The 60,948-nt window shown below is 45.2% G+C and overlaps 1 protein-coding gene across 1 annotated transcript; it reads right to left on the bottom strand.

Moving 5' to 3' along the window:
* Positions 1 to 17,708: 17,708 nt before the first annotated feature.
* Positions 17,709 to 47,317, bottom strand: P4HA2 (prolyl 4-hydroxylase subunit alpha 2). Its single transcript, XM_086621444.1, has 16 exons — positions 47,264 to 47,317; positions 46,656 to 46,759; positions 39,445 to 39,544; positions 37,626 to 37,722; positions 35,329 to 35,480; positions 33,644 to 33,781; positions 32,268 to 32,507; positions 30,580 to 30,791; positions 29,577 to 29,753; positions 25,576 to 25,646; positions 25,244 to 25,343; positions 24,052 to 24,105; positions 21,576 to 21,635; positions 19,271 to 19,339; positions 18,680 to 18,776; positions 17,709 to 17,943 (listed from the first exon to the last, which is right to left on the bottom strand). The coding sequence occupies exons 3-16, from the start codon at positions 39,524 to 39,526 to the stop codon at positions 17,873 to 17,875; spliced, it is 1,620 nt and encodes a 539-aa protein (XP_086477570.1). The 5' UTR covers positions 39,527 to 39,544; positions 46,656 to 46,759; positions 47,264 to 47,317; the 3' UTR covers positions 17,709 to 17,872.
* Between the last annotated feature and the right edge of the window lie 13,631 nt (positions 47,318 to 60,948).

Here is a 60,948-nt window from a genome sequence, read left to right as displayed (position 1 = left end):
CCTCTCTCAAAAAACAACCCAGAAAAATCTGCAGTACCGGGAAAGTTAATTAGTAAGGTCTTATTTGGCTAATGATTTGTAAGAACTGTGTGAAATAGTTTGGGGCTGGGGAAGGGCAGCCAGTTGGCTTCATCCTCCATCCTGGCAGGCTAAGGGAGCCATGGGAATGTGCAGCATTTGAGTGGAACTCCTCCGTAACTCGTGTGTCAGTCTCTACTCTTTTCCCTTAGAAATCTTCATCCAACGACGAAAGATGCTCCGAGACGGTAGAAACGAGTTTCAAACGATTTAAAGAGAGTCTGAAAGAATTCCTGAAATGGGTCAACCAGAAGCAGAACTGCAGCAACATCGCGAGAAGCGAGCTGGGTTTGTACTCGAGATGCAAATGCAGCTGCCCTCACCCATGGCAGCACCCCAAAGGCTCGCTCTAGGGAAGAGCCGCCGGCAGCAAGGAGGCTGGGTGGGAACGGGAGAGGAATGGCTGCTACAAACCAGAATATTTGCTAAGAGTTAATGCAAGTAGGCAAATTAAAACTGTACACCGCAATTAAAACTGTACACAGCAATTAAAACTTTGTGTAACGAGCCCAGCCAAGTACGGTCATTTGTATCGTGCACAGTTATTGAACGCGAAATGATGTTATGTCACTGGAGATAAAGGGCTGAGCTTTGTGGGGTTTTTGCATAAGGGGACAGAAACCCCAACCCTGACCCACAGACCACGATACCATTCAGATGCTTTGGGGACGGTGGTCAGGAAGGGGTCCCGCAGGCGGGTGCTGGCAGGTGGCTCGAGGGTCGGGGCGTTCAGGGAGGATTTATGGGACCCAGCACAACCCCGCAGAGCAATCCCTGGGGAGGGGAGGGGACAGGACACCCACCCTTCACAGCATCTGCTTCAACCTCCCAGCACTGAAATCATTGCTTCTCATTTCTACTGGTTTCTGATGAGCTTTAACGTGAGCCTGACTAAACAAACCTGAGGTTTCATGTTCCTGCCGCTTTGGTCGCAGTATCTTCTCACGGCATAAGGAACAGCTTCTGCTTTGAAGCAAAATACCCAAATTTCCTCATATGCTCAGTTCCACCTCACCTTCCAGAGGACTTTAAAAAGCATCAGGCTTAAAGCAAACCCCTTTTAAAAGGGATATCTTCCAATGTTTTCATTCTCGAAGCCACTGTTTAATGTTACTTATCTGTGATTTTACCTTAGACCCAGGGTTTTACTCCAGGGGATGCAGCTTCCCCCCCCACCCCCAGCCCAGTCATTTCAAAGAACAATTCAGTTGAAAAAAAAACAGAAAGCAGTTGAAGAGCACTCTAGTTCAGCTTCATGAACTCTAGAGATGAACAGCAGTGTTCTTGTCCAACCCTATGTGAAAAAAGAGAGCAAACCACAAATTTTCTGGAGCTTTACGCACCTTAAGGGCTGATCCATATTAGCAGAATCTCACAAAACCAGAGACAACTACACCAGTCAGTGTATGAACCGGAGCGGTTGACAGAAAGACATTTTTTCTGCAGAAGTCCATGATTTTCAGGAGTTCTTAGTAGAATATGTTTTTTTATTACCTCCTGTGGTCAGGTTTGCTGAGATACATTTGGGCTTTTCTGCTGAGCACCCTGTCTGCACCAGCACCTCTTCTAAAGTATTAATTTTAATATAATTCAATTTAACTTGAAAAATTCTGAGCATGACACTTGGGCTTATCTCAGAAACTGTGGTGTACCAATGACTTGATGAGAAGTCCTGTAGCACCCCAAGCATGATTCATATTTGGTTTTCTAAGTTCATAAAGAGGGGAAAAAAATCCCAACCACCTACTCTCACTCCTACTATACCCACTTTTAACTCTAGGTCATTACCCCTGTATAGATATTTACTTTTCAACACATCTACTTGCAGCCCTTGCATCAAGCAAACGCAGAAAAGGAAATAAACTCAGAGTTAAATCTTGACCATTCAAATTAGGTAGGTAGTGGCATTTTCCTCATCAACTTTATGAGAGCATTTATTCTGAATTTACGGCGTTCCCCATATGTGTTTCTTGTACTCACACATTTCCCTTTCACAGCACCAAGTAGGACCAGGCCACCTCTGCCAGCGCTGGTATCACCTAAGTAACTCCAGCTCATGACAGTCAATGTTTGTTTACCCAGTCGTCTTCCCCCATGATCTTGAATCTGGGAACAGGTTGCCCAGAGAGGTGGTGGATGCTCCATCCCCGGAGACGTTCAAGGCCAGGTTGGACGAGGCCCTGAGCAACCTGATCTAGTTGGAGATGTCCCTATTCCTTGCAGGGGGGTTGGACTAGATGACCTTTGAAGGTCCCTTCCAGCCCTAACCATTCTATGATTTTATTTGTGTAACGAAAAACGTTCTTTCTTTCTGAAAACTGAGCCTTAGTTTTGCTCTTGGACCACCACAGCTACAATGCACAGAAAAGCTCCACAACTCCAGATGGGGAAAAACAGTGACGTTCCAGCTCATTACACAACACTCACAAATAAAAACACTCAATAATTCAACCTCAGCTTGCAAACTAGCAAGATCCTTGTCGGAATTGCAAAGGAGAAATGTCAGGTGGTCTCGCCGCTTACTTGCAAACGGTTTCACGTTCTGTTTGATCACCATCCTCTTTCCAGAGGTTTCCAGATCATGTACAAGCAGTTGCTGATATTGGAACAGAAGCCCTGCTGATATCCCCCATCACCCCCCGTTGATGCACTGTGGACACACAGCTTTGGGATCCCGAGGGATCGGGACGTAGCGTTGCCCACCCGCCAGCTCCAACGTGCTCATCGGGTGTCGGGGGTGCAGGGCATTGACCCAGTGGTCCCCTCCCCGTCCCTACGCAGCCAGCTCCTGCCTTGTGTTACCAACCCTTCCATGCAACGCATGAGCAACTGCAGCTGAAGTGAGGCCACGAAGATGATAAGAGGGCTGGAGCACCTTTCCTATAAGGACAGGCTGAAAGAGTTGGGGCTGTTCAGCCTGGAGAAGAGGAGGCTCCGGAGTGACCTTATAGCGGTCTTCCAGTACCTCAAGGGGGCCTACAGGAAAGATGGGGAGAGGCTGTTCAGGAGGGCCAGTTATGATAGGACAAGGGGTAATGGTTTTAAAATAGAGGGAGGTAGGTTCAGGTTGGATATTAGGAAAAAATTTTTTACTATGAGAGTGGTAGAACACTGGAACAGGTTGCCCAGAGAGGTGGTGGATGCTCCATCCCTGGAGACGTTCAAGGCCAGGTTGGACAAGGCCCTGAGCAACCTGATCTAGTTGGAGATATCCCTGTTCCTTGCAGGGGGGTTGGACTAGATGACCTTTGAAGGTCCCTTCCAGCCCTAACCATTCTATGATTCTATGATCATATTCAGGAAACATCACAGGAGGTTCTAACTGGAAATGAATAATGTTGAAAGTTTCTGTTCTGACAGGTGAGTCACGATTTGGGTGAAAGTCAGACTTATAAATAAACCGTATAAATAAAGAACCTCCAGTTCACGCACTTCCAGCACTTGCTGGATGAACATCACAAAACATGGCAATTAGCAGGACAATCGGGTCTTACTTTACTTTCAGCTTTCTCATGTCACGTGAAAAATCAGCTAAATGACAGCCAAGTGAGGCTCCCATGGAGCCTGCCCGTCATCTGTGCCAGTTCAGCTGGGTGGCTCATTGTAGGGTGAGGGAAAAGTTTGCGACAGGTTCACCACTCCCAACGGTGGGGCTGAGATGGCCATGTCCTACAAGCCTCAAGTCATCCACAAACGCCTCCAGATCAAAGCTATACTCGCCTACTCCTTGTACTTCCCCAAGGTGAAACAACCAAGCAAAAACTTCACAAAGAACCAAAAAACTAACAGCAGCCCAGCGCCTTGGCATCTTTTAAGATATCAGAGGATGTATCATGATAACACAACCAAAGCTGGGCAAAGTTTTTAAAAGTAAAGACTCTGCTGCAGGTTACATTTAACGCCAACGCTTCTATGGAAAAAGGAAGAGGCACAATTGAGGGTGATTACTGATACCACACAGCAATCAGAAATTGCTCATTGAAGCCCTGCTGCTCCCAGTTATACTGGGGAGAAGACTCGCCCAAGTCTAGCCCACAGAATTTGACTCAAAGGAAACAGGTAATTTCAGCATGTAAACTATTTCTTCCCATGACTTTATCAGATCCGAGAGTGGGAAAATACAACAGGCCCTGAAGTTACAGTACCTGTTTATCATACCTGAAATATTTTAATTTTTTTTTCTTTTTTCCAAGATACATGGAGCTGTTAGCCACATCCTTGAGTCACGAATGCTGTGAGCTGTAGTGGGCAAAGAATAGACTCTACTTAAAAGAACCTGCACCCTTCTTTAATAATAATAGCACTAACTAGGGGACAGAATAGAAAAATAATTTGAAAATACCATATTACAAAAAAGTCAATGGAAGAAATGGCAAGTATTAAATTACTTGTTTGAATTAACGGCCCACCAGTAATCAACAGACTAGAAGTACAGCTACCATTGACAGTAACCTTATGCAAAAGGTATACAAGAATTTATTTCCCAAAGACTTGAGATCTCCAGAAACCCAATCTAATTCAGGTCAGAAACAATCCTGAACCAACCCCAGTTCTCTATATCCAGTTTTCTAAGCTATTTGAATCTTCATCCAAACTTTGAAGCTTTATAAGTACAATGCTCTGAGTATTCTCAAAGGCAATGGAAAAAAAAAAAGAAATCTGGATCTAATATTCTTGGCAGCAGTACAATCTTCATTCTAACAACTTCCATAAGTACTGGGCTCTCATGTCTTGAAGCATATTTTATCTGTGATACACTTCACATGCAAGGCTTTTAAATTTTTATTACTTGCAATTAAATGTTCCTACTCCGTTCTCATGATCGGGTCTAAACTTTGGGTGCAGGAAAGGACTCAGCAGAGACCTCCTTGATCAAGTGCACTTTTAACCACCTACCACGAGAAACCAAATAAAACAAAAATAATGGGAAAGTCCCGTCCCTGCCTCCCTCCCACTCAGCTATCTGTAAAAGCATCATCCGTGTTGTCTCTCCGAGCCGATCTCCGAGCTGTCGGCGATCCCCTCGCAGACAAGCACGAGGCTCGTCCCACCCAACCTGTGCCAAGTCAGTGCTAACCCACCCCTTTGGATGGAGGAAATTTGCATCCCTAAATCCAGACACATTATACTCAAAAAGCCACAGTTCCCCCCCCAGAACCTGCTTTGCAGTTTTAAACTTATCAAAATAGTCATTGTTTCTCCTCAGCTTAAACATCACCTTCAAAAAATTGCGTATTTCAAACAAACTGTGGAAAAATTGAATGGCTACAAGCCACAGGTACAAACTGTTTTCCCAGTGGCCAGAAGGCTACTGGATGTATCTCAGAAACTCCAAATGACATCACGGAAATCAGCTTACCTTTCTGCTTGGTGTTTGTCAGCAGGACGCGACACAGGTCAGAGTCACTTGGGAGCATGTACTGACCACCACAGCCTACCAGGGGAACAGGTTAAAAGGCATTTTAGCTTTGGAGAAGTTATAAAGGAAGGGTTATTAGCTGAAAAATAAAAAAAAAAAAAAGAAAGAGGTGTGATACACCAAGAGAGACCTCCCTCAGATAGAAGCTGGAGATAAGGCTGTGGTTGAAGAGCAGCCGGGGCGGTGCGTGCCGGCAGTGGTCATCGTTCTGCCTCAGCTTCCTGCGCCGGCCAGTCTTCAGTCCTGGAAAAGTGTCATACAGTGAAAGTAAAACGAACTTCAGGTCCTGAGATGAATGCAGTGCTGCTGAAGGGTTCAGGACGGATAACCCTGGATGTGGAATTCTGCATCCCAGGGATGGGTCCTGCCTTCTGCCCCCCTCCCAAACCACGCCGCCTGGTCCTCGTCCTAACAGTCCCATAGCATGGGGTCTGGTCTGCAGGTTGGCAATCCAGCAGAACAAATAACACAATTTCCAGGAGTTCAGATGACTTTTGAGACCTGCGATCTCGCCAGGATTCAAATCAATCATCAGAAACATCCTTTATCCAGTTGTTACTCACCGAGCTTCTCGGTTCTGCAGAACACATCCTTAATGCAGCAGCTCTTTGGCTTCCGTGGCTTCCCAGCTCCAATAGCATCTCGTTATTTGAGCTAAAACACATTAAAATGCAACGTTAGGTACTATCAGCCCTGCAGCCAGCATTATTTGTTTGTGAGGCAGTTTAAGTTACAGCTGATGGATTTAATCACTCAGCGTACCGGGCAGTCACCCACCCCACGTGAAAAGCTTTGCTCATGACCGATGCCTGCAGAGCGAGGGCTGCTCTACCATACAACATCACTACCATAAGACACAGGTTTTAAAAGCATTGTAGCTGTTCCAAGTAGTTTCTACAAGCACCACTTTGCAGCTGGCCCAGATCTCTTATACAAAAAAAAAAGCGCCCTTGGTAATAAAATTCCATTTTAATTTCCACCCCATTTTAAAGGAATTTTAGTATCTACTAAAATTTAGTCTCCGTTTCTCCATGCAAACTTCAGCCAGGAGTAGAGACCAGCTGCAGGGCTGCAGCAAGCAGCAGGAGCATGGACTAAACCCTGGGAGAAGATCAGAGAGCACCCTCTGCCACATCTGTCTTTGATGTGCAGGTTTCAGGTGAGCTTCCACCGCAGGGTGACTCAGATCACACCCCGCAGCCTTTCCAGCTCAGGGCAACGTACTGGGAGCTATAAAAGCTGCTGAAAGTGGAGAAAATGTCCTTATTTACTGCAGGCAATGTGTCAAGGAGACAAGGTCACTTCTATTTCCCCCCACCACTCTCCAAAAGGATATTTCATCAACTTACTGGGCACACACAGCGTAATTATGGGATGCTTTGGCTTGTCCTATAGAAAATATAACTTCTGCTGTGCAAGTCAACTGTTGCTGTGCCCTTTCACCCTGGCCATGGCTCGGGGACACTGTGACACATTGACCCACTGCCCCGACTCCTGAGTGCCACACTGGCTCCTCAGAGGCGGTGAAGGGATGAGGATCAGTCACAGGTAAGAAGTCAGGATTTTATTAACAAGGAATTTGTTTCTAGTAACACTTGGCCTATTTTAAAGATTTGCTTTTTTCAATGAAAGTACTTTAAATAAAGGAAAGCTGGTTTCTAGGAAACAATTCCACCCCAAAGCAGTCAGGCAGTTGGATTAGATGATGGCTGCATCAGTTCCAGCTGAACTTTTCTCTTAATTCCTCCCTCCCGAGCACCAAATGCTCTTTCTCACACTTTTTGAGACGTGATCTACAGCTGATGCTCTGGCCAACAGCTGGATGCGCTCAGCTTGGCCGCTCCCCACGAGGCTTCCCGGCAGCGCTCGGGTTTACGTGGCACAGGGAGCGCGGGCCAGGGGCACTGGTGCTCACAGAGGGCCCTGGGCAGGGGACAGCCCACGGGCAAGGGTCCCTTCGGAGCCAGCTGGGGTCACGCCTGGGCAAAGGGCAGTGTCTGACAGGGCTGGCTTTGAAGAATTTCCCAAATTAAAATTTCTGAAAGAACGAGGCCTTGAGCAACCTGATCTAGTTGGAGATATCCCTGTTCCTTGCAGGGGGGTTGGACTAGATGACCTTTGAAGGTCCCTTCCAGCCCTAACCATTCTATGATTCTATGAATTAAACACAAATTGCAAAGCCGTTGTGACTTTACATGCAGAAAATAGATGGGTCAAGCACTGCACACCTGGGTCTCGATACCAAGAAGCACAGAGTTTTCTCACCTTTAACTGATAGGGGTGGGAGGTGTGGTTGCCTCTAGCCCCCAAGCTGTGCCAAGGTGCTCCTTAGAGAACTCCGAGTGCCTGGTGGTGGTTGCTTTGGAAACAACATCTCGCGTCGAGCTGCCTCTATGCAATCTCTCTTGGAGACGAAACACTGCCTCACCCGTTTTAGCTGTTTTCAGTTCTCTCATAGTTTTTGTGTTCAGTTTTTAGTTCAGTAAAAACCAGACAGGTGTCCCTGAATAGCTGTGGAAAAGGAGAAAAGGATTTATTCACAGGTTAGGTAGGAATATGATGCACTTGTTCACCCCAGCCTGACAGTGTCATTTCTGATCCAACAGAGGGAATGGTATGTTACAAGATATTTACTGTTCCCTACAGCTTCCACATGGCAAGGAAGGGTTGGATTCAGCCCATCCTGCGGTGTTGACTCCAACCAAGAGATGGGCAGACGTGTCCAGGACATGGCCACCTCCAACAGGAGATGCTCACCTCCCACACCCCGCAGTGCTGCACTTCTCCTCCAGCTGTAACAAGGCACCGGGCATTGGGTGAGATGAAACCCCTGGCAGCATCCTGGCAGGAGCAGAGCAGTGCTGGAGAGGGAATCCAGCCCTGGTACCAAAACCACCAGGAGTGCTCCTGGGAGCACCAGCCCCACTCCAGGCAGCGGGGAGCAGGCTTCCACAGCCTTTGGGGTTTTAAAATCCAACCTCCCAGTTGGGTACAAGACACTTCTGACTCTCTGAACTGCTGTTTCTGGAAGACATGAAAGTGGAACCACAGACAGAGCAGGGCCCTGGCAGGAGCTGAGCACAAGTGTAAAAAAAAAAAAAAAAGAGGCATTGATTGCAAGATGGTTAGTAAGCAGCTTCTGGTCTGTGTGAAGCTTCAAGTTTGTGGTTTCCCAGGTAAGAGCTAAAAATGGCTTTTAAGCACTAAGTTGTTTCCTCCTCACTGCTCTCCAATTCTTTTATCAACCAACAAAGGCAAAGCTTCATCATGCAAACGCTTCTGCAACTCTCATAGCCAACTATTAGAGGATTTAAAAAAATACTCAAACAGTAATAAACTGATAGCACAGCCTCTTTCATGAAGTTATAACTGTAGACCCAGCTAGCTTGCTCGTGTCGTGACCTTCGTTGTTTGAACTTGGGTGTCACATGTTGACGTTGTGTTCTTAACAATAGGCATGTCTTGAACAATCATCATATCCCTGGATCTAATTAACTGTATTTTGGTATTTTTGTTACTTCCTAGAACTTCAAAGAATGAGTCAGGCTGATGAAGAAAGTTCCAATTCTGTGTGTGTGTGGCAGGTTCACAGGAGTTTGCAGGGTAAGGACCGAACAGGACAAAAACAACAGGAGGTTCCCAACAAGAGAAATCCCACTGCCGAACCGATGTTGTGGGGCCCTGGATTTCTCACTTTTATTTGCAGAATCAGTCTGATAATCGAAATGCTTTCTCCTCCCCACCTTTTGCAAGAGGCTCACAAATTGCTAGAAACAAAATCAGCCAACAGCAGCTCAGAGCCCGAGAGGGAACAAGGACGACTGGCACCGGCAGCAGCTGCCGAGGTGGGCACAGACCACGGGGGAAGGAGAGTTGGGTGAGGATGTGCCAAGTTATTCTCCCAACTGAATTACTGCAGAACCGAAGGTCTGGTACTCACGGTGATGCTCCCCGATGCTTTCACTTGCTTTGGGAAGGTACGACAGCTGTTCAGCTACACACCTTTTTACTCATCTTACTTTAAAAAAGAGACTTAACAGTAAGATCTGGTGGCACGAAGCAGAAGTCTACCTCGCAGCAGATCATCCCAACGTCATCAGCTAATGCTGCTCTCGCATCCCTCAAGCGTCCCAGCGCGCAGCAGTTCATGTGTCAACCACGCAGCCGCACACCCCGCACCGCTCCCGCTGCCCTCGCCCCAGCACTGCTTGGGCACAGCTGGGCACCAGCACACCAGCCCAGCCTGCGGCCATCAGGGCCAAACCAGAACTATCAAGGATGGAACTATTACTCTGAACTCATGTAAAATCACCCACCGGCACCATCCCCACCCCTGGGAGGTGCCAGCTGAGGGGTGCCCGGTCCGTCCCCAGCAGCGCAGTGACCACGTTATGTGCTGCTGTTATCCCAGAGGTGCTACAAGATGTGGCTCTGCTCTGCTCACCAAGGAGCAGGTGGCTCCAGCACAGCCCTACAGCTTCAGCTGCCATCCTCCACCTTTACACGCACCCGAAGTTGTACAAATATTTCTTGTGTACCACTTCAAAACCAACTACAGCTTGCTATTTCCTCCTTCCTGTGAGTAAAACCACGCTAGTTATCTAGAAAATCCAAGTTATCGTTTACTCAGAGCAAAACACACAGATGAAAAACCACAGCGACAGAACCTGGGCAGAGCTTCTGACTAAAAGGGCCGGGGAGGGGGGGGGTCAGCTGCTTTTTTTATCGCGGGCAACACAGTCACAAGTGAGTTCTTCTGGGGAGGGGCGTTCAAAGCTGGAGCACGTAGCAATTCGGATGCTCAAGTCTTACACAGGTAGAATTCCGAGTCATTGAGCAACCTCAATTTCTACACGCTATCTTAATGCAGAAATTTTCTTTCATTTCCACCCAAAGACAGTGCCCAAAACCGTATCAGACCACACTGCCATAGCCAGCGTGTCCCTGAGCTCCCCCGTATCCTCCCAGTCCCCAGGGATGGCGAGTAAAACTCCACTGGATGCAGATTGTACTAAAACTATATTAAGCAGGTAGGTAGCAGGATCCAGCCTTTCAAATAGAAAGTGTTTTCCACGGAGAGGCAGATATTTCATTGCAAGTTGAGCAGACTCAGTTAAACAGAAACTCCTTCCCACTGGTCAAACAAGAAAAGGTTCTGAACACTTGTGCCAATGCTTTCTCAGCCTCTCCTTAGTCACAGGAACAATTCTCAATGTTCTTACTCATTTTTTTTTTTCAGATAAATCCAACAGACGCCTATACCCCATCGATGCACTCTATTGCTTATTTGGTGTCCTTAACATTGCCCAAAGTGAGAGTAAAATGCAGATTTTCATCCATTCTGTTCAAATGCAAAAGATGATGATCTCAGAGGTCTCACCTGCAGCAGGAACGCGAAACCCTTTCCTGCCCAGGGAGCGAAGGGGCCCTTGCTGCTCCCCTGTGCACAGGGCCACCCCGGGGTGAGCACCCCCCTCCCACCTTCCCCTATTCACCCCAAACAAATGCCAAAAATACTCCAATGATGCACTTACACGCCGAGCTTCTGCCCTCCTGGACCCGCCGGTGCCCTTCGCCAGCTCCTGTTGACCCAGCGCCAAGGGGCTGCTCGGAGCCACGAGCACCCACTGAGCCCTTGTCCCCCAGCACATGCACAAGCCGGGGGGCTCCCCACCACGGGGGTGTCGGCAGGATGCAGCCACACGGGAGACCATGCGGATTTCTGCACACGGAGCTCATGGGGGAGGTTGGTCGGTGAGCAGAGCCTCAGGGCTCGGTAAGAGGTTTCCACCATTTATTTTGGCAAGGGTTAAACTACAGGAATAAGAGCCCAATGACCTCAGCTGCTTCATCTGCTAATTCGAAACAGCCCCTTCTCTCCCAAGCCAGAGCCGAAGCCGCCGGCATGCGAGGCAGAGCTGCGGAGAAGGTGGGATCCAACCGCAAGCAGCTCATCCAGAGGAAGAGCACGTGTTCCCAGCTGCTTGGGGAACCAGGGAAAGCCATGAACCTTTGCATGGAAGGAAGACACCCACAAGAGCCAGACTTGGCTCTATTGACAAGGTGACATCGTGCCAGCAAGTGCCACGAGCACTCCTGCCAGGAGACCACCACACTCTGCAGCCAGAGACCCCCATCCCTGCCGCAGACACGGGCGCGCTGCACGTTTTGCAGTGTTTCTCCCACCAAAATACCTGTGTGGAGGCAAAGCGAGATCAGAGCGCGTGAATAAATTAGCACTTTTGAGGAAGTGACAGCCTAAGGCCACACGTGGTATTAGGGCTTACAAATCCACATATCTCACTGAGTCAGAAACGATTCATTTGATTGCCCTCATTCAAGAAGATTAAAGTGGAGGAAATCAACATTAGAACCAAGTGAAACATCCTATTGCAGTAGGATGGGGCAGAGACCTCGCTGCTGCGTGCTCTGCAAGAGGGCTCAGCCATGCCCCAGGGACAGCTGTGCACCTGGACCACAGGTGGCTGATGCTCAACCAGCCGAGCACAGCTGCCACGCTCAAACGAAGTCACATACAACTGCTCCATGGCCAGAGGAACAAGCAGTTCCATGGGCCCAACCCATCTTCTCCAGAAGACAGGGTGTCAGCATCAGCGACTGCTCCAGCTCCTCTTCCCGGTGATGAGTCACTTGGAGACTCTGTCCTGGTCTACAAATGGACATGGGTAGAGGACTGCTGAATCTCTGGAGACCACGGCTGGGTGAGTCACTCCACCCCAGCCCAGATAAGTGGAGAAGACTCAGAAAGTTTATCAGGTCCCATCAGGTCTGTTCTCTGGTAGTCTGGACGTGCAACGTGACATGTTCAATCTTCCCTCATCTTTGCAGATACAGACTGTGGACACCAACAGCAATATCCTCTGCAGCTATAAGGAACGATCAAGTGCCCCGAGGAAGATCAGCAACTGCACAAGGGGCTGTTGGTATTTGCTCAGCTCACTCCTGTATAATTTTACATCACCATCAGGCTTCAGATGTCACAGGGCTCCCACCTCCGCACTGCAGCACGAGGCTAACAAGGCATCGTTGAATCCAGACCCTGTTTTGCAGGTGGGGGCCTGATGCAGCGAGCATTGTAGGAGAAACCCCCTTCCAGTCTGGGGTCAAAGAGGTGACACCTACTAGATGTAGCCGTCCTATTTTTTTCAGTAAAAAACGCACCAAAATGTCAGTGCAGTGAAACTCTTCTGGTCCTCTTTACCTCCTGGGAGCAGAAACACCAGGGAGCAGGAGCTCAGCCAAGTCAGCAGCACAGCTGCACCCACAGCCCGTGGGAAGGGGCAGTGCTCCACCCTTAACAGGTCAGAGGAGAGAACAACAGGATCATTTCACAAACACTACTCAGAGGTGCCCCAGAACAAACCCAGAGTTGGAAATACCTGGGGTTACACTGAGGTCTGCCATTTCCTACCCACATCTTGATCAAACACACCTAGCAAAGTGTATTTCTAGCCCAAAACAACACACTGCAAAGTGACTTCACCCATGATCTCGTTTGCCAGCAAACAGCCCTACGGGGCTTTGGTTTCCATATCTGGGCTGCAGGAAGAGTCACAGCAGAGCACACGGTTCAATCAGAGCCAAGAGCCACGGCGCTGCCCACCTCCATCCCACAGCCACCATCACACCCCCACCACTGCTACTGCCCACCCGCCCCACTAGCTGGAAATGAAAACTGTGACCATGCTCCCATCAAGGAGCTGGGTGCTGGTTCACACACTGGTTACACCTGCCCATGCACAGCAACACACTGCCAGGAGAGCTCAGTCCTCCAGGACCATGGTTTCCCATATAAGTTGCTGATGCAGTTATGAGCCCTCAGACAGTGGGAGAAAACCACATTCCAAGGAAAAAAAAAAATTCTTCAGTTGTGTAGTGAGCCAGTTAATGCTTAACGTCAAGTGAGGAGCTTGGTTTTATCATTGACTTCTTTCAAGGCCTCACTAGAAATCTCAGAAGAAACATCCTGAAATATACGCTCAAGCCAAAGGCAGACTCTGAAAGCTGGAGAACACCTGGGAGGTCATTTCTCCCAGGGCTTTGCAAACAAAGTCTGTCTTTGGGCTGATTCTGTGTGCAAAATGGTAAGCAGAGGTAAGTTATGGGGCACGAGCTGCCTGGCTCTGCTGAAAGGTCAGCTTCCAAACGGCTCTGAGAGGGTAGGCGAGGTCCTCCTCTCACCTGCACAAGCATCCCAGAAGATATGTGCAAAGCCCTGTGTCTTCACATAATCCAAGATACCCAGCATCTCTCCCACGCTCGTTATGACAATTCTCACTTCCATAATTCTTCCTTGGCACGCTTTACTCACTCTCTTCACACAGCAGGTAAAGGCACAAACACTTCCCAGCCACGGACAATCCAAACACACCGCTAGGGTTGCCTACAATTATTGAAAACCTGCCATTATGGGATGCAAGAGCCATCAGCCAGCTGTCTGTGCTCACCACCGAGATGCAACGCATGAACGGTACCTGAGTGCTGCTAACAATCTGTGCAACCTTCATGCAGTTGCCCAAAGACACCAGAACACCACGCTCACTTTCCAGGCAGCGTGTCCCACGACAGTCCCCAAAAACACCATGACCTGTGCGCTGTGTGTCATTGCAAAGTACGTGGAGGACTAGGTACCTGCCTTCAACCCCATCCTGCCACGGCAGAGGCACATGGATGTCTCTCCGGAGTTAAGGTCGTGGTGGAGGTGAGAAGGAAGACCAAGATGGGGGTCAGAGAAGCTGGAATTGGATCATACATTAGGGCTCCTGGGGCTGCATTGGTCAAAGAACAGCCACCACACACCCCCCATCCTCATCTCAAATAAAACTTGGCATCACTGAGAAAAAAGACTCTTCTTCCCACATCAGGGATTTTATAGCTCAGCTGAGGTACACAGCTTGCTTGTACAATATAAACAAGGTCCCCAGCCCAGCAGAACACCCCAACCATGCTCTGCCATAGCTTGCACGGCTTCCTTGTCCGTCACAGCCAAACTCATTTTCCACTCACACTACACATTTCAACCTGGATGCCAGTTTTCCCCTCTGAGGTGACCAGAGAGATGATTGTCACACGTTTTTCCACTGTAACAGGAAAGAGAAGTAACTTCTAGTGAAGACAAGATGATGATAAGTACTTCACTGAGTAGAGAACATTCATGCTTTCGGTGATTTCCTAACCCAGTTGGAGGGCTGCCCAACTGCTCAGTGACACAGCCTGTGTCCACTCAGCAGCATTCAGGCCAGGGCTGAAGAAACCACATGCTCAAGCTGGATGTGAATTCCTGGCATGGGCTGGGGGTGGTGGTTCTTCTTATGACTACACAAGCCACGATAAGAGATGATCTTTCCATGACAGTTCACACGGTTATCTGCTTTCATCAGTACCTGTTATGCAGAGCAGAGCCTTGAAGACCTCATCAGCAAGCTAACAGATGCGACCTGAAGACATCTCGGAAAGGTCCCAAAGCACTTCAAAGTGTCTGGCAGCCACACGTCCACAGTAAGCCTTTGTAGTGCATATAAATATCTGACATAAGTACTTAAACCCTGTGAAATAAAAAAGAGTCAGCAGTATGTCAGGAGAAAAACCATTTTGGTCTAAACAAGATGTAAATGCTCATCACACCAGTGATACACCAGCAGCAGCTCCCTATGCCTAGATGGAAGAAGGCTTACTTGTTCCAGCATATGAATCTTCACTTTTAGGTCTATAAACTATCCCTTAGGCTTAATTTCAGGCTAATTGCTATATTCCATTCATCTTCTGGAAGGATAGGAGACACAGGGAATATCATCTGCCAGACTACACAAACGTGCCTGGGAGGTTACTGAATGCCCCTAAGTCACATATACTATTTTCTCAAAAATACCAGTAATCTAATCTGAAGAGTAACACATAAGTCAAGCCTGCACAAAGCACAAAAGGAAGCTTAGCATTCGAGCAGTTCTGCATCCACACTCATCACATCCTACGTCAGGCACAGACTGGAAGACAACCCAGAGAACACGATAAGAGTTTTGCCCCGGAGAAAACAAGTAAAGTTAGCTTTAAAAGTTCAGTATAACAGAGTTAACAGTAGTATTTCCCAGCCAACTACACCATTTCACAAGTGGGATGTGCAGATTTTTGGCCAGAGTCCCAATATGAACTTCATCTGTCAACATACCATGCTGACAGAAAGTCTAAGTAGATTCCTCTTCCTCCCCCTGAAATCCAAAGTGTTCCAACCAGAGATTGTGGCTTTGGTTCATCATCAGTTCTGCTCCACATCTGTGAGGCTGTCATATGTTGAATGCTTTGTTATAAAAGCAAAACTGCTTATTTCCCAAGTTTATGTTGTACTGAGAGATTTTACTAAGAAAACTAGAGGTCAACAATGAAATATTCTGAACAGCCAGCCAACAACCACAACATTCATGGCAAAGCAAAGGAGCACTGCGAAAGATTAGGGAGCAACTATCAAGCTATGCTGTGCTAGGTCATTAAAGCTTTTAGGGAAAAAACATCTTACAATTCCTATAGCTCCCTACTATAACTCTTCACACAGTTTATTTACCAGACTAGATGCCCATCCCATTTCAGCATCATTAACAACTGGAGCCCAGTAAGTCCCTGCCTGGGCAACCCAAGACCTCCATGACCATGGATACAATAAATCCATGACATCTGTTATACACAACTAGTGAAACCCTTCTGTTCCACAAGCCTTTGCTAGGAGGAGAGCAGGTGCATTGCTTCTAGTCCTGCCTGCCAGTTGTTCTAAGCATTACCTCATCCCAGCTCATCCAGTCTTTGCACAACACAGGGCAACGGAGAAGCACGGAGGAAGCCAGAGTTTGTCACATAAGCATGACTGCCACAGGATGTTTTGGTGCAATGGAAGAGTCTTTCGTTTTCTCAAGCCAGTTTCATATGGTGGTATATGAACAATTGCCCAAGCTAGTCTTTCAGCAGTAACTCCTGGCTGTAAAATCATTACTGCTTTTGGCTTTAAGTTCACCAGCAATCATCCATATTGCCACAAATCATGCTCATACCAGAAATGGCCAGTGAGAGATCTGAAGTCAGTCCACCCTGCACGGTGGCAGATTGATACCACAGTCTGGTACTAACAGCAAGTTTCTACATTTCTGAGATATTTGCCTATTTCTGCATAATTGCTAAAACAAAAATGAACGAGCAGAGTTATTTCTCCTGAATTATAATTCAGAAATGGCATTTCCTTTCCACTGTGGACAACACTGTCCTCCACGTGTTGGCTTGTGGCCATTACACACATGCTTAACAGGGCACAAAGGCAAAGGAGAATCTGAATCCTTGTGTTCCAAGGGCATGATTATTTCCAACCCTTCTGAAAGGCAAGACAAAACCCTGCTCCAGTCTATAAAAAGTAGCTTTGCTTGCAAACCATCCTACTTGACTTCAAAAGGTGTTGAGCTCTGCCAGATCAGGTGTTCCTGCGGTAAAAACACAGCGTCATCAGCAGAGATACTTTCAGAATCAAAAATTGTCAAGACTGTTGAAAGCCTTGAAAGGCTTCAGATTTTTGTAACTGCTTGCATCAAAAATAGATAGTACCCACAAGAGAAGAGTTGACATCACAGGGAAAGGCTTCTCATAAGTGTAATAATGCTGAGATCACAGTTGCCATTGGGCCAAAACGTAGCAGTAGAGTTTCAATACACAAATTAAACCTTTCCAGCTTCCGAAGAAGGTGCAACAGTTCTGTGTCATGTGCTGGAGCCTTAAATAAAACACTGCCCAAAACCATAAGATTTTCTACAGAAAAAGGGTAACAAAGCAACAGGCCCTCAATAAAGGAAAAAGTAAAGGCTCACAGCTCCCTAAAACCAGGCACTGACACACCTATTAAGGACACAGAATAGAGAATCACTTTATGGAAAGAACATTTATTTTTGTTTCAAAACTTGTGATCCATAGAAATACAATAAAATCAACATGTACACAAAACTTTAAAACAAACCAACTTTGGTTCAAAGAAATATTTAACATCTAAATCTTCTGAGGTACAAAAGGCACAAGACCAGGCACCCAAACATAGCGAATCGCCCACAGCACTGTTTGCACCACTAGCACAGAGAACGTTGGGAGGGCAGAAGGCAGGTCAGGAGGATGGTAGGGCAGGGGGAACATGGAAATAACAGCAACCAGAACACAAGCATGTGTACAATGCCATTTACTTTCTTTCACAGGTGTTACATGTTTTGTTGTCCTTTGTTTTGGTAAAGTGCCAGGACTCTTGGAGAAAAAGATGGATCATTTCTTAGAAATGAACTGGAACAACCAACAGTAGAAAAGGAGACAGAGAAAGAAAGGCCTGCAGCAGGTTGGGTTTCAGTCAACTTCTGTTCTCCCACAAGGTCGTAAAAATTCATTTCCTCTTTCGTGAAACCATTTGTTTGAAACTGTGGAACAAGGATGTGAAATTAGTTACCAACATGTACCCAGTGTGTGTATCATCACAACCCAGATGGTTACTTCAAGTAAAACCTCATCTCTCAGCCTGAGGATCCCCAGTTATGCTTCTCCAGCCATCCAATGGGACACAGGAAGACACAAAGGGCTGGGGAAGAAAAGATCTTTCTGACTGTACAATTCTGGGGCCAACAGTAACAGAGTAGAGTATTCTGGGTCTGGTATCATTTACAGATCAGTATGCTCTGGCACTCCAGGGGAATACCTCAGAGGCTGAGGAAGGCAGGTATGGGAACAGATGACATGAAGCTTGAGCAGCTTTCAGCAGTTAGCAGAAATTCCCAGTGTCCAGACGTTCATATTGACTTTACGAGGAGCTCTCCTCCTTTTGCAGTTAAAACTATGTACAAGTCTTTGTAGGAAGAGACCTGATTCTAGTCAAGTCATAATTCAAGTCATCCTGATGCTGATACACCACACACTCAGTGACACACTTTGCACTGTCACTGACACCAAATAAACTCACTGGAAACAGCTACAGCTGAACAGGGCAGCTGCTTAACACCACGGGACATTGATGGTGGGAGTTTTCATTAGGGCCAAATGACTCCAGTAGTTAAAATGGCAACACATTATTAAGTGCTGTTAGAAGGGTTCAGTAGATCCCCAGCTTGGCATACACGAGTCCTCCCCTTCAGGTTTTGTTCCTAAAGGAATGTTACTTACCCCATTTACACCCTACTAGTACTGGACAAGCTGCATGCCTTGTTCTGTAATCACCCTCGCCACTTCTGAAAAGATTGTACCAAAATACTGCCGTTCCCTAAAAAGTAAAATCAGATCTGGATTAGTCAGAACCTAGTCAATAAAATTATTCAGGTTACAGCAAGCAAGGGGGGGAATGCCTATGAATTCAGCTGCAGGCTCTTCTGCAGCACTTGAGCACAGGCCACCACTGACAGCACATGAAAAAACCCTTAGTCCCACTCTGTTAATCCAGCCACGTTCAGAGTAGAGGAGTTCTGCCTGAACACAAGAAGTTTTGGTGGCTTCTTTTGGTTGATTTTTTTTTTAATATAACAGCTCTACACAGAAACTGTTCACATTATGCATTGTAAAACAAGGGGAGAAGGCCTGCAGTCTGTAAGATCAGCTACAGCTGCCTTGATGTACAGCAGCCTCTCAATCCAGTCGCAATGAACAGCACTTTGTCACATTTGCTGACTTTTAAATAGATGCAGGAGTTTGCTACAGGAAAAGGAAGAGACAGCAAGAGGAGAGAGGAGAAATCAAGCAAAACACATAAACAGACTTTACCTTCTTGGGCCATATCGCTGCCCCAAAATCTGGAAAAACTGTAGCTCCTCCAGCTTCTACATCACTCATCTGAGAAAACAAAGCCCACAAACTCTGTCTGTTTACAACGTGTTTTGCACATGCAGTCCCACAAACTAGAAGTGCCCCGAGCCCTAACGCAGTTCCTACTTGCACCTCTACAAGAGGCACCGGTGGGAAAAGGATGCGCTTCAACCAGCACAAACTGCAAAAGTGAAAGTACCTGCTACTGAAGGCTTTTGTTCAGCACTTCGTCTAGATGATCTATCATCTGTTGCACAAACAATTAGCCATAAGAAGGTGTGTACCTGCAGTGTTAATAAGCTGGTACTCTAGAACAAGGGAGAGGACTTCAGAGGAAGCCAGTTTCAAGAATTTCATTCCAGTTTATGATCCAATTAGGAAAACAAGTGTCTGTTAAACCACATGTTTCCTCATAAATTGAAACCATGCCTTTGGAACTGATTTTCATAATTCAGTTTATGCATCTTGGTCAACCACTTCAAAAACTGCACCAACTGTTAGAAAACCTCACTTTCTGCACTGTTTCTATGCTGTTCACCAGTGATGTTAACGCCACTTCAAGTGCTTTATGCCTCTCAAACTTTAATATGTACAAATATTTAACTCTAAAGAAAAGCATATATCTTTATGCTTTGCTCTTCTACACTGGAATGAATTTAACCCTACTGAATTCATCAGTAATTAGGGACTCACTACAAATTCCAGATCCAAAACCCATCAAAGTTCCTGGAAATCCTCCCATTAAAAATAGAAGTGTCTTTCCACTGGTTTCACTGAGTTTTTGATCAGATTCTAATGAAAAGAAACAAGTTAGATCCAGCTCCCACCAAATCTAAACAGCAGAACTACTATTGATACACTCAAGTCCCCAGTTATTAGTAACTTGGATTTCTGTGTAAAGCAGATGTTATTACCACTCTGGTGTCCTCCTGCTTGGTACCTACAATAAAAGGGCATAAGATGCCACAGGCGCACAGGTTTTTGCCCCTTCCAACTAGAAAGCATGTGCATGCAACTTGGCAAGTTAATACCTACGCCTTGGCAACACAACCACTCTTTTTAGTAAGGGTGTTGGTACATGTATGGTATGTTCTACATGGGACACACAAGGGTAAACCACCTTTGACCATGTACAACTGGCAGAAAATAAGGTGCATTATCATTCACTCTGTATCAAGGCTTGTCAAAAAGTCTGAGAGGCAAGCAAAATACAGATAGAGACAATTTAAAATTCAAGTCTTTTAGCAGCAGACTATTTCACAGCTATTTATCTCATTCAAATTTTTGTTTTGGAGATTATTTCCTCCCCTGCCCTATCAAGTTTAAATTATCTCTGGTTCTGTTTTGACCCACATATCACACTCAAAATACCAGCTCAGCCATAAAGATTTCATCACAGAATTTTGAATTTGAAGTGTAGCTGAAGTTGTAACTCAAAAGTTAGACACAGTAGATAAAGTCATCCTAATTACTGATACAGTAAGTATAAGTTGACAGATGAAATCATTTTAAGACTATTGTGAAAACATTAGGCCACTAGTATCAGTGGCAGTTATGTTCAGGATTCCAGTGTACATGGTCTGTAGGCTGAATAACACATGCAACTAATGAATCTTTTCAATCCTGTGTTTGTAACCCAGTTGCACCAAGTTCAGTAGCTAAGTCTCCTCCATTTGCTGCAGCAACAGCTATGCCAGAGTAACTCCAGCTTTCCCAAACAGCAAAAAAGGAGGCTGAGGGACCACAACATCAAGTGCTGTCAAACAGTGCTGGAAGAACACGACTGTCTCACAGTCAATGGCTGATAGCCAAGCTCTCAAAGTGTGCCACATGAGTACCCTAAGCACTCGCTTTTGAGAAATAAGCCAAATTCTCCTCTCCCATCAACAGGAATCCAATGAAGTCAAAGATTCCACAGTAGAGTGGCCAAAAGGGGAGGCTGGGCCCTATATTCAAGTTTTCTGCTCTGGGGTTAAACACTACCAGAATGGGACAGCACCTGATGCTGCAAGAATAATGAAATCCCTACTTCCAGACACCAGGGGATCTCTACAAATAACCAACTGCACAAGCTGTAAACAAGATGCTGCTAAAGTTACACTCAACGCACAAAGGATCATCATACTTACATAGTTTAAAAAAGTGGCCACACGATTTCCAGTCCCTAACCGCTTGAAAGCATCTGGCTCATCTTTCTATAAAATTAAATGAGAAAAACTGCAAACTTCAAGCTCACAGACAGCAGACAAACAGAGGTACTTACATAGTTAAGAAACGTCGCTAGCCTATTTCCTTCCGATTTGAGTGTGCTGTCAAAGGGTCGCTGCAACAGACAACAACTTTAACCCAAGTTCCAAACGGGCTCACACTCGTGTTACACACGTGTAGCTCTGCAGAGAGATCCTTAAGCCCAATTTAAAAAAGTTGGAATAAAAAGAGGACTATTGATACAGGGCGACGTTAAAGCCATTACGAATTGCAGCCAGGGTGCATAACTGCAGGCACGTAGCACTCAGGGGTTACAAGTAGCACTGAAGCAATTTTTAGGGCAGAGTAAAAGCAATGTTTTCGGGGCCTGTGGCAAAGATGTTATCCCAGAAAAGTTAACAACAGGTTATTACTGTACTGGACACCGATCTAAAGTCAACAACTGAGGTGAATACGAAACACTCAGCTGCAGCAGGCTTTAGAGAACACACTAGGTTCTTGTAAACATAGCAGTGACTCAAAGAAATACTGTCATGAGAAAAGAAAACGCAGTTTTTGGCAGCAGACAAAAAATCGCAGATTAGCAGTAATGAGCTTTTCAGGCGGTTGCCTGTCTAAGATTAAGGACCACATCAAAAAGATCAAGTTGTCTTTACTCTGTAGGAAACACTGAGTTTCGTTTGTTGAAGTATGAGATCACATCAGGGCCAGCTTAGAAGCAGAAAGAACATCTAGAATACCAATGTGTGTCTCCTCCCTTCAAAAAAATGCAATTAGAAGTTTATTTACATTGCTAATAGTCATGAAATAATTTGTCAGAAGACACTAAGGTGCACTCTTCTACACAAAACCAATAATCTTCAACATTTAAAGAAGAGAAGAAATCAGTATTAGAAAAAACAAACAGCAAGGAAAGTCACAGCCACCATCTGTGAGATGTTATAGTTTAATCTACTTGAAGCATAATTTCAAGACGTAAAAGCTCTTTCCTGAAATGGGCTCATTAAAAAAAGACTTTTGCATCTGGATATGCAAATTTAATCCAAAAGAGCCAACGAAAGAGCACTGAGGTATAGAGGATTCCCTGGTTTCTGTCACTGCTGCCAGTCCAGGTCCAGCTGCACGTTTCTGAACTTCAATATCAAAAGATCTCTCTAACTTTTGAGCAACCAATAATATCTCAGAATTGTACTATGCAGCAACTAATGTGTCCCTATTTGAGAACAGCAAGGGAACAAAAAGCTGTGAGGCTGATCAGGAGGTGGAGCAGCACAGCAGTATCTCGGCATCTCAACACTGCAACGTGATGCACAGAGAGCCTGGCGGACCAGTCCAAAACTGCAGCAAACTCCACGACTGCTTTGCCTTAACTGATGACTGCAGCCAAGGTCAGGCTCCAAGCAGAGCTCTGTCCCAGCTGCCTAATCCAAATCCAAAAGTAAAGTCCACCCTGGCCAGTTTGATGGCTGAGATCCTTGAGTTCAAAGGCTTTGACGAAAATTTAAGAGCATTTGCTTGACTCAGGAAATGAAGCAGTCTTAAAGTTAACAGGAAAATTCTCTCAAGAGGCCAAAGCTAATGAATATGAGCTTCCACAGTGTTCAAGTTCAGAATTTTTTTTTTTTAAACAGTGCTAAGTTGGGTGGCTTCAGTTCTGTACTCAATTAATTATTCGGTTATGCTCTGGCTTCTACCAGGTACAGCGACTGGGACAGCCTGAATTAAGTGAGATTCCATTGAAATGCTATGGTTCTACAGGAAACCAAGGCATCAGATGGATTTTACATTTGAAATGACCAGTCACCATAGCTCTTCAGTATGATTAGAATGTTCATCAACTGGTTTAGGGTAACAATTAAGAATCTGTTCTTTTCTCCCCCCTTGCAGTAAGCCAGAGCTGTGACCTGCCAGGTAGAGCCCTCTTGTGCCTAGAGCAGATCCAGCACCCACCAGCAGCGAGTTCTCCTGCTCACTGTAGCACTGCCCTCCTGAACATTGACCCAACAAACCCTCTTCAGACCTTAGAGCTGCAGCCACACTAAGGGTTTTGCCAGATAGGCTGTATGACCCATGAAGATTTCCGTAATAGCTACTTTTTGGAGGGATGTCTCCTGCTCAGCCAGCTCCTGCAAAGTACTTTAAAATATCCAAAGGAGGACTCAGACAACCTTGCTGAACTCAGAAACCTAATGGAACACTGCAGACTCACAACCCAGGGCTTGCAGACCTCAGTTTCTGAACAAAGTAATGGAAGGAGCATATTCAAGTGCCACATGGCTACCTTCTAGTGTCTTTATACTGGGCAAGGAACCAAGATGACAAAGATAAGCAGGCAGTCAGATTTGTCCATTGTTCTCTTGAGCTTTCAGCGCCAGAGAAGGCAGTGCAAAGGCTTGCCAAAGGTCCTGCTCCATCCCATGCAACAGGGCTATACATTGTTTTCATAGAAAATAATTTCAACAGTTTTTGCTCAAAATAAGCTGTTCCCCCCTCCCCACCCCACTAAGAAATAACTGAAAGTGTGATCTTACCCTAGAAAAATCAAAGTGTGGCTCATACTGCCCTCCCATTCCATAGTTGGCAACCTACAGCGTGGAAGAAGGAAACAAACACGCACTGAACTACAAGTGATAGCATTTGCTCTCCGAGATCCAAATCATGCCTTGAGAAACAGCACTTTGTGGCAAGACTGTTATCTATAGCACACTTCATTTCTCTTTAGATTGCCAGAAATGAGGTATGTGGATGAGAAACAATTTAAGTGCTCTTTCCCTTTCATATTTAAGGGTTTCGCTGAGAGTATTTCTCAGTATCAAACATCTCACCACCAGCACTCAGCACTACGACAGCCTGTTTAACACGAATTAGCAGCAATAGTTTTACCACACTCCTGCTCTCTCCTCTTCAGAGGAGGGAGCTGAGTGCATGTAATTCTCTAGTATGTGTCCAAGCTAGCAGATACACAGCCTAGGATGAGATTCTCATCCTCAAAGAAGGTTGATGAGGATGAGAATCCTTCTCAAGGCTCAAAGAAGCTTAAAAGCACCACTTTGCTTACTTTACCTGAAGATCACATAACTTTTGATTTAGTTACTTTGAAGCTGCACTTAACACATCCCTAAGATCACTACACAATGACCTGGTTTTTGTGGATAGCCAGTAAAGAATAGCACTTCAATCAGGCTCTAGAACAGGAATTCAAGGAGCATGGAGGAAGAGATGCAGTAAACAGGCTAAAGTGCAGCTATTCTGGCAGTGCTGTATCTCTCCTCCTCTCCTTCCTCTCCCCAGCAGACAAAGATCAAACTCCATATGAGAATATAGCAGGACTATGAAAAATATGTGTCTTTGAAAGGTTCAGCTTTCAGGAGGTTCAACTTTCACAGACTTGAAAACACGTGGCAGGCATTTCCCTCAAAACAAACTGATACATCACAGATTCCTGCACAGTTGTTTTCTATTTCTTTGATGTCTCCACCCTTCTCTGCCTGGCGCACAAAGAGAAAACATCTACCTGCCAGGTCCTTACAGCTAGGAACAGCTGGCAACACCCCACACACCATGAACACCTTATCTACTCCGTGTGCTTAGTGAGCAGACAACAGAACCCCTAAGAGGGACTGAGCAAGAGCCAGCCTATGTTTGTATCTGCACAGGCACCAGACCACCCTGACCAGCAGGTAATTCTACCAGCATGAAGTGTGGCAAGACAAGTGCACCAACCTGCAAGAGTTCAGCTGTTTTCACTGTTAACCCTGTGATCTGCTGCATTCGTTGATTCACTTTGGCCACAACAGGATCATCGTCTTCCTCCAACCAAGAGCTAGGATAGGGGAAGGATTGGAACATGTTATTTTGGTGTATCACCCACAACAACCCATTCCCCTAGGCCAAAAGATTCTTTTGCCCTCAGTCAGATGGCTATGAGCCATTTATCATGCATTTGTTGTGCAAGCTTTTGCTACAGGCAAAGCACTTCAAGTTTTCAGCTGTAGGTAGCAGATGATGGCTGTTAAGCACAAAACCCTTAAAGCTAAACTCTGCTCTAGGCTTACCTTTTTGATACCCTGTAGCTAGCCACTGTAAGGACACCGGTTTTGGGATCACGTACTGTGGCTCGTGCCAGCTGTGTCAAAAAAAAAATCCCAAGAGGGAAGAAACACATCAACTACAGGTTAGAAAAAAAAAGTTCTCTCAACCAAAATCAACAGCTGATTTGTCCAACTTCAATACATCAGTGGATGAAGGTTATAGCTCCAACCTAGGGTTTCTTTCGATTTCCTGCTAGAACAGCACATGCAGAAACACAAGTGCAATCCACCACCTGCATTTGATTCTGGAAAAAGAATCAGACTGACTGCACAAGCCATGATATTCCTTAAATCCACAAGTATGCTTGCTGAACAGGTTTTGAACATACTTTTTTTCAACAGCTGGAGTCAATATTAGCAAGAGGGAACAACAACAAAAGTTAACAACATATGAAGCCCAAGTTCTTGGATAATTCATAAATTTAATCGGCCTGCTCCTCATGTGGACTGAAAAAACCCAACCTCATTCTTAGATGAAAAATAAGAAGTGAAAACTTTTACAGAATGAGTTACAAATTAGGGGGCAGGCAAATCTGCAATGGTAGAAAACTCCTGAGGGCAACACTCGACATTACTGTGCTCAGATTTTCCAGCTGGAAGATGCCTGGAACAGCTAATTCACAGTTTGAGATGCTACTACATGAAGAAGGTAACTCTACAAAAGCACAGTTCACCTACACATTTTAAACAGAGAGCAATGATGCATCCCCACTGTTCAGCCACATCACTGTATTTGTAGGAAAGACTTGGAACTTGGCAAAGCTGATCAGATTTGCTGTGGTCTCAAAGTGATAGACAACTGCTAGCTTCACTTAACACAACGGGTCACTTGGGTTTTATACTTGCAGCTGAGAACAAGAACTGGGACACTCCTTTCCTTGAGTGAAAACTCAGACCACATTTAAATTTAACTCCTGCAAACCACAAACACTTTAAATCATGCCTCCTTCCTTCCACTTAATTATAGGTCACAGAAGGCCTTTTTATTTGCATTTTCTTCAGAACATGCAGTCATTATTGCCTTCATTTTTCCTCAAGTAACTCTCCAGCCAGCTTTACAATCCATGTCAGCTGTCCTGTCCCTATATGAGAGTTCTTGGCACAGCTGTTCCTGTAATTCTGAGTCACTGTTATTTTGTTCCAGATTTCTCCTGCATAAATCATAGCAGAAGAGCCAGGCTGACTGAATGTTGTTCTTCACTTGTACAAAAGAGTATAGCTTTTCGGATATAATTCAGCTTCCCAAACTTTTCATTCCACTGCCATTTTCAAGCTTGTATATGCTTGTTTGATTCCTGCACCTAGCATTTGATCTGAAATCAGAACTAAAATAAGCCTGATGACATTCATATTATTTCATGTCTCCTCTGTGCAACAACAGAACACTTCTCTTTCCAACAGGCAAGCTTCTTCACTTACAACATACAATCTATACCTCACTTGGTACAACCAGTTGATAAACATGAGGCTTCCTCCCTCAGGGTGGAGAAAGCAGCCTTATAATAGGCGTTTTCTGGGCTTTGAAGAACCATCATAACATACTGGACTGGTCAGAAGCTTCATTTAGTCTTCCTCTTAGAGCCTGTTTTTAATTTAGCATGCACTCCATTGGCTTTTCCTTCTGAAATTCTGCATTGCTGAAATCCTATAGCACTGAGTTCAAAGATAAAGTATTCCCCTCCATGCCAGGTTTTCTTCTGTTCAGGCATGCCTGTACTGCAGGCAGAATCCAGAACTTTGGGAATAAGGTTCTCCTACTTTCATGGCAGCCCTGCCCCAATGCTATCCACACCATTAAAGTTAAGAATTTTCTTGACCCTTCCCAGTCAGCTCTGATGTATTGCCTGAAAAGTTGGAACTACTTTTTGGAACTGGAGTAAAAGTGATTGCATTTTGCAAAACAAGCATGAAAACCAACTCGAATACAGCTACTCTCAATCACGTACAGATGTTGTTTCCCTACAAAACAAAAAATATTGGCAAGTGTGAACTGCAGATAATGTTAAAGTGCTTGGACCCAAAAGTAGAAGTTTCTTGCAAATGCATTTTAGAACAGAGGAAGTGCTCATCTTTCTAGCCCAAAACTAACATACTGCTTCAGAGTTCTGTCTGAAAGCTTCCATGATTACTAACTAAAATTTCCTGGCTGAAATTAAGCTATATCTATTAAGGACCATCTCATAGCAAGGCTTGCATTTTCCATTCTTCCAGTAGTACTGAAGAATTTAAAGCTATTCCTGCAGCTGAGCTATAGGGAGATTTAGAAAAAATAAGTTCTAAAAAAAGGTTGGTTTTTTTTAATTGAAAACTTTAATCTGAATCTTAAGACTACAATATTTACCTACTCTTACAGGGACTGATTCCTTTTCTACACTACATAGATTGTATGAAGTATTTCTGACATTAGTAACATAAGAAAAACTCAGTGAGCAAGACGTAAGACTTTCCATAAAAGTCTGAAACTTATGTTCACCTTTGAACAAAAAGGGAAAACCAACCAAACAAAAAAATAATAGCTGTCTTATTTAGAATATGTTTCATTTGATAAAATAGATTAAGTGATATGCTCTATTTGAATATTTCCATTTTATCTGAAGCTCTTGAAGTTTTATAGTATGATGTAATAGGAAAAAGTTAAGAGGTGAGAGTCTTCATCGAGACAGGAGTGTTCTGCCAACACTCCCACAGCTGGCTGGCGGTCACAGCAGTCCAGCTTCACAAACATCCCAAATTATTAACCTTCTCAGGAGGCATCAGTTTCTCAGTTTGTTTCTAACTAGATATTTATGTCCACATTTAGAAACACAAAGAAGTCTAATTCTTGACTGGAATTTTAGTACCACGTTTCATAGCAGTAGCTAGAAAAGTGCTGAAATGAGCCAATGATCTACAGAAATGTTTGGTTTTACATGCTTGTCAGATCTGACAGAAAAGTAAGGTACAGCATCTACTACTGACCTCACACTGCCATACTTTTTTGCCAGAAAGGAAACGGTTAGATAGGAAATTCCACCTCCAGAAAAGTCAGACGAGATAATAATTAGCTTTGCATTAGGTAGCTGCTTTTTTTATTGCGTGCAGAGCCACTAGAATTCACATCACGGGTAACAGGTATCGCATTAAAACTCAGGTTCCCACTCACAACTGCTGCCTTTGAGGTGGATCTACACCTTGCACACTCAAGCTGTCACATCTGTTCCTCTGCTGTCCAACAGACAGCTATTTAGGTGGAAAAGTCAGATCTAAAGTGCTCTGGGAGAATGACTGCATTGTGCATTCATCCTTACAAGTACTCTGTCCTTCCTCAGTCCCTGATTGGGAATTAAGAGCACAAATGATTTCTCCACCCTGTGTTAATTATATCACATTACTCCTAATGAGCTGTGTATAGCTTCAGGAGAACATCAGTTCCACTCACAGATGCACCATGACATCTGAAGTGCCTCTGTGCAGGTCTATACTATGTTTTAAAAACAGAAGCCATGGATTCCAGGTTACTCAAAGAAAAAAAAAAAAATCAAACCTCTAGATATTCTTCTAGCACAACTTAAAAAACCCACCTTGTTTCTTCCTACTTCTGTTGGGATTTGGGCTTTTTAAATTTTGTTTTGAAGTTTGGCTCCTTTACAAAAGGCAGACTTAAGGCATATTGAATGTCTACCCCATCACTGTAATCAAGGCAGTCCTTTTCAGGTCTAGTCTCTAGTTTCCTAGAAGGTTTTTAAGCCATTTACCGAGAACTTTGCATAATCAAGTGCAACAATGCATAAATACCTTTAGGAGCCTAGACTTTATGGTCTTACATCACCAGGCAGTTTTGAAATCGTTCCCCTTAGGCTCGCAGCTGCAGGGTACCATCTGTAGTATGAAACCAGATCTTTCAAATCCTTTGCCTAGTCTTTGCTAACAGAAATTAAAGCAAAGAATTAGCAGCCATTAGTGAGATGGAAGAGGGGAAAACTTACCCTTGGCTTAGCTAGTTGTTTAATTTTCTCAATTTCTTCATCAGACATGACATCATAGTATCGTACAATATGAGGGCTATCCCATTCATCTTCTTCCTTAAAGGGAGCTATGAGCAGATGAGGGTTTTTGTTTCCATCATGGTATCTACAGAATAGTCTTTTCTGTCTTCGAGGTGTCTGAAACAAAATGCCAAACCAAACATTGTTTGCTCAACCAGTTTTCATGAACTTAGAACAGGCAAGACAAAAAAAGAAAGTGAGCTTCATTCCACAAACATTGTAAAAGCCATCAGCTGACTAGCAAGTTTTAGAGGGAAGCATAAGTGATTCTGCAATTTACTGCAAATAAAAAACAACATATGCCACACCAGATACCACTGAGCAACAGCTGAAACACTAAACTACAGGAGAATTAAATCATAATAGATTATAGATTAAGCAAATAATTACACAAACAGCAAGCTGTAAAAAACAAGCCTAGTTCTTATAATTAAGACTATGCAGACAGAATAAATTGATTTCTTTGCCTGCACTGAGAATTAAAGCCAGGTTTGTTGAAAGGTACTGGAGACTGGTTGGTCAATACAGTCACCCCAGAAGGATATGTCATTAAGATGGAAAAGGAAAGGAGCAATGTGATTCTGTAAGTGTGGCAAAGCATAACCAGCTCTCAGTGGAAAAAGCCTCCCAGTGCATCTGTGAAGCTGGCATTTGAAACAGCCAACCAGACAAACTGAGGAGAATCAATTTTAAACATCCTTTAAGAGGTACAATCTAAGAGCTTTAAGAGCTGGGTTTGTTGTCTAGGATTAACAGCTAAAGAGAGAGAGGCCAAGACATAAGGTACGAATCTCAGCCTGGACAGAAATACGTTTAATTCTTCTTAAAAGAAAACACCAACAAAAAAACAGCTTCACAGAAGGAAAAGCTTTGTGTGTCTCAGCAAGCTGGATCACCCTTATGCAAAGGCAGCACAGTCAGGGAATTCTTGCCTTTCTCTTACCATTTTTACACCTTCACCTCTGCAAAGGGCCTCATAGATATCACGTTCTGGCAAGTAGTCAAGAGGCCTCTCATAGGCACTGCTCTGCACCACTGGCTCTGTCGGTGTCATGGTCTTGTTTATTGACTTCTCCTTCTCCTCCTCCTCTCTCTCCTTCTCCAGCAACTTCTCAAAGTACCGCAGGTTACTGCCTGCTCTCTCATGAGCACTGTCTTCATCGGGAGAAAACCAGACCAAACCAGTGACTTATGCAGTCTCAGGAACTGTTAATTCAAACAAGCACAGCAACAACTCTCCCCTTCTTAAAGCATTATCAGGCAACCAAAGGCATTGGCTCCAGTCTGCACTGAAAACCAGCACAGGGTTTGCACAGGGAAGGTAGGCATACTTTGGTTTTTAGGTTATTTGCTTTTGTCTTTGCACAGGGAAAGTAGGCATAACCTGCAAAAGAATCTTTTCTGGAAGGACCCATCACAAAACTTGTATTCCAAGAAAAAGAGCAGGAGTTTTTTTTTTTTTTGTCTTTACATCCCTCTTTTTCTCCCAGCTTTTCTGCCCAGTTCTACCCAAGATAAGCAGATCATAGAGAAATCAATCATCACCAAGAGATCTTTACCCAGCATAACAAGGAAGGAACAATTCCCTGCTCACCAATGTTTCTGGACACTAGCTCCTAGAAGTTTCTCTCCCTTCTGGCCCTCCCCAAGCTTATCATGCTTATCTTATGGAACTAATCCAGAAGGCCACTGAAGTAACCACTCATTAGAGCATAGGCTAATAGTGGCCAGATCAGGAAGCTGAGCCCAGAGCAGAGGAAGCTGCTGCTCCCAGAGGGGACTGCCAAGTCTGTTCCACTGTTTGCTGCTGATAAGGATTTGTGTTCTGCTATCAGTGCTAAACTCTATGGCAGAGGGAGCTAGATTCAATACATATGAATATTCTTGTAAATTTTAATCTATGAATGCCAATGTATGCAGAAATTAGATCAATACATATTTTTCAGCAGAAAGGCTTCACCCACGCTCAGGATGCAGCTAATCTGTAAACTGAGAACCACAGCTGATTAAAAGAACATACAAATACCTAACACAGAGATGTTAACTCTAATTGGGGAGGATAAACTTTTCCAATGCAGGTGGTAGGCAAAGTTGGACAGGAAGCAATGCTTATTTGCTTAGTCAAGAGAAAGCTAGAAACAGGCCTGAGATAAAAGGTTTTAAGAAATCTGTTCTGGGTATGCAAAAATAAATACTTTAAGATCTCAAGCACAGTGCTCTTCTGGCATCAAAGAGTACCTGCACTGAGGAATAAGGAGGAATATGTGAAGTCAGTAGGACTTCACAGAAGATGCTCTGCCTAAGTCTGTGGTAGCCTTGATCTTCCCTTGAGACAACCCAGGCTCCAACCATTCCCAAACACAACATCTCAGTACACTGAAGCAAAGCATACAGGTACTGCAGGCACACTTTTGGTCTTTCAGTAATAACAGCGTGGACTATCAGATGGCTTGTTAAAGCTACTTCATGTATAAGCAGACTGGTTTTCTTTTCCAGGATCTACTTTTATTATAAGTCATCTGGCAGGACATCCTTCCAGTCAGCTCACCAATACGTATGGGCCATGACTGTTCTTGGCTCTGTTGCTGGCAACACTCCCCAGCGCTGGAATAGAGAGTCTTTTATCCTTACCAAGGGATATCAGACGTCTGGTAAGCTCCATGGCTCTGTGTAAATCCCCAAACTGGAAGACAGCATAGCTGAGATAATCTAGGATCTCTACTTTGTTGACTGTTGTTTCCTCCCCCTCATCATGTTGTTTCAAGGCTTGTTCCATCCAGAGCACTGTGTGATAGTAGTCTCCATCATTGTAAGCAGTCTTCCCCATACCAAAGCAGTCACCTACTGTCAAAGAGGATCTGTATTTTGTTCCTAAAAAACCCCAAAAAGATAGCTTTAAGCAATCCACACAGAAGCATCTTTGCCTACAAATATATAGGGCATATTAAGGAATATCTATAAATACACACTTTTATCATCCAAAAAGGCTTCTAAAAGACAACACTTTGACAATATTTTAGGTTCTGTACTAAACTGATTACCTTCAGAATTGAAGATTAAATTCTATCCTAATTCTGTGGCATTAATTCCTTTGGAAACTAAGAGAAGTTTAACATAGAAATTATTGTTAAGCTAGTGTTTTGTGTTGTAGACAAAGGCAGAGCAGACTCACAGCTTAACAGATTTTCCTGAACCTACAAATTAACAGTCAGGTGATCAGAGAAGCCCAACTATATGCAGAGCTAGCTTATTTGCTCTCTACTGGAGATGTATTATTTGTGCATAAGCGAGTTGATTGTTATTTAGACAAACTGAATATTCTTTTGACTGTAACTCTGTACTGATTTCCAGTTGCTCCAGCTCAGCAGATGCACAGATAAAACTTAAAATTTCATTGTTAATAGCCTACAAATGATAACCAAAACTGTTTTGTCAACTCATCTATCCACACTCTAATGAAGCCTATTCAGTCTAAACAGTGTGATGCTAGCAACCATAACCTGTTCCAGTAAGTCTCTCATAAGCAGCAGCAACAAATGTTGCTCAGACTCAGCTGCCAAAACACTGAAGCACCCCAAGATACCTACATGCTTTCCAAAACATCTCTCCATGGCAAAAAAAAATGTTAGCCTCCACTTCACAGAAGGGAGTAAAGTGATTCAGTGAAAGCCTCATGGGACAGGAAGCACCCACAGTAACCAGCACAAGAAAGTATGTCATCCTTTGTTGTTTTGCTACAGCAATTATAAAAATCAGCATTCTTTTAAAGTAATACTAATTAAAAACGCTGCTTGAGCTGGTCACTGCAGATCACGGTGCCTTGGCTCAGGTGGGAACAACCTCAAGGTTCTTATTCTCAAAGTGAAGTAGATACGTCTTCAAGCATCTAAGCCACATGGACTTTGAGCACCATGGTCCTTCCTCCCTACTGAAAAAGGACTTTGGGAGAGAGTTTGAGGATGTTACCACTTCCTTCCTTTTAAAGCAGGAGACCTTTGTGCACTTACCTGGTAAGTTTCCTCGAGAGAGAGTTTCAGGATCCAGTTTGTACGTGTCCTGCAGGCGCATCAGAGCCTTCGCAGCTCCAGTCTCGTCTTCTTCAGTTGGAAAAAACTGACGCTGAATTGTGAGATTTGTAATAAAGCCTTTGCAGTAAAAGGGAAAGACGTTACTTCTAGAGTTTGAATACATATCAGTACTAGATTAACAGTAGAGGAATGCTAGAGGAAGCATCTGCTTTGTTTTGGGAGTTAGAGATTCAAATAATTCAGGTTTAAGGCCTCTCATTAGGCTCCTAAGTCACACAAACATTGTTTTCTGTCTCTTTTTAAGAAACACAGCCCATGAGCAAGAGATGAAGGATAAGTAATGAAAACCCTACGTTTTCTTGCACTGCACCTTACTGAAGTACGATGTGAATCTAATGATCTTCATTCTCCTGTAATGCCTCCTTCTAGCAAGAACACTTAAGAGCTTTCAGTTCTCTTGCAATATCCAGAGACAACTGCAGATCATAGCACTGGCCAATGACTTCAGACTCTTTACTCCAACCTGTAAAGCCGTGACAGCTTTTCAAATCTGAGCTTAAGGTACAGAGACCCTGACCCAAAATCCCCTAAGCAGGAGTAGGACCTTGCTCAGTAAGGGGCTTTTAAACCGGACGAGTAAAAACAGGTGACATTTAGAAATAAAATTAAAGGCACTAAGTAAATGTATCAAGGCTGTACAGCAGGTTGGCTGGGCAGAAGCAGGGGCAATCAACTGGAGGAAAGCCACCTAGCCATTTTAGTCATGCAGCAAGCAGAACTGGAAAAGGAAGCTTTTCAAAAAAGAATGACAGAAGTATTCAATAGAATTGAGTATTTTATTTCCATCTAGAATGACTATTCCAAAAGGTAATAAAAATCTCGGCTGGAAAAAACTTCCAAGTACCGAAACTTTAGCATATGCAGAGTAGAAAGGGAAAACATGGAGTGTTGTGCCTGAAAAATAGCCTCTTCTCCTGTACTTTTAAGAGTCCAATAAAAATAAACTTAGATTTTTTAAAAAAATAAGCTATGTAAGCAAATTCGGGCAGACAATTTGACAATATGACGCAAAAGCAAAGATTAGTACTGAAAACATTTGATATAGAAGGACAGGTTTACAGATTGTAATTGTGTGTTATCCTGTTATCAGACTGGCTACAACATCTGCCAACTGTTAAGGCTGGGGCTGATAGGAATTCCTTCACCAATCAGTATCGATCTCGTATTTTGATTCTTAAGTCTTATCTACTGATCAACACAGTCAAAAAACAGTGATCGCCAAGAGATGCAGCAGACTGGGAAAGCAGATGAGTAAGTTATTATATCAAAGGAACATAAAGCTCAAGACCAGGTGCAAAACAATAGTTGCCAACAGCTGACCACCTTAGTACATCCTGCTCTCCCCTTTGCCTCCAACAGCACAAGCCAAAGTGCAACAGGACTGAGACAGGTAACTGAGTTTGGACAGATGTGTTTCAGTGGCAAGCTTAACTCACTTGGGTGAGCAGCAAACGAGAGGCCAGCCATCAGTTTAAGTTTCAAATAAACTTGGCAATAACATTTAAACCACAGCTGAGTTTGTAGCTTTCTGGAATACAAGGAGGATAAGCAACCGTGTTGTAAGGTTACCTCCTACTGGTATCTTCTCCCCTGTAACTCCTTACCATTTGTCGTATCCTGAAGAACCAGGTTTTCCAACTCCAGCCAGTCAGTATTTAAACGTTTCACCAGCTTGTATGCATTTACAGGATGTGCCAGATACCCTTCTGGATCAGAGGTTGATTTGCTAGTCAGTACATCCATTTTTTCAGCCCAACTGGAACGAGAAGTGTACGCTTCAGTCTGAGAACAATTTTTGAATGCGTGTCTTCCTTCTTAAGTCATCCTAATTACAGCTAGAATAAATTTATTGCTGCCTTTGCCACCATAACCAGCTTTCAACTTCATAGAATGAAGTACACCTGATATTTTAATTACAATAATGTTTTTCTTTTAAAAGGAATTTGTTTCCTTGATTGCTATTTTAAACCTTACTATAGCAAGCATGCATCTCTTGCATCAATTTTCAGCATACTGCACTTCAAAAAAATAAGGAGATACAGCACGCAATTACTATGAGTGTCATTTATCTACCTCAGTAAAAATACAAGCACAAATAAAACCCCAAGAGCTTTTTAGCTTTATGGAAACTAAACCACAAGCTTTGATTTTCAGCCTGGAAGCCCTCAGACAGCACAGTGGCAGTGCTGTCAGTCACCGAGGTCACGGTGTTGGTCACGTTCAAAGCAGCAGTAGGAAACTTGGCCCTCTGTTATAGTACACTTGAACTGCCAACTACATTGCTGATGCTACAGTGATAATTTTTTGTTGCCCTTCATATTATCCCTTAATGCCCAATGTGTGTTCTCCTCTCAGCACTCAATAGAAAGAAAACACTCTGCTGAGATGAGCTCATAACTGAATAAAAGGAATGCCCTTTGAGCCTGTAATCTCAAACTCAGTAAGCCATGAATGAGCTCTGCCTACAAACAGCTTTACCTGAACACAGGTAAACGTTGTCAGGCTACCTGGTGGCCTCTCTGTACAGCGATGTTGCAACAGAACAAAAATAAGATGGTTTTCCCAGAGATCCTTTGCAGGCATATCAGATGAACAACATATATTAAGATCAGTCCCATCTGCACTGTCTTTTTAATTTATGCTTTCACTACTTCTAGTATTTATTTTGCGAAATAATAAATATTGTCAAGTCCTACTCTCTTTATTCACATCACAATGGGCTTTTGAATCGTAAACATATCTGAAACTAACAGACAAAAACCAGACAACTAACTGAAAAGCAGTACCACATTCAATACAGCACCTCTGATGCAAAATACATACATATATATGAAATACAGCACCTCTGATACAAAACATGAGCCTCATACACTAGCAGGGTGTGAGGGCTCAAGTATTGACACAGTGGTAGAATAGTCTTGCCTACAAGTACACCAAAATACAAGTCCACTGAAAAACCAACACATTAAAAAAGCACTTGCATGTGTCAACCCATGAAGAGAGACTTTTTTTAAAAAAGGACCAGATTGAACTGACATCCTCTTTAACAATACTTGCAGAGGACATTGTTTTTCCTCAAAAGGGCAGCTATTAAAGAAGTGAACATTTGTGTGTATAAGCAACAAGCAATTTGTATCACTTCACTTACTCCATAGCCCTGTCTCCACCCTATACCCCAAAAGAGAGATCAAACTTCCACACATAGCCTGGAGTTTAGAAACTCTTTGGAAAGAACAGCTCCAGAGGCACTCAGCTCTTCTGAACCTGGACCTCATTTAGACTATTCTGATGTCACACCCTATTAAGACATTACTTTCACCTTGATAAGTATTAGCAGCCTTCTTAAGAGACACAGAATACTCGTTGTCAGCAAGAGCCTTTCAAGTGATCTCAGCAAACGAGATAACGTCTGTGGCCAGGTTGGTGACCAAAGAGAACAAGGCAGGAGAGCTGTCCCTGAGAGCAAAGCCAACACGGGAAGGATGCCAGGGGTTCAGTGTGTGCTCTGCTGAACAACGCAACGGGCACACTTTGCTGCTGGAAGTAGTGCCGATGCCGTGAAACAGGCACCCAAAGGCGTTTCATTCACATGGACAAGGCTCCTCTGGCATGAGTAGCGTCAGGAGGAGCACTGTGATGGTACAAGGACAGGGAAAAGTGGGAAGAGCCCAGCAGACAACAGTTTCTAAATAAGCAAAGTCTAAACAGTCTGAAGCAAGGCACCCTCCCTGTTTATGGGAATAAGTCACAACCAAGTTAGTACCTATGGTCTCACTGTGATTATCTACTGAGGAAATACTAACAAGATCTGGCAGCAAAAACGGGTGATAGAAAGGTGTGGTGTCATTGAACACAGATGAGCCATTTTGTTACCCTTCATTATTCAAACTTTCCCCCCTACCTTTTAATCTGAGAGAGCTTGTTCTCTTCCGCTCGGATATATTCCTTTAAAGACTGCACCAAGTCTTTCTCGGCATAAATCAGGTCTGTCATTTGACCTAAAAACAGTATGAGCAAACGTTAATCAGACCTAAAAAAGTAACGACTTCCAACAGCACAGAAGACAGACCTCAGATGTTCTAGGGCCATTGAAACCACCCCAAAGAACAGACAAATTAAGGGTGTGCACTTCCATGCCTGTAAACCACAAAAGCTGTTATACATACAGGTCTGGCATTCAAACGCTTCAAGGGGCTTTTAAAATCCCAACTTCAATGGCTCAGGTGGCTTTGCTGTGCCCCTTCCACTGCCTTTGAATCACTTTCACTATTACCATTGTATGCAAGACAAAAGAAAGGTTTGACACCACTGCAGCTGTTGAGTTAGAGCAACAAAAGATCCAAGTAGTTGCCAAAGCATCTGTTCTACATATGGATACAGATTAGGTCACACTAATAAATCATTAGTCTAACCACTGGCATCACTTAAAATTACAGCTTTTCCATATGGGTAACTGTGGAAACACAGCCTAACATTAAGTACAGAGGAATTTCAGACTAATGTTTATAGACTGACACACACACTCACTCTCTCCTGATTAGTATTAGTGGAAATTGCTAGCATGTCAACCCTAATTGCTATGACAAACTTTGCTTTTCAAAGACCAAACACTGAAAGACCGGATGAGATTTATAAATGCAGCCACAGCTTTAGTTTCAGCATTCCAAAGTAATTATTAATGAGGCATGATTAAGCAGATGGGAGTCAGCAGGCTGTGCTATTTTCAGAGTCAGGAAAGGTTCAGGAACAGGTAAGAGTAAAGAAAAGGTGATCCTGCACAGTAACTTTGTACAAAAAGCTACTTAACTTAGGAGATAATACACATAGATAAATATTGTTTAGTCAACTCCAGAGCACAGGAGCACGTGCTGGAGGTTGGCGGTGGAACACCACTCTGCCTTGCTCTGGCTGAGCAGTTCCACACAGCGGTGCAAAATAAATCACCAGGAGTTTTGAGTTTTACCATCCGGAAACACAGCTGGGCTGAGCTCAAAGCACAGTCTGGAGAACGGCCAGCTGTTCTCAACCAGTCTCTGTTATCCTTACGGGGTAAACTCCCCACAGGAAAACATTAGACCAAGTCACAGCAGAAAACTCAGTTTGTGCTTATTTTTAGGCTGTACCACAGTCATACATGGTTGTATCACAGCTATTAGAACACAAGAACTAAATTGTCGTGAAAATCAACCTATTTTCAGGATTTATAACAATGTGAATTCTTCAGGGTTTACCCAGGCCTTACAAAACACACATAAGGTAAAGGGGATATTAAACTTTTCCTTCCAGCATCTAACTCCAGCTTTGAGAAGATAGGAGATTTCAGGTTCTGTGAAAGAAAATTCTTCACATATTTATCACTTAAACTATTTTCATAAAGCATAAAAAGCTTTTTAGCATAAGGTTTCTGTTGTGTTCAACACAACAACAGGTGCACAATTCTTAATAAAACATGGGAACTGTCTTATTTCACTGACAGTTGCCAGAGAAACTTGTATTGTGCTGGTCACAATGTATTAAGTTACCCACTGGCAAATAAACTGCACTGGTGCAAGACTTGCAGTGCAGAATAGCATCAAGGATGCAGAAGAGCAGCTTTTCCTAATGAGGACAATGTTTGATAGGGCCATATGAAGTAAGCCATATGCTTCAGCTGTAAACTTTAACAGTTTTGGCAATCACGTTAACTACATCACAACATCATGCACTGGTTCTCCCCATACCTATGGAGGTGAAGAACTCTGCTTCTGTGTGCCAGATCAAGAAAATACAGGTAAAGAACACCAACTGCAGCCAAGGCTTCATCTTCCAGATAGCTCAAACCTGTAACAAATTAAAAGGAAAAGGAAGAGTAAAAATGATTAACTCATTTGTGAGAAAAAAAAACACATTAATCTTCATCTTCAGTCATTTCACTCTCATGAAAACGATTTACGTTCTTGAAAGACTGAATTCTGACCAGTAAAGCTTGAAAAAAGTCATCTTTAACCACAGGAGCTGTCAACTTAACAGTCTCAAATGCTATCTGGTATACTCTGGGATTTACATGGAAGACACTGCATGGAAGGCCCACATGACACAAGTAATGAGAGCAATATATTTGTCCAGGGACAGAGAACAAGATCTTCAGCAAAGGCAGCTCAAAGCCTTCCACATCATGCATAATTATAGCTGGAAAATAGGAGGCTACACAAAGTTGTACTATATTCCAATAATAATAAAAGTCTAAATTAAACAGACAGACTTGTAGCATGCTGTGAAATTCAGTTACATAAAAACTGTCTAGAAAGACAAATAGTGAGAAAGCCAAATGAAGAAATACAGCATTTGTAGTGTGGAAGTGGCAGTGATGGTTGGAAAAGCTGAAAGCGAAATTTCCAACTCTGCTTATTCAAGATGCATCATCCCAGCATACTGGCCTCTGGGCACAGCCCTTATGACTTCTGTATTTCAAAGGCTGTGCCAGCTTAGAAATCCAGCCCCTTGGGTGGAGATGCAAAGCAGACTGTCACATTTTTAAGAGCACAGTCCACCGAGGGCATGGAAGGGAAAGCCAGCCTGAGCAGACAAGGTAGGAGACAAGCAAAATAAGGGATGTACAGTCCATACAGAAGAGCCTCCTGGGAGCTGTAATTCTCCTGGTACATCCAATGGCCAGGAGTGCTTCTTCCAGGGAATTTATGAGGAGCCTGCATTGCACTTGGATGAACCCACAGCTCGCTCCACAGCTGCCTGTTCCCCGAGCAGGAATCATAGAATAGTTTGGGTTGGAAGGGACCTCAAAGATCATCTAGTTCCAATCCTGGAACTGCTGCTCACCAAACACCGAGCTCGCACAACACCCATGCACAGCGTCAAGTGGAAGATGACAACTGCTCACCTTCATCCAAGCAGCAATTCTTTTTCCCTACCCATTGCAACTGGGTAAACTGGTGGCTGGAAATGACTGCTTGCAACCTTCTCTTACTCCAAATATATTAAACAACATGCAGCTATTTGGGGCAACATAGAGTCATTTAAATTGGATGAGAAAGAGGGATGGAGGGGAGAAGAGAAGGGAAAGGAAAAATACATGGAGTATCCTAAAATTTCAAGCAATGCAGCAAGTGGGAAGGTATTAAAACAAGGTAATTCTGGGCTCATTGTTCCCTTGGGCTCCACATGCCTGCCTGCACAACACGAGACAGAACGAGAAAGGTGGATATTGCTTTTTCCATCTGGGTTTTCCAAGCCCACAGCAGGACAGAAGCCCTCACCCTCAGCTGAGCTCACTGGTGCCATGGGCATAAACCCCAAACACACCCCCAATAATACTAAGAACATTAGAAATAGCTCCGTTCTCTGCTACGTATCATCACATGGCAAGATGATTGTTTTTAAATTATTCTTTTGATTGCTTTAAAAGACTACACGAGGAATCAGAAACATTCACCACAACAGTCTGCAAGCATGACTAAGCAGGAAAATTGTCTCACAGCATCACAATAAGTCTTCTCTTTTCCCTCTTCTGTTTCTCACCCCCCTGCAAACCACATATTCCCAAACTGCTTGTTTAAGTCAGTTCAGAACTAGTACATGGGTAATCTGAGAATTGAGTGAAGCTGAATGAACGGTACCATGCAGAGGTCTGCCAATACTAAAAGCCACAATAAGTGATGTAGCAGAAAGCACAGCAAGTCAAGAGCACTTGGGAAGTACATTAATTTGGATATATTAAGCCACAACTGTCCATCTGCATAGTCTGTCATCGTTTCAGAGTGGTTTTTTGGACGCAGCACACACAGCCTGGCAAAACAATTACAAGGGAATTTTCCAGTTAAAACAACACAAGTCTACATTCTCCGTCCTGCACCTCCTCACCATGTTCTCTCACAGCTGAGGATATCTGCCAAGAAGAACGTTTACTCCAGCTAGCAGCTTGCTTTTATCACAGATCTTTAACAGCTTTGCCACCCTACTCAGATTCACTTGAGTCAATAAACAGAAATCTCAGTAAACAGAGAAATCGGGTTTTGCTTGAACAAGCAGGACACCTGGCTGCGGGGTTTTCAAATTGTTTGTACACGTTCTTTTCGCAGCTGTTATGCAGAAAAGCAGCACAAATAATGAATTACAGGAGGCTGAACATAACGTTACCACCACATTCTTGGACAGCACGAGCATGTGTGCGTACACACGTGTGCATCCCCACCCCGCCATAGCTAAACCATCTGCTAACAAAGAGGGCAGGAGAGGCAGAAGGGACATCAGTACCTCCTACCTTACCCGAGACAAATGTTTACAAAGCCAGTGTGTTTTATTCAAACAGAGAATGGAAGAACTGAAGTCACATAGCAATGCCAGATAAGAAGTCTGTGTAGGACAAATACTGCCTACATTCCTGGCTTTTTTCCAACAGCATCAAACAACGAAGGCATGCTGGACAGGTGAATTTAGGATCTCCTCTTATTAAAGTGAGAATAGTGACATTCTTCTGCAACAGATTGAGAAGACTTGAGCAGAGCCACTGGGCTCAGTTCAGCCTCGGGCCACAAGAACTCCCCCCACAGGGGGGTTCCCCCAAGCAGGCAGTCCCTGCTGTCCTGTAAGACAGCCCAGGACAAACATACCACCCTGGCTCATCAGGCTACATCAAGCCCCATCAGCACAGGCATCCCAAGGCCATGTGTACCTTGGAGATGAGCACTTACACCACCGCCTTACCCAAGGGACAGTTCTCACTGCAGCGAGAAGCTGTTCCAGCAACACTAACAGAACTAAACTTCTCTGCATACTGTACCAGACAATGTTTTGCTGCTTTTCTTCCCTTAAATGCGTCCAGCCAGCAGAGCTAGAAAGCTAACCAAATGGATACTGCACTAACACTTCTTTAGAGTGTTAGACCTCAATGAATCATTGCTCCCACTGGAAAGAGTGCTGTCAGACTTCAGAGAGCACTGGCAAAAGGAAAAAAGGTTTCTCTAGACAAAATAGACCAGGATGGAATTTTTCTCCACAAGTTGGACTGAATTCTTTATTTAATATGCTTTCTAAAAATTCTTAATCAAGATGACACAAAAACACAGACCTGATCCACAAAATAAAAAGTTGCTTGCACAGCTACCAAGAGTTATCAGTCGCTCACCCACTCTGAATTTCATATCCAGTCATGGGGGATTCAAGCCAGCTCCCACACAAGCCAAAGGGAGGACTTTTTTCAGGTCAGAAGAGGAAGCAAATACCTCTTGCTCCTTTAGGACTGCCACTTCTGATCAGACTGATAGGTTGCAGTCTCCTTTGTCCACCACAGCACAAGAGCAAGACCCTCACAGAACCTTCCTTTAGACAGGAGGCAGCACATCCACCCACAGATGCTGAAGTTAAAACACAAACCCCTCTCCCCACCTTCACCTCACAAACACGTCTCACCAAGTACCATTCAGCTGGCACAAGTGTGTATAAGGGACTTGATTGCATTCTGCAGCTTTTTTAAAAAAATGTAATAGTAGTAGCACACTGGATAGTGAAACTTGCTTCAATTACCTGTCTCATGGCTGATCATTCACTCCCGATGTCAGTTTTGATTCCCAGATAAGCATGTCCTCAGAAAAACAAAACAAGTCAAAAGAAACCTTCCAACAGCCTAGCTGACAGCCTAGCTAAAAACAAGGACTAACAAAAGTGAGTTCTTCATCCAGGCTTCTAATTTGCACAGACTTCTCATGCAGAATTAAACTAAGTGGAACCGACATAAGACCAGTCTGTGTGATTTAAAGAATGGAAGTCATACCCTTTATTACTGCTTATTATGGCAAATCAGGAGAGAGTGAGACTCCTGCTGTATTGCAAACTCTCATTTTGATCACATGAACTCCAGAAAAAAAAAAACCACAGTATTCTTCCACTCCACCACTTAGACATGATGGCACTCCCTTTGCTATTGGGATTCTCCAGGGGAAGTACAGAACTGGGATGTGATTTAGCTGCTCCAAACTCCTACCAGCAAAGTCATCTCTCTTCCCAAAGACTAGGTCAGAGGAAAAAAGTTTCACAGGGTTAATTTCAGCCCCTGTGAATGCATTTCTAAGACTACATTTCAGTCTTCAACCCACAAAACTCAGATGACATTACCTCACAGCCATTCCAAGACAGTTCACATTCAAGACTGCAATGCAGCTGGATAACAGCTAAAACAGGTAGAACAGATAGATCAAAAGTGAAAAGACAGCACTAAGTGTGCAATACTTCATTGATTGATACGAATCGGTGTCAAAAACCTGCATAGCATCACTGGTCAGCAGTCTGCCAACTCACTGCTTCAGAATGTTACCAATACCAAGCATAGATCATAGCAGAAACCACTGCTCTGTCAGCATCTTAGGTCATCAGACATTCTCTGTGACATGTTTCCTTCATGACAAATCTTAATTACTCCTAACAGATGTAGTTTTCTATTTCTTCCAGGTTTCTGGTTTGGATTTTTTTTTTTCCCCAGAGCACACAGCAATGGTTTCTTTCAAGTTAAGGCAAGTTACTGTTCCCTGGTTGGTTCCGTTCGTACAGACCCACGTTTTGCTAGAGGGGAATAAAGTTTGTGAGACAAAGTATCATAACTAGATACTGCCAAAATCTGATTAATATACTACTTTTCTGAACGATCACGATGCAACAACTTACAAGCTGACGACACAAATAAGGGTGACAGCCTGTCTCCTCTTCTGTGCTTGCCTATGCTATTAAAGACACCTGGAAAATCACTGCTAAAATAGCTGCTTCCACATGTATCTAAATTTAAAGCATCATGGTGAAATCTAACAGGCAAATCACTACTTCAGAGTCACCTCAAGCCACAGACGGGCTCTTGGTGCATTTACAGTTGAGGCCCACGCGGCAGGCTCTGAAGAACGGTCCATCCTCAAACAGCAATTTGAGGTTGGACTCTTGGATGAGACAGGTCTGCTTGGGGCTCCTCCAAACACCAGTGCTTTCCACCCACTGTCTTATTGCTTGCAAAAGTACTGAACTGAGTGTGCAGCTGCCTTCATTTCCCTTTCCCAAACAATGGAGCATCAAAAGTAGACAACAACTTGCTACCAGTATTGATGGCTGTAGATAAGGCCAATTATATTTAAGTGGAGAACAGCACAAAAAAAACCTGCAAGATTGCTTACATACTTATTTAGAGCCAAGAGATGGGCTGAACTGTAAGCAGATTTTGCAGGATGTTGCCAAGGAAAAGCTTCTCTCAACACCTCGATAAGAAACACAGCCATAAAAAACATCCAGCTTGCAGCAGTATTTCAAGTCTTGCAGATTAGCCTGACACATTGGCCAGGAGATGCCTGGCACACGATGGCAGCTATAAAACTATTTAAAAATCATTAAATACTAAGGAAACATTAATTTTATCCTAACTAAGCAAACCTTTACCATTGGCTGAAAACTCTGAAACAAGTAATTCAGAGCCAAAACTCGTTATCCACATGAACTGAGATGCTCCAACGTTCAACCACTCCTCTGACCCAAAAAACTTTGGATTTAAACACCCGTCAGTGCCGCACCCAGACCGCACTGTCCTGTCTTGAAGCTCATATCAGAATTCAGGCCACTGCCAGCACAGTGTGCATTTAATTACCTTGCTACAAATAGTTTGTTCTCAGTGTGACCCAGGGAGACAGAAAAGGCATTGCTCCCTTTCCATACTGGGTGCCTCCTCGTAAGTGAGTTCTCTTCTCTCTTCGTCAAATAACTGCTTCCCAGCTCCTTCCTCCAGTACACATTGGATTTATTGCTCAAAACAGCTTATGCCAGCATCACTACCTTACTTGCCAAAGGGTTTAATGTGCATCTGAAAACAATTATAATTGCCTAGCAAATAACACAACATTATTGCCTCAGATTTTTCAAGGCAAGCCAAAAGAAAAGGAGGAAAAGCTGTTTGTTTGCACGCATTAACAAGGATACAGTACATTCATGTGAAACTGAGTGTATTTCTGCTAACACAGAATGGCTTGTGGCAGCCTTCATTATAACCACCTTAGAAACTACAAGCATCTTGATTAGCTCCCAACAGCTTTTTTACAACCATAGCAAAGAATATTTCTTCCGCACTCCAGCAGGCAAGACAATTCATGCTGAAGTGCAGCAAACCTGCCTGCATCTTACTCTGCAGCATCTGCAAGCTCATCCCATATCAAATCCCACAGTTAGTGCAGACAGCAAGACTGCATGCTCTTTTTCCACTAGAGCTTATTTTTCACCATTAAAATTCAGACTGCATTTTACCATGCAAAGCCCATAATAATAGTATATCATGCTACTTGACCTAACCTTCCATATGTTCATATAGCATTAAAAAAATCCCCCGTTCAGAAAAAAGGGGTTTTACATAAAAGAGGTCTACTGTCATTGAACTGTTTCTTTCAGTTAATATCAGCAATTTAATTAAGATCAGACATTATCTCAGAGGTGTGGGGGTTGAATCTATTCTAAGATCATCCTAGAACGTGGCCCCTACCACACTGCGCTTTCATTTCTCAGACATACAGAGAAGCATACAGAAAAATCAGAACTAGTCATAGGAAAAATATCTATGTTTACAGCTTGCTTCTTTGGAAGTTTGCCAATATGCACAGCACGGAAATTCTAAACAGGCTGGATTCCTGACGTAAACCTAGAATGAAAAACTTCTTACACTAAATGGTAAATCATGCTCCCTCTGCTGTTACTGTCTTTGAAATACATAATCATACTCTGGGATCGTACTCCTGCACAAGGAAGAGCTACATAAAAAAAAACGTATCTCAAGAAATTATGGCATAAGCAAGAAGCAAAATTCATGTCTGTTAGGGTCATAGCAATGCCAATTTGCAACTGTAGAACAACGTTCTGCCTGTATAATAAAACTGGTAGTTACTGGTTGCTATATATATTTATATATATATACACAACATACCTGCAGGATTATTTCTTAGGTCCTTAATGGCAGAAAGCTGAAGTATCACCCTGGTGAAGTCAGCTAGGGTGGCCTCTCAGCTCAGCTTCACCCTCACAGAGCACCTATAAAATTAAAAGGCAAGAGGTTTGATTACATAAACATCTTCTGGGAAAGCCTGGTGACTACTGGCTACAAATACCAACCATCCCAGAGTCAGACAGCTCCAAATATAGTCTTTATTTACACATCCTCTTGCCTCCTTGCTTCCAGGTTATAAGGACATTCTTTGCCACTTGAAATAAAGTTATTCCTGTCTGCTCAAAAGCATGTTTTGCATTACTGTGCCCCAGCTGAGCTGTGCTAACACCCCTGGTAGCACCTCCAGCTTTGGCACCGCCTTTTTCCACCAGGACTTCGATTCCTGCATCGTACCAGCCGCTCACGACTGCCTCTGCTCTCCTGGAGTACCCACTGCACATCTGTGTGCTTTGACAAAAACAAGAGCAAGAGTTTTTCAGAAAAAAAACCACACAAACAAAAAAAACCAAGAGCAAGCATTTTTCAGAAAAAAAAAAGTGAGGTTAAAATAAAATGATTTAGGAGTAGAACAAGTGGGTTTTGAACACCTTTATGACGCTTAAGACCCCGTTTCCTCTATCTCAGAGCTATGCCAGGCTGGAAGGGCACACGCAGGCAATGCAGCTGGCACACAGGAACCTTTCTGAGTTCTGGGGCAATACCAGTCACATCTAAATCCAAAGGGCAAAGAAAAGGGGAATCAACCCTTCCACTTCTTTTCTTTTTTTTTTTTTTTTTTGCAACGACGGTATTTTTAACACGCTTACAAAAGCCTAATTTTTTTTTTTTTAATTTTTCAAATGTCACTTTCGCCTTCCCCCCGCCTCCGAGGCTGCCCCTTGCTAACCCCGCCGGGACACCGAGCACCGGAGAACGCGCTTCTTTCTTCGCAGGTCGCTCCGGCTTTTAACCGCAGCACTTCAAGGCTCCGGGGCTGCCTAAACCCAACCCCCCCCCAAGCCCCCTCGGGGGTCGCCGTTCCCCCCGCGCCCCTCGGGAGTCCCGGAGGGACTCCCGAGGGGCGCGGGGGGAACGGCGACCCCCTCGGGGGCGGGCGGGCTCGCTCGCCCTCGGTGACCCGCCGCCCCGCTGCCCCCCGGTACCGGGGAGGGTGGGATGCCCCCCCCCCCGAGCCCCACTCACCGGCAGCCCCTCTCGCCGCGCTTCTAGAACCGCCCCGACGCTTCCAGCCGCGCCGCCACCGCCCGCCCCGTCCCGCCCCGCTCCTCTTGAGCCGCCGCCACGTCTGAAGCCCCGCCCACAGCCCCGCCCACAGCCCCGCCCCTTCTGCCGTAATGCCGCGAGGAGCGGCGCACGCTCCTGCGGGGCTGTCCGCAGACCCCCGCGCTGGGGTCGCGGCGCGCCTTCCAGAGAGGACGGGCTCAAGGAATGAGCTGGAATAAGGCTAGAGGAGATCATTCCCCCCCCCAGCTCACCGAGAATATCTAATTTATGCTTTCTTTCTCCTACACAAAGCGGCGTTCGCATCAATGCAGAGCGAGCATCATCATTACCAGTCGTTGTAACATACTCCAAAATAACATATTTCCAGTATGAAATAGAGTCAGAAACCAAATCAGACCCTACAAGACACCAAGAACAAGCTACCTCTTGCTTTCTAGATTCATTGCACCATCACAAGTCTGTTTGCTCAACGGAGATCTAATGAAAGATCTTATAGCAGCCTTCCAGTACTTAAAGGGGGTCTACAGGAAAGCTGGAGAGGGACTATTTACAAGGGGGTGTAGTGATAGGACATGGGGCAATGGATTTAAACTGAAAGAGGGCAGATTTAGATTAGATATAAGGAAGAAATTTTTCACTGTGAGGGTGGTGAGGCACTGGGACAGGCTGCCCAGAGAAGCTGTGGCTGCCCCATCCCTGGCAGTGTTCAAGGCCAGGTTGGATGAGGCTTTGGGCAACCTGGTGTAGTGGAGGGTGTCCCTGCCCATGGCAGGGGGGTTGGAACTGGGTGATCTTTGAGGTCCCTTCCAACCCAAACCGTTCTATGTTCTATGATTCTATGAAATGTGACTGAGAAAGCAAGGTTTTGGGAGATGACTCACCATATCAGAATCCATAAAGAAAGTGGAAAATGAGGAAATAAATATCTAGCATAAGGGTGCGATTTCATTGAAGCTTTTAGCAGCTGCTAATACTGTAAACCATAATAAAAGGGTCCGGCTCTCCTGTCACCAGAACATCCTAACAGAGCTCCGTATGTTCCATATACATACGCTCTGCACACTAACCTTTATTTGGGCGAAGTTAATTTCCATCATATATTTAGAAAAGATTGCATTGCTGTCAATGATAGAAGCAATCTGTAAGTCTGTGATGGCACTATAGACATCAGTACATTTTAGAGACTGTAAAACCAGCATTAGTCTTCAGAGACAATGACGTGATTCAGAGCTATATTTCCTAGTCAGTTCTCATGCTTCTTTTTTAACCTATTTTTATGATAGACTTTTTACTCTTACGGAGAAATAGATTTTTTTTCCCTATTTTAGTGCAAAGGACTATAAGTGTGTTTGTAAAGGGAACACAAGAACACAAGAATCTGTCTTTGCCCATGCAAATAAACAGCTGTGCAGTCCTTTTGGCTGTATATACAGACCATAAGACGTAGTATGAGCACAAAGAGCCTCGACTATTTAATGTTTCTTAATACTATATTGGATGTTACTCTTATAAAGTACTGGTTTTACTTTAGCTCTATTGGCTTTGAAATTCTTTTACATGAAGCAGCTGGGCTTGCAGAGTGGCCCTGGCTGGTACGAGGAGCATGTCTCAGGTTAAAAACAGCTCCTTTGCTTCTACTCCTGGAACAATGGTGAGAGATTTCTGGTAGAAGAGAAGAAGGAGGAGACACTGCTCACTAAGCCACAGTCCACAGAGAGGAGGAGGCCATGGCTGGAAGTGGTTTTTTAACGGCTGATTCTACCAGTCCAGGTTGATGTCCCTTCAGCACAACCCCAGCTGGCACCCGAAGAGCTATGACATGGAGATACAGTTTAAAACCAGGAGCATCAAGCATCGTCTGAGTGTTTCAAGCCCTTACCTTCCTTAAAAGCGGAGTCCAAATCCCTTTGCAGAATGCTTGGCTGCCAGAGGCACACACAAGTATTTTTGGATGCCCCCTTGTCTCTCGAATTACAAGGCTTTTGTCTGAGACCTTAGCAGAGGAAATATTAAAACTATCTAAGAGTACTTACACAGTGCAGTATAGTGTTTCCCGTAAAACAACACATTGAGTCAGAACGGAGGAGGCAAGGATATGTCTGGATAACAGAATTCTTTCTGACCTCAGTGTAGCTCAGATTTCTCCCTGAAACTGTAGCTAAAAAGTACATGTGTAAAAAGACCTTGTACATGAATAAGCTCTAAATTTAGCTGTGTGTCTGTTGCTCTTCCTTTGTTTTTTATGAACGAAAAAATAATCACACCAGATCCTAGAAGAGCAAGAATGCAAGCCAAAAATGAAGGCATGCCAACATCCTCTCTGTGCTGTACAAAGACTCAACCAAAAGTCAGACCACTGTCTTTACATCTACCATAGCTAGAAAATCATGCTACGGAGTGATGTCTGCTGAAGTATCGTCTAAATATTAGTCTTCCTTTAGTGTGTGCGCAGATGGATCTCACAAGCTGAGGATTTGGCACACCAAAGGAAATACAAACTCCATTGTCCATGACAAGCAGAAGCAGGGGGACTTCTGAAGTGAGGGAGAAGGTGCGTACAGGGCTCGGTGAGTCTCCAGCACTGGCTGCACCTGTGGGCTCAGCGTTGGTGTTACCCAGTCACTGTCTGGTACCCGGCTGACAGCAAAATCATGGAGCATTTGCTGACAGCAAAATTCCTAAGCATTTGTCAGGAAGCCATCCTGAATTAGAACCCCTGAGCATTAGAGAAACATGGTCCATCACCAGGAAAAGGTGTGAGTAAGATGCAAGATTGGCCAAACATGGGAAAAAGGCTACACGGCCGTCGGACGTACACACCTCACTGTGAACAGGCTTGAGTACAATTTCTGCTTCGAACGATACGCCGTGCACAGCAACAGAACGCTACGCCAGGTTACTGCACATGCATCCTGCAGCACCACGGCCCCCACAGCCCACTGCTCCACGCACTCATGCTGCTCCTCCGCTCAGCATCCGCCCTCTGGACCGCAAGTAAATTTATCCAGTGGCCAGCTCAGGCCAAGCCCAGGTGTCTGTGTATGGGGCTGCCCTGCACAGGCTAAACAGACCCGCAGTGTTTGAAACACTGAGGTGTCAACTATATCAAGTTTTGTCCTCTGGTAAACCTCAGAGACCTTGGCTGCAAACAAATTCCTGATCTGAACATTTCCTGAGCAGTCAGACCTGCGCCAGCACCCTCCTGGGATGGGCAAAAGACCCTTTGCGCTTACACCAGTGTGGAAGCCCAGTCCTGCGAGGTCCTGAGCCACCCTGATGCTGGTCCGCAGACGAGCTGAGCGGACTGGGGCTGCTGCAGGCAGCAGTCAGTGTTATTCAGGATTGCACCCCTGGAGGACACCAAAGTGCAACCAAGAGAAACGAACGGATGGGATTTACGCGTTAAATTCCGCTGCAGATAAGCCAGATGAGAGTTAACACGAGATAAACACAGAGCGTATAGATGGAAAAGGTCTGTCATGCTGAGCGGTAGCTCCAGCTGTCTCTGTGCCAGGTTTGGGAAACTCAAGCTGGATTTTGCCGGGAGCATCGGGAAGACGAGCCCGGGGAGGAATCCGACCGCTCGTGTTCCTGTTTAACGTAATTATGGTACAGTGAGGCTGCCCTGGCAGCGCTCCGAACCGTGCCCAGCTGCACGTTCACAAGGTCATTTAAACCTCTGCAAACATAGAAATAACTAGTAATTGCCCGACTTTCCTATGAGGACAGGCTGAAAGAGTTGGGGCTGTTCAGCCTGGAGAAGAGGAGGCTCCAGGGTGACCTTATAGCGGTCTTCCAGTACCTCAAGGGGGCCTACAGGAAAGATGGGGAGAGGCTGTTCAGGAGGGCCAGTTGTGATAGGACAAGGGGTAATGGTTTTAAAATAGAGGGAGGTAGATTCAGGTTGGATATTAGGAAAAAATTTTTTACCATGAGAGTTGTAGAACTCTGGAACAGGTTGTCCAGAGAGGTGGTGGATGCTCCGTCCCTGGAGACGTTCAAGGCCAGGTTGGACGAGGCCCTGAGCAACCTGATCTAGTTGGAGAGATCCCTGTTCCTTGCAGGGGGGTTGGACTAGATGACCTTTGAAGGTCCCTTCCAGCCCTAACCATTCTATGATTCTATGATTCTATGATTCTATGATTCTATGATTCTATGACTGGCTTATTGAAAACTCTCCAAGTGCACCCATACAGGACTAGAAGTGCCTGGCTACAGGGAGGGGAAAAGACTCACATTCTCCCTTTCTTTTCTTACTCAAAATGACACTGTCCGTATTTTAATTAGATTTTCCAAATTGTCCAGGGATGCCCAAAAGAGCTACGGGACATAGGGATGGAAACCGTAGCCCTTGCTAAGCATTGGAGGGGCTTGCAGGGGGTGAGGCAGCTTTTCTAAATGATGTTCTGCTACTCTGCTCCGAAATCTGTCCGTGGGCACTGAAGTCGGGCAGCTCTGCGAAAGAACTGAGCGACTGCAGCCCCCGTCGTTCACATGCACTGCCCAGGCCGAAACATTTTCTAAATCATATCCACGTTTGATGCTTTTTAATCAAAGTTTGACCCCCTCCTCAGCAAATGAGTAAGCTCTTTTGTAAACTTGGCGAGCAGGAATGATGAATCACCCTGCGTTCCCTGTTCGAACTAAGGGGAAAATAACTGCAAGTCGTCGGAGCGCAGGGGAAGGTGCCGAGAGCTGCAGCGAGGTCCAGCAGCAGCCCCAGCTGTGGCGGAAAGACACATTCCAGTCTCCCCATCTCGCCGCACCCTGGGGTGTCAGCGATGGGGAATGTACCTGGGCGTCGGGCGAGCACACGGCTGCTGAGCGTTGCCTCCGTGTTCGCCACAGAGCAGGAATTTTCACTGTTAACAACTGCAAGAAACTTTGAAGGAAGGCAGCCAGACCACCCGGGCTGAGGCTCAGAAAGCAGCTTGCAAGGGATTCAGCTTTGCAACACGTTTAACGTAGAGGTTTGTGGAGGAGAAGCACATTTTGATGCAGAATAGAGTCCAAGAGGGAGCACGGGAAGAGGGCTCGGGTCGCCCCGCGCTGCGCTGTGCAGACCTTCCTCCCTGCATGCCCTGGATTTTAGGACAGATTTTGTACAAGGCTGAGCGGCCAACGTGAAGCAGGCTCTGTGAGTCATTCTTTCGCAGGCTGCGGCGTAAATCAAATCCAGAAATAGGAAAGGCCAGCCGGTCACATTATTCCTTGTAGGTTTAGGGAAAGACGTAGTTAAGGAATGTGGGTAAAAGACATTACAAGAGCACAAAAAAAAAAAAACAACCCAACCCAAAAATCTCAGCCTTTATTTTATTTAGGCTACTAATTAGTGGATGAAAAGCCAGACCTTAAAAAAACACATATTGAACCAGGCTGAAGTCAGATCAGCACGGAACCTTTCTCTGCAGAGAAGGGATAATTTGCAGTCACTGGGCTTTAGGTGGCTATCATCTTCCAGGCACAGCTCCTTCTATGTGTGTGGGTTTTCCACATGGAACTGAGACATCTGTCTCCAGGAGATTCTAGAAATGAGGAAAGGGTCACCATATCTCTTTTTTTTTTTGTCCTAAAGAGAGCAGCCCAGCCAAAGGCTGCTAGCAGGCTTGGGGGCTTCACTGCTGACTAGCTCCAGCACTGGCTATCAGCTCCATATTATTACTCATTCTGCATCAGCCTGTGCTGGCTTGTCACATCCCTTCTGCGCACACATGTTTTAGAGGCACATTAGAAGGGAAAGCCAGCTGATGAAAAATGCTCATGCAGTAGACTCATTAGCTTTGTGCAAGCTCTGAGAATTCAAATCTCAGATTTCAGAATTGAAATCTTAGGGAGGATGACAGCATCTTTCCTAAATTTGCCTAAATGTTCACCCATGACCTCCAGGGCTGCCAGCAATGAGCAAGCAAAGGGAATGTCTCGTTTCTCTATCTGCAGAGTACTTAGTCCTTCAGCTTCTTTCTTTAAGGAAGAAATTTTTTACATTGAGGGCGGTGAGGCACTGGCACAGGTTGCCCAGAGAAGCTGTGGCTGCCCCATCCCTGGAAGTGTTCAAGGCCAGGTTGGATGAGGCTTTGAGCAACCTGGTGTAGTGGAGGGCGTCCCTGCCCATGGCAGGAGGACTGGAACTGAATGATCTTGAAGGTCCCTTCCAACCCAAACCATTCTATGATTCTATGATTCTCATCATTCTCACGCACAACATCCTGTCATTTGTGTTCTGTATCATTTGTGGCTCACACGCAGCCTCCCAGGCCAGAAGGTTCTCAGGTCTGTCTTCTTCCCAGAGGTGTCTCCTCTTCTGTCCGATCAGGAGCTGCTCCTGCAATGGATGTTCTCTGAATTCCCATCTCAGTGTTGAAATAGGGCAAGCTTTGCAGCATGAGCCCTGATCCTTCCTCTGAGCAGCAACATCTGCACAGCAAAATGCAGCGGTGGAATTGTGAACTTCTGCAGTTCCAGAAATCCTTTCTGGCACATCGCTCGATTTTAAAAATATTTGGCTGACTTGAACAGTAGATCTTTATTCCTTCCCAGGCAGAAGAAGTACAGTGTGTGCACTGTATACTCAGCATAAGTAAACAGTGAACGCCTGAGCATGGACATTCACACAGAGGTATTAAACAAGGCAGTGAATCCCTTTCACTTCAGCTGCTGGAAGGGGAAAGCACATCTTCTACATACATCCGGGCTCTAATTCCATAGGTAAATTCACAGCGTGCACTTGCTCGAGTTATTTCAGAGCAAATAACTTCTTGCTCTGCCGCTGACAGGGCACCCAAGGCCGTTCATTTCTGGCGTGGTCCCGGGGAAGTGGAGGAGCCAGAGACTTCTCCCATAATGATGGGTTCTGCAGTAAAGAGCGTGTGGTGGAAGCACCACTCAGCTCTGCATTTTCTAAGCACGTTTGAATAAACCAAAGAGCTTAAATCAGGATGGGGTGTGTTCTTCCCTTATCATATAAAATCCTCAACAAAAAGAGAAGGAAAGAAGTAGGCAGGAAAGGATTCAAACTGCAACAGCAAGAAATGTAATCTCATATCTGTACAGAGCATATACATGTAATAATTTCTGAAATTTGAGCAGATTCAAGGGTTCTTTATAGGCATTTTTGTTAACTCCTGATATAATTGTGATGATATAACTGTGTGGTTATATTTCCTGTGTGGTATTTATTTCCTAGTCTGCTCTTTGTTATATATGTCTTTACTTCAGCTCCATTTAGCAATTACTGAGCTGAGGCATTATAGTTAATGAAGATTTAAAGCTCCATGGTTGATGCAGAAAAATAATATGCTTGGGGAATGTGTATTAATACAGCCAAGAAGCCAAGTAACAATATCTGCTGTAAACATAAAGTCCTTTGGCTTTTCTACTTTCTCTAGAGCTGGATGGAAATTCAAAACAAAATGAAATTGTATTTTCTCATTTCTAATTCAAGAAACAGATTAAAATACCATAAAATAAATCATCATTCACCTTTCCTGTCTGCTGAATCTGGCTTATATTACATGTATAGGTGTGACAGTGGAAGTTTATCATAAGAAAAATAATTTTGGCCCCACAGACAAGTCTTCCGCTAGTATAAATTGTAAAACCATACTAATTTCAGGAGAATGCCTCTTCTTTAATTAGCAAAGTTTCAAGCCCTGAGAGACGAAGCTTTTTTAATTTGCTGTGGATCAGACCCTGGTATTGTGACCCAACATACTGTCCTTGTAACGATTTTGAGGAGCCAAAAATTGAGTGAATCACCCTGGGCAAAACTAGCGTTTGTGTTTCTTTGGTTTTCTTTAAGGATGCAACCTGTGGCACAGCTTTGCAACGGTGGTTTTACGCTCCAGTGCAGAGGGGCTGGATGGGCAGCCAGCAGCGACGGGCACGACACCCGGGAACGCAGCCACGGCTGCCCAGCTCCCGGCAGGGCCTTGCATGCCCGGATCTGCCCTTTCCACATCACTAAAAGTGGGATCGTTTTGCTGCAGGAAATTAAAGGACACTCTTGGGCTGTTGGGAAGTTCCCTTGGAGCCGTTTGGCTGGGCAAAGCGACTTTTTGTGCCTCACCGTGGCAGCATCACCTCTTTATTTCACAGGAGCCATCTCAAGGCAAGGCTGTGGTTTCTAGCCGAGCTCCGCGTCGCGCTGGCCCCGTGCTGCTGCCCAGGTCTCCGCAGGACCCCCGGGAAATGCCCGTAAAACAGCACTGCTCGCCGAGGGCTCCAGCTGCATTTCCTCCGGTGATGGAAGGTGTTACAGCTGTTGTCCCCCCAGGCCCTGGTTTCTGGCCAAGGCAGCCTACCAGCCCTCTCCCACGAGGGCAAACCACCTCTTTTTTCACAGTGCAGAATTAAATGCGGTTCCTAACACTTTATTAGCTCCTCATTCGTCGTACCTCACTGAACTTGCACTTCAGTAAGAGCTGGCACCAACCTTCCCCCCCAGGGCCACAACCAGCTCAGCTTTATGTTCTTCTGGGGACCCATTAGTTCTCACCGTAGCCAGGGTTACCGAAAAACATATCCAGGCTGCTACAGGACCCTGCATGCACCCGAGAACCACCCTGCCTCCTGCGGGGCCGCGTCGCCCTCCCTTTCCCCTCCGGCACGCCACGTCCTCTGACTAATTCACTGCATTTCATGAAGGTTCCTCCTCACCCCGCTGCAATTCATGGCCTCAGATGAGCCACACTCATACCCGCCCTCGGAGAGCAGCGGTGCCCGAGCACGCCGTGCCCCGGAGAGGGGCAGAGGATGCTCCGGCCAAGGCCATCCCGAAAGCTCCGGCCGCGGGGAGGCGGCAGCCGGGCCCGCCGCGGCCCGGGATGCTCCAGCGGCTGCCGGGCTGTGCTTCCCGGCGCGGCCGGGAGGGAGCAGGACGAGCTCGGGTCGGGGCGGGCGGCGGCGCCGGGTCCTCCCCTCCGCGCAGCCGGCGGCCGCGGGCGGTCCCGGGCACGGGGGGGGGGGGGGGGGGCTCGGAGGGGAGCGAAGCCTTGGGCCGGAGGGACCCCCCCCCAAGGTTGGGTTTGGGGATAAGCACCCCCGGCTTCGTTTGCAGCAGAAGAGATTAAGCTCGATATTATTATTTTTGTATCAAGATGCTGGGGGTGCAACTCCTGCGCGCAGCACGGGTAACCTGCCCGCCGGCTGTCGGGGGAGTTGGGGCTGATGTCTTCTGGGAAGAGCAGGATCAACCAGATCCCGGATCAACCAGATCTTTCATGCTCCAGAGCAGCCCTACGTTCCCATGTGTCCCATTTCCAGTTTAAAAGCTTCCCCAACTGAAACTGAGCATTGAAATAATGAACATTTTTTCTTGCTATAGGTGCTCCAAAGAAATCCATTTCCCGCCCTGGGAGCTGGGCTGGCTCAGCATGACCGTGGTGAAGCAGTTGTTATCCCCGAAGGCAAGAGGCTCAGCTAGCCAAGGAAGCAGAACTGGATAATATGCAAGTACTTGTTACCTGACATCGCACTTAAATATAAATTCACATCTTGCCAACATGTTGTGGCTACACATGTAAGCAATATATTTCACTATGCCTCACACAGATAGTTTTTAACATGATACCAGCTTCTACCGTGCATGGTTTGGGTACTAACAAAGTAACTCTGGCACAAAATTCAAAAAGCAGATGCAATGGTTCTGACGGTTCTGTTATAACCCAACTGAAAAATGATGGTTATTTCTGTATTTAGGATGTGTGCCATGCTTCTTTTAAAGTAAAGAGTAAAAAGTATGTTCTGCAAAACCCAAGGATCCTGACCTTGTCCTTAAAAAACATTAAACATACCCAAATACACACCAGTGATTGACTCAGCAGCTTGCTAGAGGAACATAGAATTAGTGGGATCAATAGGCTCTCGGTCACCCTGGGATGGGTAATGCCACTGGGATGGGTAATGCCATGGTTACTCTCCTGATCTTGACAGAATTATTTTGGATTAATCTGATTCAGCCAAAAGGGAAATCCACTCTTGCCAGGCTGTCAGTGCAGCAGCCCAGGATGGCCATCAAGGGAAGCTGGTTTGTGATGGCCTCTCAGTCAGTGGCACAAGTGGAGCAATGGCCGGATGGCATCAGCTGCTGCCACAGCTCTGCCTAAACGCAGCCTCTGTCACCACTTCACTAGGGCGGCCGGGAAACAAATGAGCAGGAAAGAATGGGCCCCCTCTGGCACTCGCCTTCCCCAGAGACCTACAGAAACCGTGTGGCACCAAAGAGCCTGTTTCTAAATGAATTCACTTAAATGGGCACAGTTACTCACTGGGTGGGAAGCCAGGTGAGTGGGAAGCCAACGTCAGCTGCTCTGCGTCTGACCTCGCGCCGGCCAGCCTGGCCTTGTATCACGGACTCTGCTGGCTGGGACACAGCAGGATTGTTCTTTCCGTGGTCTTACAGACGCTTGCCCAAGAAAGGCGAAGTGAATTGACACCAAAGTTCACCATATTACTGCCTGGACTTTACCCTGCATCCCCACCCCTCTGCTGAGCATGAGACGAGCACCAGCCCGGGGCCTCGATGGAGCCGACGCCGGCGAAGGGCTCCGAGCCGCCTTGGCAGCGCCCTGCATCCCCTCCTGTCCCTGGTTTTGGGGTGTCTGCAGGAAGGAAGTAGAGAGGAATCATGCAGAGGAAGAAGGGATGGAGTCACCTGCAAACCCTGTGTGTGAATCCTGCGAGCTGGCAGGGAACCCACTGCCCCGGGTCAGACCTTCCCTCCCCTCCCCACCAGCGTGGCCAGACTCGCTTGGCACAAGCAGAGCCCGACACACACTCCACATGCAACCTGCACCCCTCGGGGGAGGGCAGAGGAGCCGGGGCCGAAATCATAGAATCATAGAATGGTTAGGGCTGGAAGGGACCTTCAAAGGTCATCTAGTCCAACCCCCCTGCAAGGAACAGGGATATCTCCAAATCCTTCTTGAGAGAGAAAGTGAAAAAGAAGTTTAACACAACTCCTGAAAGCCAACGCAGGCAGACAGTGCAAAGGGCAATGAGTGTGTTAAAAATACAGCAGGAATTCAGCCAGTCCTGCGCTGACACTCCTGTCAGCTGGGTCTGTTTCTCACAGGGTACAGTATGTTTAATACACCCTCCCTACAAGATGTTTTAAAAGCATTTTTAAGACTCCTGTGGAACTGTGGAACGTGGCCAGCAGCTGTGGTGCTGCCTAATAAAGGCCATCCCGGCGGGAGGCCCCGCCAGCCCATCCGTAATCCCGCTCCCTCCCGGCCCCGGCCGATGCGGCTGACTCAGCCGGCCGAGGTCTCGCCCAGCGCCGCCGGCACCGGCCTCCGGCTCAAAGCCGAGGCAGTCGTGGCGTGATCTCCCCATCCCACCTTGGGAAAGCTCTCCTCCGTGCTAGCTCCAGCTCTTCATCCCTCCTCCTTTATTGATACGATGTTTGGCTGTGCGTTCCGGCGATGCATTGGAGAGGGTCCAGAGGAGGGCCACGAAGATGATAAGAGGACTGGAGCACCCTTCCTATGAGGACAGGCTGAAAGAGTTGGGGCTGTTCAGCCTGGAGAAGAGGAGGCTCCGGGGTGACCTTATAGCAGTCTTCCAGTACCTCAAGGGGGCCTACAAGAAAGATGGGGAGAGGCTGTTCAGGAGGGCCAGTTGTGATAGGACAAGGGGTAATGGTTTTAAAATAGAGGGAGGTAGATTCAGGTTGGATATTAGGAAATAATTTTTTACCATGAGAGTTGTAGAACACTGGAACAGGTTGCCCAGAGAGGTGGTGGATGCTCCATCCCTGGAGACGTTCAAGGCCAGGTTGGACGAGGCCCTGAGCAACCTGATCTAGTTGGAGAGATCCCTGTTCCTTGCAGGGGGGTTGGACTAGATGGCCTTTGAAGGTCCCTTCCAGCCCTAACGATTCTATGATTCTATGTGGATGTCGTAAGGCAGCAGAAGACCAAATTCCCACCAGCTTTGAAGAAATGGTGATTTTTGAGTGTTCACCATGGGGGCTGGTGGGATCCCCCTCCTCACTGGGGGTTTTCCATGTCTCGGTGCCGCTAGGGGTATGGCTGACCTGGAGCATCGCTGCCTTGCACTCGCCTGCCTTGTGTTTGTGCTGGTGGAAATGCCCCAATGAGGAAACGATGGGAGCTGGCTCCTTGCCACAACCTCACTGCCAAGCTGCAGAAGTCCATAGTTTGGTTCTAACCCCATCAAACCAGTCATAGATCAGCACAGGGTGGATCTCAGTAGATGCTGGTGGGAAAGGACTTGGGGGACAGAGGAAGTTGGGGCTGGAATCGGGTGCGATGCTGAGCTCCGTTCTGCCAGCATTGGTGGGAACCAGCCCTGGCTATTTAAGGTACCTCCATCAGCAGCGGGGAGCTCGGCAGAGTCCTGCTGTCTGCAGGACACATGTGGGGCAGTTTGACCTTCCAGCTCCTCCGTGGCCTGGCGTTTTATAGCTGCAGATGTGCTCACTAACCACAGACAAGTTCCGCTCCTCTTTGAACCCTACTTACTCCTAAATAAAAGCAATCCAGTGATACCACTGAAAGATGAAAAACCATTACATCTGACATCTGGGTAGAGACTGCAGAAGGTCTCACACACTTGTATGTTAACATAAGATATTTATGTGGGCTGAAGGGGAATAGAGTCATTTCTTGAAAGAATTTCAAGAAGCTTTACTTTCAGTAGAACACTTTCAGTATTTTACTCACAGAAAGTCACAAAGAGAAAGGGAGGAATACATAGTCCCATTTATTAATGCAAGCACATGAAAAGTCACGTACAATATAAGATTATGTTATGAGACAGTCATAAGAAGGACGATTTATAGTTAAAGGTCAAAAGAAATGGAAGACCAACCCTCAGAGCAGCTCTTGGCCTTTCGTGTCTCATTCTTTTGCTATGTCATTGTTTAAAGACAGAACTCTGGGCACCCTCCACAACAGGCAGCCTTCCGTGTGCCGTATTTCTGGTTTGAGCTCCTGTTCCCACGGCAACAAAACTCAACAACATATTGGTATTTTCCATACGATCATGCAATTTCCCCTCTGCCCGGGGACCGAGGGCCCCGTGA

The sequence above is a fragment of the Tauraco erythrolophus genome, chromosome 16 (genome assembly GCF_009769465.1).
Source record: "Tauraco erythrolophus isolate bTauEry1 chromosome 16, bTauEry1.pri, whole genome shotgun sequence".
Taxonomy (NCBI): domain Eukaryota; kingdom Metazoa; phylum Chordata; class Aves; order Musophagiformes; family Musophagidae; genus Tauraco; species Tauraco erythrolophus.
This window is presented reverse-complemented; position numbering and strand designations above follow the sequence as displayed.

What these genes read in the sequence shown, in the direction of transcription:
- P4HA2 (XM_086621444.1), bottom strand. Translation starts at nt 39,526, where the DNA reads ATGAAGCCTTGGCTGCAGTTGGTGTTCTTTACCTGTATTTTCTTGATC. An exon ending in AGAGTTCTTCACCTCCATAG is followed by an intron (nt 37,723 to 39,444) that starts GTATGGGGAGAA and finishes TACTGTTTTTAG; the next exon opens with GTCAAATGACAGACCTGATT. An exon ending in TCTTCAGGATACGACAAATG is followed by an intron (nt 33,782 to 35,328) that starts GTAAGGAGTTAC and finishes TTTACTGCAAAG; the next exon opens with GCTTTATTACAAATCTCACA.